The 72089-nt window shown below is 41.5% G+C and overlaps 1 pseudogene; it reads right to left on the bottom strand.

The window, feature by feature from the left end:
* Positions 1 to 37663: 37663 nt before the first annotated feature.
* LOC107814734 (pentatricopeptide repeat-containing protein At2g18520, mitochondrial-like) lies at positions 37664 to 39669 on the bottom strand (annotated as a pseudogene).
* Between the last annotated feature and the right edge of the window lie 32420 nt (positions 39670 to 72089).

Here is a 72089-nt window from a genome sequence, read left to right as displayed (position 1 = left end):
GTAAGAGGTCGAATATGTGAATGTGGCTAGTGATTCAGAATATTTACGAAATGTTTAACATGAGGATTTCGAGAAATTTGGCAGTTCGATTTTGCAGGCTCATGTCTATGGGGAAGGAGGAATATTAGTGGGTTCCGGGGTTATATAATTGTAGCTTCAAGCTAAGTGGGAGAGCCCCACCATCTTCGATTGGATTGCATGGTTGCCTACTTGTGAGGTTTCTGGTTATCGGCATATTGGTGGGTTATTACGACTAAGGAAAGAAAACATCAGTGGTAATTTGAGCAAAAGATTGGAGGAATATGTGTTATACTTGGGCCTTATCATTTCATGTTCAGCTTTGAGAAGACTCAGAGTTTCTGCTTCTGGTGGAAGTAATGTACAAGGGAAAAGAATTTAGTTGGGTGCTTCTTTGTTAGGATGTTCACGTGCTGGCAGAGCGCTAGATTTTGGCTTATACTCGGGACCAAGACAGAGTGGGTGACTCTCAACAGTGGTCCTGGTGGGTTCAAGAATTTGAGTACAGTGCCTAAGGACTTGGAATGTTCTATGTTATCATTGGGTAAGCGGTGTAGCACTGGAGGAAGGGAATAAGTAGCTCCAGATTCACGTAGGGTCTTGCAGAATGGGTGTACCAGTTTGCTATGCTATAGAGTTCTTAAGGAGAATATGAGACGGTTCATGGGTATTGAGACGATGTGGTCTCGTGGATTGGGTTACTCGGGAGTGTTGATGGGTTTTGTTACGTTAATGAATGAAACTATTATTGTTTCTAAGGCAAGTTGAGAATAAATTGGAAGTTGAGGATCAAGGTTGCAGTTGATGTCGACAAGAATTTCAAGAGCTCGGATGAGTAAGGAAGAATTCAGATGTTTAGAGTAAGCTGGTATTGTCTTTAGTGTCACCTGATATCAGTGTCATATGGAAGAAGCTTTGTGAATTGACTTGCAGATTTTTGACTCACTCTACAGAATTAGAACGACTGGTGGTATGGATATGCAGACCTTTCTACCTGAGCGGAATGGTCATGGGAGCATGCCCCACGGGGAGATTTGTATAAGTGTGACATGTTAGTCACTTGATTGTTAAAGATAGAGACCGAATGTGGAGGTCATGGTAATATCGCAAGTGTGAGAGTTTATGCATGAGAGTCATTCTATTCCCTGGGTTGTGGACCATGTGAGTTAGTTTCGGATTTGATGGTTGTTCTTATGAGTCGTGAATAGGTCATTGTGGGTCCTTGAAGGGTTATTAGCCCAGTGCGGTACAATCATAATCGGCTTGATGTCGGATGTGTTCATTTTAGCATAGCGTTGTTTTCGAAGGGGTCTTCGGGCCTTGGATAATATTTCTGTTGTCGGCCCTTCCGTGTAGTCTCTATTATGCCATGTGGGCTATTTGGCGATTTGATTATTCACACTTTCTTTACTACTATGCTATTTCTCCCGTGAATCTCCACTATTTGAATATGGAACATCATAACAACGAATAGGAATGAAACGACTATAGCTCCTATATAAACTACTGGGAATATCATAGCGAAGAAGTCGAAACGTATTGAGATCCCGTATAGTTTGTGGTGTTTTATGAGCAGGATGGATCTCGAGATACAGATCATGTATCGCACCTTAGTTGTGCTTGAGTTTTATAGCGTGTGACACTACCCGTCTCCCCAGGATTTGTATTCTGCACTTGACATGCTTATGGTTGATATTCGGGCATTTCGTGAGTATAAGCGTAACGGCTCGATGTGTATTTTCTTTAGATTATTATGTGTGGATCGGGTGGCACACCGTCATAGATATGTTGGTTGGATCGGGTGGCACGCCGCCATGGATATGTTGTTTGGATCGGGTGGCACGCCGCCACGGGTATCATGGTTGGATCGGGTTGCACACCGCAACGGTATCATGTGTGGATCAGTTTGCACACCGCAACAGTGTGATATTGAGTACAGTTTCCCATACATATTATTGTGTGTTTTGCTTCTCGTTTCCTGAGGAAGGTTCATAACATCTTCTCGGTTGTTTAACTTAGTTACGTGGGTTGAGTAGATCTTTTCAGAGTTCGTTTCCTTATGTATCACATTCGGGTTTGTAGCTTGTTGGCACATTGTGGCATCATATGAGACTTTTGGCAGTGTCTGAGGTGGCCTATTGCCTGAGCAGCTTATACTGGGTGAGACGAGATTATTGGACCTGGGATCAGTGCGATCAGATTTTTATGAAGCATATTAAAGAGTAAATATTATTATTCAGTCGAGGATGAGGTAATGGTTCTAGTCGAGAGGAGGGACTCTATAAATTTTGATTCGGAAGGTGGTTATGAGTTCTACACGTCTTCTCTATCATGGCAGTATTGTGAGAGTTAAATCAAGGCTTAATTGGTCGTGAGGTACACTACGGGCTTCGGTTAGTGGAAATTTTAGCTGTTGTGCTTTGGAAAGATTGCTTTGGGCAAATGAGTTACACGGTGCATGGTAAGAATTCAGTAAGGGTATACAATCGTGTTGGGTGCAGTGTGTAGTGATTGATGCGGTGTTCGTATGTTAGAAACAGGCCAGGTGAAGAATTCCGGATGCTGGAATTTTGCACTAAGGCTTATTTGACTAAATAAAAGGGAGAATCTTCAGATTGACTCCAGCTAATGTGCCTAACTGGGTTGTGGTGGCACAGATAGGTGCACGAGTTGTTGAACAGTGATTGCAGACAACTCCAGTACAGTTCTTAGCACGTTTGGGGACGAACGTATATTTAAGTGGGAGAGAATTCGTTTTGAGATTTAGCGCATCGTTTGGCAGTTTGAGGCCCTGAGTAGCTTCACTTCAGGTATTATGACTTTGTACGCGTGGTCGAAATTTAATTTCGGGATGTTCGGAGTTGATTTGGAAAGAAAATTCTAATTTCGGAAGCCTTAAGTTGGAGGAATTGACTAAAGTATGATTTTTGAGTAAACGACCTCGGAATCGGGAGTTGAAGGTTCCACAGGTTTGTATGATAATTTTGGACTTGGGTGTATGTCCGGATCGGGTTTTGGATGACCCGGAAGCGTTTCGGCGCCAATTGTGGCAGTTGGCATTTTGGAAGAATTTCATAAAAATTGGGTTGAGGCGTATTTCAATGTTATCGATGTCCGTTTGGGATTCCGAGTCTGGGAATAGCTCTGTATGGTGATTCTAGTATTGGGAGCGCATCCGGAAGTCGATTTGGAGGTTCGTAGGTTATTTCGGGGTCATTTGGAAAAAGTTAAAAATTTAAAGGTTTTACCGGGAGTGGGCTTTGTGATATCGGGGTCGGATTCCGATTCCGAAAGTTGGAGTAGGTCCGTAATGTCAAATGTAACTTGTGTGCAAAATTTAAGGTCAATCGGACGTGATTTGAAAGGTTTTGGCATCGAGTGTAGATGTTTGAAGTTCTAAAGTTCATTAATTTTAAATTGGGGTGCGATTCATGATTTCTATATTGTTTGGCGTGGTTTGAAGGTTCGACTAAGTCCGTATTGTGTTTTAAGACTTGTTGGTATAATTGGATAGGGTCCCGAGGGCCTCGGGTGGATTCCGGAAGGTTAATGGAACGATTTTTAGACTTAATAATTTCTGAAGCTTAATGCTTCTAGTGTAATCGCACCTGCGTAACTTTGGCCGAAGGTGCGAGATCGCGGGTGCGGCGAATTGCTCGTAGAAGCGAGAATGGACTCGAGATGGGGCAGCCGCAGAAATGGACAGGAACAGCGCACCTACGGGTACACATGAGAGAGGCAGCTGTCGCTGCTGCGTAAAAATGCGCAAATGCACGAGAGCAGGTCACACCTGTGATGCCCGCATAAGCGAAACGACTTCCACAAATGCGAGTTCTTGGCTGGGAGGTGAGGACTGCAGGAGCGGAATTTGTACCGCACATGCGGAGCCGCTGAAGCGGTCAGATCACCGCAGGTGCGATGGACGTTGGGCAGTGTATTCTCTTTAAATCGGGGGTTAGGCTCATTTTCACTTCATTTCGTCCATGGGAGCCAATTTCGGAGCACTTTTGGAGTGCCATCTTCATCAACTATAATGGGGTAAGTGATTTCTTCACATTGTGAGTTAAATACGTAGTTTTTACATCGATTCAAGAATGAAATTTGATAGAAATTATGGAATTTTGAAAGAAACCTCAAAAATTATATTTTTGGATTTCGACCACGAATTTGGGCATGAAATTGAGAACAAATCATATATTTGAGTTCATGATGTTATGGGTAGTGGTTATCTTCGAAAATTTCTGGATTCCGGGCACGTGGGCCCGGTGATGAATTTTAGGAATTCTTCAATTTGAATTGGAAAAATAACTTTAATAGTTAAGATGTGAACTCTTGAGCATGTATTGACTATTTTATATAACATTTGACTAGCTTCGATCGTTTGGCACCGAGTTAAGGATTTAAAGCACAATTTTGGACCGGAAAGTAAGCTTTGAGACGAGGTAAGTCTCTTGTCTAACTCTCTGAGGAAGAAAATAACCCTAAGTGTTGTAAGTTGATGTGTGCTACTTATTGTGGGGGCTATGTACGCACGAGGTGACGAGAACCCGTACATAGCTACATTCATGTTATTATCCGGGTATGCTTAGGTGCACATCATGATGTAGCTGCACTATTTGAGCATTCGCTCGCCTACTAAATTCCTTGGTTTTACATTCTACTTGAGACTAGACTTGCTATTGTAGAGACTTCACGAGTTCATGATTAGTCACTGAATAACCTTACTCCTCTTACGACATGTTTCTGTGATATATATACTTCATTGAAAGGTTTTTGTTAAAGAAATTACAACTCACACGTTTATTTGTGAGTGGGGTCAAGGACCCGTCAAAACTTCTTATTCTTATGGGATTGGGCCATTCGCCTCGACAGGATTATGTATTTCACTCTTATGGGATCGGGCTGTTCGCCTCTGCAGGTTTAAGTATTTCACTTTTATGGGATCGGGTCGATCGTCTCGGCAGGATTTATGTACTATACTCTTATGGGAGCGGGTCGTTCGCCTCTGCAGTTTAATAGATGCATCTATGGTTCATGCCGTTTGGCCCTCTACAGTGCACAATTTAAATATTTATGTTGGATCGGGCCGTACGCCTCGACATTTCCTATATCATATCCTCATGGAAACGTGCGTAATATTTGACAATAAGCCAGTGTATCGGTGAGTTTTCCCAATTTGAGTTATGAAAATCTATCTGATAAGATCCACTATATCTATATATATATACTCCGGTTAAGGAGGGAATTTCTAATGGAGAGCTTGAGTTGCTTGTAAAGAGGGGGATTTGTACCACGTGATTTATACTTATTTATTTTATTTATTTACTCTGCCTTATATTTACTTACCTCTTTACTGTACCTGATATTATTGGACCACTAGTGAGTGTCGATGTCGTTCCCTCATCACTACTCCTCCGGGGTTAGGCTAGATATTTACTGGGTACACATTGATTACGTACTCATACTACACTTGCTGCACATTTTTGTGCAGGTATATATGTGGCTAGTGGCCTTGTGAGAGCGGAGGCGTGTATGCAAGCGGGGACTTACATGAGCTGCATTCCATATTACGACCCTCAATCGGCAAAATCTCCTTCAGAGTATTTATATTTCTCCTGTCCAAATTTATATTCCGGACAGATGTTGTATTTTATTTTACATTCCTAGTTGATGCTCATGCACTTGTTACACCGGATTTTGGGGTGATTATGGGTTGTTCTGTATTGAAATTGTTAAGAATATTATTATTTATACTGTGAATTTTATCTTTTACTATTTAATTGAAATAAAATATGACTTCAAAAATATTAAAATGAGAACCAAATTAAGTATTTATTTTTGGCTTGCCTGACAGCGCCGTCCACTTCTCTTCTTTGTTTTCAGAACTTGGATCCGACTTTTCAGCCGCAATACCGCCGCTAACACTACTACCATCTTTCCCATTTGAAACCTACAATCCCTTTTCTAAACATCAAAACTAAAGTCCAGAAATAAAAAACATGAAGAAGAAAGAAAAAAATCTTAATAATCACGTGTGCTTCAAGTTTTCTCATCTTCAAAGTATTTTCTAGTCTTCTGTAAAATCAGAAACAATGAGTCGATTTGACTGGGTCAATTCACCGAAAAATATTTTTGGCCGGAAAGAATTGTAATGCTCATATTTATACTCTGATTATTGACACATTTATTCTTTCTTGAAATTATAAGATAATTTAGGAGTAAGTTAATTAGTTATTTCTTTCGTATTTTGTGAAGAATAATCTAAATCTTGACTTATTGCGCAGAAAAGAGGGGGGAGATGAAGGGGCAAAGAACACAAAAGTTGAAAGGGAATTAATTAGGGAGAAGAAGATTAAAGAAAACTGGGGGAGAAGGGGGAAGGGAATTCTGGAAAAGAAGAACAGAAAGTGGAAATGAGAGGTGAGGGATGGGAAAAACAGCAAAGGGAGAAGAGGACATTGGAACTTACATGATTTTTTCTTTTCTTTCAATTTTAATTTTATTTTATATTTTAGTAAAAAAATTTTACACAAACAAATTGAATTCACGCACCTAATTTGTGTGAATTACACACAGCATTGTCATATCACACATGATATTGCCACATAAGTATAGTTAACAGTCAAATGTGTCTATTAATGCGCAAATAGTTGAGTTAGAATGTTCAAATGGAAAAACCCAAAGTTTATGTACCGAGTTGACAAATGGATATAAGTTTAAGTGGCTCGGAGGCAAAATAACCTAAAAGATGGAATGGGTGATCCATAAGATCATTTGGCGAGGTTCATCTCTCGGCGTGGGGATCTTTCTGGAAAAAAAAACTTATTTTGTTGAGGCAATTTCCTTCGTCGCTTACCCGCATTTCTCTTGGTATACCCATATGTGTGCCTCCTAATTCCGTGAAATCCTTGGAACATGTGCCATTTATTCAGTATCCTTGTCAAGAAAGAAGTCAGCCAGTTGCGGAACTGACTATAATTACATGTAAATTAATACATGCGGCAAGCCTACTTGAATAATTTGATTATAGCAGTTAAAAGGTAAACTACATTGAAATATGATTGACGATTACTCTTTTGCCAGGTCCACTTAATAATTGCTCTTTTCATAAAAAAAGAATCATGGTGGAATTTTCTATCTATTTTGCCTTGGAATATACACAATATTGCCACTTTTGTTAAATCTTGCATCAATCTAGTACTGGTAATTAAAGGTCCGATCCAATTGTAGGTTGGAACAGGTTAGACAAAAATATATAAAATATCTGATCCAGTCATATTTCATATGGATCGAGCGGCAAATAATGTGAGTAACCATATTAGTCATGACTTTTTGAATATTGACGACCGATCTTTATCTTATTTTAATTTATGTTGATTTCCCTAATTGCACATTTGTTACAGCACTATTTATACGTGAAAATAATTATATCACACAACGGAACAAGTCGAATAAGCCATTGGTGATAACACATAGTGTTTAGGCAAAGTAAAGTTCTACCAACAAAAAGAAAAGAATATATTAGCCAAACTTTCTCAATATTTCATGATTAACTCTGTATCATTACAATTCTCTCTTTTATTCTTTTTTAAAGGAAAGGGGTGTTGAGTGTTCACAAATCAATTAATAGTAAAACGAAAAGCAGCCCAAACTCCAAAAGCAGTCACTTGTAGGAACTGGCATACAAATGCCACCCTTTCTCTTGTAGCATTAGAAAGTTAACTCAAACATAACTTTATTTTTTTGGGATAATACATAATTACCCCTTGGGGTTATCCCCTTTACATATGTACTCTTATATTTTGCGGGTGGTTCTATAACCCCTCGACTTTGTTTGAATTGTAATAAATATCTCTTTTTCGCTGACGTGTCCCAAAAGTATCATTTTTTATTAATTGTTTTTTCTCTTTCTCCCTTTTCTTTCTTTCTCTTTCTTGTTTCTTCTTCTTCCATCGTGCATTTCACCTCATTTTGTTTTGGTAAGAGGGAAAACCCGTAGCCGCTACACCCTTTGCCACAGTCTCTGCCTTCCGGGTGAGCACTTTGTGCGCACTGAGTAAACCTCCCCCTCTGTAATAGCCTGCAAATCACACAGAGGATTTAAACCGCACTAGGCAAGCCCTGTGCGATAGGCTCAACCTAAAAGGTATTGAGGGGGGGGAGTTCGATCACAGGTCATCCATAAGAGAAAACTTCTTATGGCCGGTTCTTCAAAAACTCAAATATTCTGGCAAGAACAATAGAGAAAACTAGAAAAATATTAACAATGGAGGTTCGCCGGCCAAACAATCTCTCTTGTTCTACTAGAAAAATGTGATTCTAACTTGGTGTCAAGTTTGATTTCAATTCTTGAGTTTTTTTATGTATTTTTGTGATGTTATGGAATACTTTTGTGGGCTTTGATTGATTTTTATTTTTATTACAAGAAATCTTATGTTAGAAAAAATGGAGTTATGCCGGTGAAAATCTCCGGCAAAGTTAAGCTCGCCAGAGAAGAAGGTGCCAAAAAAAAGAAGTAAAGATATAAAAAAAATTAAAATTAAAATAATGAGTAAACATAAAAATAATATAAAAGAAATGATGTGGCACAAATTGGTTGGTGTGTGTCATCCACTGATTTCTTAGAAACTGGTGGTTATCTCAAAAGATGTTATTACGACCCGACCGTTATTTTAAGTGTATTAGTCCCGATCCCCTATTTATTGAATCCTCTGTGTTATATTTCAGTTACGTGACTTATCGGGGTGTTTAGTTTTGGTTTCAGATGAGGTTCGGAGTGAAATGGGACACATAGTCCCTAAGTTGGAAGGTTAAGTCGTAGGATTTGACCGTAGTTTAACTTGTATGAAGATGACTCCATAATGGAGTTTTGACGGTTCCAATATCTCCGTATGGTAATTTTGGTCTTAGGAGCGTATCCAGATGTTTATTTGGAGGTCCGTAGGTCGTTTCAGCATGATTTGGCGAAAGTTGAAAAATGAAAGATTTTTGGGAAGTTTGATCGGGAGTTGACTTTATTGATATTGGAGTTGGATCCTGATTCCAGAAGTTAAAATAGGTCTGTAATGTCATTTATGACTTGTGTACAAAATTTGGTATCAATTAGAGTTGTTCTGGTATGAATCGGCGTTGGTTTCGAAATTCGGAATTGCATAGTTCATAGGCTTGAATTTGGGTTGTGATTCATAGAATTTGTGTTGTTTGATGTGATTTGTGGCCTCAAGTAGGTCCGTTAGGTATTTTGGAACTTGTTGGTATATTCGGACGGGGTCCCGGGGCCCCCGGGTGTGAATCAGATCATTTTTTGACTAAGTGTTTTGCTGAATTGGTGTTGTTCTGGTGTCATCGCACCTGCGGAGGGTCTGGCCGCAGGTGCATTCACGTAGAAGCGCCTTGGTCATCGCATAAGCGGAGGATCCATCCCAGGCCTGTGTTTGCAGGTGCGGACGCAAAAGCGCAGATGCGCTTCCGCAGGCGCGACCCTTTTCTCCGCAGAAGCGGAATTTGAGGAAGGGTACTGGGACAGGAACGCAAGTACGGTCTACTTCTCCGCAGAAGCGGGCTCGCAGTTGCGAGCCATGGACCGCAGAAGTGGGACCCCTGGACCTAAGTGGAATCTGCACATGCGATGGTTTTTTCGCAGGTGCGGCTTCGCAGAAGCGACACAAAGGCCGCAGATGCGGGGATCGCTGAGCAGAAAGGGAAAATTCGAGGGTTTGATTTCATAATTCATTTTGGGACTTTGAGAGCTCGGTTTGAGGCAACATTTCGAGGGATTTTCAGAGAGGACTTTGGGGCAAGGAGTTCTAACTCATTTTTGATTAATTCTCATGAATCTATTGATAATTTCATCATTTAATCAGTGTTTTGAAGTTTGAAATTGGGAAAAAATCGTAGAAACTCCTTAGGCTAAATTCTTGAGTTTTGAAAGGCGAAATGAGGCCGGATTTGAATAATTCTTGTGTGGTTGGACTCGATATCGAATGGATGTGGTCGAATTTGTGAAATATCATTTTATTGAGTTACTCTCCGGTTGTTATTATTGAGACTTTGTGTACATTGTGGTTGTGTCCTGGGCTCCTTATTGTGAAATTTTGTTATTGTTTGGCTTTTCTGGCAAGATGTGATATTGAGCACTTGAGGTGCGAATTGTGATACGTTGTGATATTGATGCACATGCGGTGGTATAAGATCTGGGTATTGAAACGCATATGGTGAGATAAGGTGGGCTTAATACGCGTGGCTAGTAGGGGAACTACTAGAAGCCATACGGTGTGATAAGGTGGGTTAAAACGCAGGATGCTTTTTCGAAAAAAATAATTTTTAAAACTAAATGTAAAGGCTCCAATGGTGATATAATAAAAGACTATAATTTTCTTTTATGATTTGGGATTACGAGGCGGTACCTCGGTAGTGGCCCTTGTTAATCTTTCTCTATTTGCTATATTTGCCTTGGTTGTTTTTTTCCTTAACATGTAAATCCTTGTTTCCTTCCGTATTGTATTAACTACCTTGATTCTGTGTTGTTAACTTTCCGTAAACTTCTTATTGTTTCATTTATATTGTCATTGTCATTATATTATTATATCTTTCGTCTTGTTTCATATTATCTCCAGTAGGGCCTTGACCTGACCTCGTCAATACTCAATCAGGTTAGGCTGGGCACTTACTGGGTACCGTTGTGGTGTACTCATACTACGCTTCTGCACTTCTTTTTATGCAGATCCAGGTACTTCCTATCAGTCCCGGCATTAGTGAGCTAAGGTTACTTTGAAGACTTCAAGGTACACCTGCCCGCGTCCGCATGCCTCGAATTCCCCTTCTATCTAATTTTTCCTTATGTGATTACACTATCATAGACAATGATGTATAAGATTATTCAGAAATGTTATTAGAGCTTGTTACTTATACTTCACCAGGTTTTGGGAGATGTACATTTTGAGTTACAGATTCTATTTATGCAGTTGTTGAAGTTTTGAGATTTTTAGTTTTTATTTCAATTATTCTGAACGTTGTTAGGCTTACATAGTCTTAGAGACTAGGTGCCGTCACGACATCCTACGAAAGGAATTTGGGGTCGTGACAAGTTCAAACAAAGCCAGGGGTCATATGACCACCGCAAAGTAAAAGTGCATCTGGTAAAGTGGGACAACCCAACAGGGTAATTAAGTATTATCCCTTTTTTTTCTTTGGATACTTGAAAACTAATTTCTTTACTATTTCTCTCATTTGAGAAGAAGAGGTTCAACTAAGGAAGATAAGATTTGTTCTTGATCTTGAACACCAAATCCATCTCCGTTTTGCTACATCCTCCTTAACATTTGCTTCCCTCATGTAACACAAGATAGATGAAGGCACATCACCTCTTTCCTGTTCAGCCTGTTAATTAAGTACTTGAAATGTGAGAATATCACAAATTCATCAAATGAAAAAAAATCATAAGGCAAGATCTCAAACAAATAAGAAGGAGAGAAATTAAATTGGAAATATAATTAGTAAATATAACAATTACTTACAGCTGAAGTCCCAAGGTCATTACATAGTCGGATTATAAAGGAGGAATAGTATATAAGGTCTTGTTCATTCTCCAGAAAATCTATAACTTGTGAGAAATCTTGAGATAAACCAAGAATTACATGAATAGAGAGCACATTGCCTCCTGATGATTTCCACTTGTTATCTAAATATTCCAAAAATGATGGTGTATAACCCTCTGAATCCCATTTGGCTTCCAGAAGTAGTTCTTTGCAAAAACTCTGCCAACTGATTATTTTTGGGTACGTTTTAGTCAAATTTGTGTCAAGTGTTAGAGCCGAAATAATCAAGTATCATGTGAAAGCTAACAAAGCAAACCTTAAATGACGATAACTCATACAACAAAAAAGAAAATATCAAAAGAGACACTGACATTTAACATTGTTCGGTCAATTGACCTATGTCCACAGGCGGAGATGAACAATCCACTATATATGTAACGACCCGACTTGTTATTTTAAGAATTAACGCCCCGTTCAGTGACTTCAGGTCTCGAGAAGCTTCGTAATATATATTATGACCCGCGGGTGTGGTCGAGTTTGATTTTCGGAAGATTCGAAATTTAATTAAAAGAACAATTCTCATTTTTTACGCTGAAAGGAAAAGTGTTGACCGGAGTTTGACTTTTGAAAAAATGACTCCGGAATAGAATTTTGATAATTCCAATAGGTCTGTATGATGATTTAGGACTTGAGCGTTTGTTCTGGTCGAGTAGGTGGCCCGGGAGTATTTCGATGCCTATTACTGAAGGTTGGTATTTTTAAAGTTTAAGAATTTTTTAAGTTTGGGTTGAAGTGGATTTTGATGTTATCGGTGTCCGGTTGGGATTTAGAGCCTCGGAATAGCTCAGCTTGGTGATTCTGGTCTTAGGGGAGCGTCCGGATGTGGATTTGGAAGTCTGTAGGTCATTTCGGGGTCATTTGGCGAAATTTGGAAATTTGAAGGTTTTTGGAAAGTTTGACCTGGAGTAGACTTTTTGATATTGGAGTCGGATTCCAATTCTGGAAGTGAGAGTAGGTATGTAATGTCAATTATGACTTGTGTGCAAAATTCTAGGTTAATCGAATGTGATTTGATAGGTTTCGGCGTTAATTGTAGAAGTTTGAAGTTCTAAAGTTCATAAAGATTGCTTTGGGGTGCGATTCGTAGTTTTGATGTTGTTTTATGTGATTTGAGATCTCGAGCAGGTTCGTGTTATGTATTGGGACTGGTTGGTACGATTGGACGGGGACCCGGGGGCCTCGGGTTTGATTCGGGGTGGTTTCAGACCAAATTTGGGTGTTTTGATGCTGTTGATTGCTGGTTCTGGTGTTGTTCTTTGAGTTCGCGACGAGCCTCTCACGTTCGCGAAGAAGGATTTTGCTGTTGGGACTTTGTTCTTTGCATTCGCGAAAAGGTTCTCGCGTTCGCGAAGAAGAAAATTTTGTTGTCCGTCGTCTGATTTTGAAGATTCATATCTCGCAATCTATACGGAATTTGGAAATGATCCAAAAATAAAAGTTGTAGCCCTTTGTGTCTAGGTTTCATAAAGATAAACCATTTGGCATTTAGAGTTGTGTACAAAAGGTTATGGTGGATAAACTATAGATTGTCTGGGAAGAGTTTAGAAATCTCTGTTGCACATAGCTGACTTTGGAAGCTTATATTTAGCAATATATAAGGAATTGGGAGATTAGCAACAAATAAAATTTATAGCCCTTGGGGTTTAGTATTCAGAAAGTCAAACCATTTATCATTTGGAGTTTTGTACAAAACGTTATGACCATTATACTAGAGGCTGTCTGAGAAGAGTTTGAAAATATTTGTTGAAGAATTTGTTCATCGGAACGCGAGGGGAGTGTCGCGAACGCGACGAACAAACCTCTAGGCAGGAGAATAAAGTCCAAATTCGTCTCATTCTTCCATTTTTGGACCAAGGAAGCTCGGGTGAGGCGATGTTTCGAGATTTTTTCAAGAAAAACATTGGGGGTAAGAATTCCTAACTTGATTTTGGTTAAATTACATGAATCTATTGTTATTTTTATCACTAAATTAGTGAATTGGGTTGAAAATGGTAGAAATTCTCTAGACTTTAATTTAAGATTTGAAGGGATATCCGTTATCGAAATTTGATAATTTTGGTATGGTTGAACTTGTATCGGAATAGGTGTTCGGATTTCGTAAAATATTTGTCGGGTTCCAAGGGGCGGGCCCTGCACTGTCTTTTTAGAATAAAATTTTAAGTTGGTGTTTTATTATCCGGAATTATTTTCGATAAATTTTAATGAAGTTAGACAATTAATTTGGATAGATTTGAGGTATCCGGGGGTCAATTCAAGCAAGAAGGCAATTTTGGAATATCGACATAACTTCAAAAAGGTAAGTATCTTGACTAACCTTGAGTGGGGGAATTACCTCTTTGGCATTGAGTCTTATGTGAAAAACTGTGTAATTGAAAACTATGTACGCGAGGTGATGAGTACGTACTTGGTTTATATGTGCAAATTATATCGGCTAAAATTCTTAGATGCCCTTATGTACTAAATTGGAGATTATTGGTACTTATTAAATCCTCTATTTGTCATGCCTAAATCCTTGTTTGTTGAATTTATTTTTATATGATGATTTGGTGTGATTGTCACCTTGATCTTTTTATGTGTATCCCGTATTTTTGTTGAGTTGATATTTTCTAGAGATAATTTCATCATGGATTATTCATTGCAAATAATTTATTAAATAATTTTAAAATGAGGCATTAATCTATTTGCCAAAATTTTGTATTAAAGAAGGTGTTGTTCCTTGATGAATTACTTTCCAGTTCATGTTGTTGAAATTGGTATTGAGTTATAAAGGTCGTAAATCATACTGAGGCAAAGTGTTAAATTGTGAAATATTATTTAGTTGAGTTGTTCACTCCCGAATATTTTGTTAAGATTTTATGTGCACATTATGGTCAAGCTATGGGCTCCTTATTGTGAAAAATAATGTATTGTTGATTTCTATGACAAGTTGTAATATTTGAGCACTTGATGTGCAATTTTTGATATGTTGTAATATTTAAGCACTTGATGTGCAACTTGTGATATGGTGTAATATTTGAGCACTTGATGTGCAACTTGTGATATGCTGTAATATTTGAGCACTTGAGGTGCAACTTGTGATATGTTTTGATATGTGAGCACTTGATGTGCAATTTATAATATGTTGTGATATTTGAGCACTTGAGGTGTGAATTGTGATATATTGTGATATTGATACGCATGCGGTGGTTATAAGGTCTGGGTGTTGAAACGCATGCGGTGAGATAAGGGGGGCTTGATACGCGTGGCTAGTAGGGGAACTACTAGAAGCCATGCGGTGTGATAGGGTGGCTAAAACGCGAGATGCTATTTTGGGAAAAATAATTTTTAAAAACTAAACGTGAAGGCTCCCGCGGTGATATAAGGAAAGATTTTTAATTTATTTATAATTTGGGACTACGAGGTGGTACCTCGGGAGTGCCCTTTGTTGATATTTCTATATGGTTGCACTTGCCTTTGGTTATTTTGTTTTTTTTCCCGTAATTTATAAATTCTTTTGTTTCCCGTGATGCATTATTTGACTTAATATTAAGTGTTTTGTATTTCTTGTTGTATTGTGTTGATCTTGACTTTTTCGTACGAGACTTTGAGGATTTGTATTTCTGGGTTGTACTTATTTTTGATGATTGAGTTGTTTTAAATAAAAGAAACTTTCTAGTATGTTTTAATTTAATAAATTTTATATCCAAATCAGTAGCTTATCTGATGCTTTATTTTAATTGAAATGTCATTTTTCTTCACTCAAATGATTTCTAAAATAAACTTATTTCTTTATTGATTTCTTACTTGATTTAAAGATTTTAACCTTACATTGATATTTTGGTACGTGAGTTGTCCGTGCGGTTATAAAAAAAATAGTCATGAGGTGCCGGAGAAAATATGATGATTTTATTATTGACACGTGAGTTGTCCGTGTGGTTGTGATAGAAATATGGGCACGAGGTGAGATGGAAAATATGAAAGTGGGTTGAGACCCATAATTTTATGATTGTGAAATGAGGTGTCACATGATGACTTTTACTTGAAAATATATTTATTTGAAAGAAGTATATTCGAAAGATATTTATTCAAAAGAAGTATATTCGAAAGATATTTATCTTAAAGAATAATATGTGAAGGATATATATTTGAATGACTTGATTAATTGATTGTACTTGTGTTCCTTATTCGTCTGAGCAATAATTATGATATTTTTGTTGCCTTGTTGTTATATCACCGGTTGATTTTATTGTTATCATTGCTAGTTATTTTCCAGTACTATTGTATACTACTATATTGCACAGGTTATTTGACTAGTGAGTGTTTTGACTGTACCTCGTCACTACTCCTCCGAGGTTAGTCTTGATACTTACTGGGTACCGACTGTGGTGTACTCATACTATACTTCTGCATATTTTTGTGCAGAGCCAGGTATTGGAGCTATCAGACTCGGACAGAGTTAGAGTGTGATCGCAAAGATTCAAGGTAGAGCTGCTTGGTCGTCGCAGTCCCTTGAAGTCTTTTTATTTTATTGTACTGTTAATTATTAATCAAACAGTATTGAGTATTCGGTTCTTGAGATCATTTTATGTATTCAGTTAGAGTTCGTGACTCTGTATTACCAGTCTTGGGAGGTTGTTTGTAACTATTTTCGCTGTTAGTTTCTATTTAAAAAGAAATTAGCTTGAATTGTAAACCATACCCCAATTCAAGCTTAAGAAACTTAAGAATTTCCAACTTCTACATTCTATATCGAAACCTATCAAATCAAGTTCGATTGACCTCAAACTTTTCACACAAGTCATAAATGACATAACGGAGCTATGAAAATTTTCAGAACTAGATTCCGACCCCGATATCAAAAAGTCAACTCACTAGTCAAACTTCCCAAAAATTCAACTTTCGCCATTTCAAGCCAAATTTCACTACGGATTTATAAAAAAAATTCTGGACAGGCTCATAAGTCCAAAATCACCATACGGAGCTATTAGAATCATCAAAACTCTATTCCGGGGTCGTTTACACATAAGTCGATATCCGATCACTATTTGAACTTAAGCTTTAAACCTTGGAACTAAGTGTTCCAATTCATTTCAAAATCTCACCGGACCAGAACCAATTACCCCGACAAGTCACACAACAACTGTAAAGCACAAATTGAGCAGTAAATAGGGAAACGAGGTTGTAATACTCAAAACAATCGGACGGGTCGCTACAATTTGATATGAAATTACAGTTTGAGTTTTAAATGTTGAACTTGAAAGCATGCTTACCTTCTTATGTTGGAAATTACTGTAATTGGACTTAGCTGTGAAGCGCGTCACTATTTTAAGCTCTTTATTTAGTATTGTTACTTACTGAGTTGGTTGTACTCATACTACACGTTGCACTTCGTGTATAAATCCAGGTGTTTCCGGACACAGTGGGTGTTGATTTCTTCGTGTAATTGATTTTTTTCCGGAGATTCCGAGGTAGTTGCCAGTGTTTCACATACCTTGTCTCTCCTTATCAATCTTCTTGCTTATTGTATTTATTCTCAGACTATTAAAGGCCGTGTTATTCAGACTTATGATATATAAATGCTCATGTACTCTGTGGCACTCAATAGTAGGGAAATTCCGCATTGAGTTTGGGTTATTATCCTTGTTTATGAGAATCTTTGTTATTTAAAATGCTTTAATTCATTTTCTTATTAAAAGTGTTGGGATTATTCCGTAATGTCGACTTGCCTAGTACCACGATAAGTGCCATCACGGCAAGTTAGGATTTTGGATCGTGACAAGTTGGTATCAAAGCCTAGGTTACATAGGTCTCATGAGTCATGAGCGGGTTTAGTAGAGTCTTGCGGATCGGTACGAAGACGTCTGTACATATCTTCGAAAGGTTGTCGAACTCTTAGGAAATTTTGCACTTTCTTGTATTCTGTCGTGCGAATTTGTTGATTCCGGAAATGAAATTTCTGTTATTCTATTCTCTCATAGATGGTGAGGACACATACTATCAAATCGGACGGTCAGCCACCAGTGCCACCAGTTAGGGCCACCAGAGGCTGGGGCCAAGGTAGAGGTCGAGGTGTAACTCGTACGACAATTGGAGCAGCACCTGTAGCACCACCATTTTCTCCAGCTTAGGAGCAGATTCCAGATTTAATTGAGCCAGCGGGACCAGCTCAGGCACCAACTGTGCCTATTATGATTCCAGGCCTTCAGGAGACTTTGACCCAGATAATGAAAATTTGCACTGGCCTTGCTTAGGTGGTTTCGGCTCAGGCCACACCAGCCACTTCTCAGGCCAGGGGAGGTACTCATACCTCTGTCGCCCGTACCCTAGAGCAGGTAGTACAGGGACTTCAGATACTTCGGGCGCTACTACTCTAGCCGGTTACAGCTGCTCAGGCCCAGGTTGGTTCTATTAGAATGACGATGCGCATAGAACACTTGAAAGATTTGGGAGGCTTTGACCCCCATCATTTAGCGATGCTGAGTCAGATGATGCTTAGGGGTTTCTGGATAAGTGCCAGCGGATGCTTCTGACAACGGATGCTTCTGACAGCCAGTCTCATCCACTACTTTTCAATTTTCTGGGGCTACCTTTAGATGGTGGGAGGCTTATGAGAAGCGCAGACCAGTCGGTGCAGCACCACTTACATGGCATGAGTTTTCTGTTCTTTTTTTAGAGATGTTTGTACCGCAATCTCGTAGAGAGGAGCTGCGCAGACAATTTGATTAGTTACAACATAATGGCATGTCTGTGACATAGTACGAGATGAGGTTTTCTAAGTTAGCTCTTAACGCAGTTTGGTTGGTTCCCACTGATAGGGAGAGGATTAGGAGGTTCATTGATGGCCTCACATATCAACTTCGGTTACTTATGACTTGGGAGAGGGTGTTGGTGCTACTTTTTATGAGGTAGTTGATATTGCTCAGCAGATAGATATAGTCCGTAGCCAGGAGCGAGGAGAGAGGGAGGCCAAGAGGCCTCGTGGATAGAGTGGTGTCAGTGGTGTTCTTTCAGGGGGTCAGTTTTACCACGTCAGGGGTCGTCCTTACAGACACGCTCAGACGGGTCATCCAGTTCACCGTGGTGCATCATCCAGCCATGGTTCATATAGTTCTCATCAGGGTCAGTCATCTCTCAATGCCCTTACAGCCCAGAGTTTGTCTCGTGCTCTTTTAGTTCAGGGTTCATTTGCACCGGTGCTTCTAGCGCTTATTTTGCTTCTCGGGGCTCGATTCAGTCCTCACCACCACCAATATCGGGGAGTTTGGGCATATGTGGAGATAGTGTCCTCGTCGTCTAGGAGGTCCAATGCAGCAGAGGAATCAAACTACGGCTTCAGCACCATTTATTTCACCGCCCGCCCAGCCAGCCCGTGGTGGGGCTCAGTCAACTAGGGGTCACCCAAGAGGGGGAGGCTGATCAAGTAGAAGTCAGGCTCGATTCTATGCTTTTCCTGCCAGACCAGATGTTGTTGCTTTAGATGCAGTGATCACAGGTTGTAACAACCCGGCCAGTCATTTTGGCTGCATTAGCCCCAATCCCCTATTTACCGCTTTCCCTGTATCTGTTTCTGCTTATTTGACTTGCCGGGAGGTCTTGTTTTTGGTTTCGGGGTGATTTGGGACACTTAGTCCATAAAACGGAAGCTTAAGTCTCAAATTTTTGACCATAGTCAGAACTATATGAAGACGATTCCGGAATTTAGTTTTGTCGGTTCCGTTAGCTCCGTTGGGTGATTTTGGACTTAGGAGCATGTCCGGACTGTGAATTTGAGGTATGTAGCTGATTTAGACTTGAAATGACGAAAGTCAAATTTTTGGGAAGTTTGACCGAGGGGTTGACTTTTTGATATCGGGGTTGGATTTCGATTACAAAAGTTGGAGTAGGTCCGTATTGTTGAATATGTCTTGTGTGCATAATTTGAGGTTAATCGGAGGTGGTTTGGTATGATTCGACATCATTTGTAGAATTTGGAAATTTCGAAGTTCATTAAGTTTAGATTGGAGGGTGATTCATGTTTTTATTGTTGTTTTACGTGTTTTGAGTGATCGACAAAGTACGTATGGTGTTTTAGGACTGGTTGTTATATTTGATTGAGGTCTCGGGGGCCTCGGGTATGTTTCAGATGCTTAACGTGTTGAATTTGGACTTAGGCAAATGGCTGAAGTTTTCTGGTTTTTGGAGGTTTCGCACCTACGGTGGGGAGGCCGTAGATGCGTACTCGCACATGCGGAAGGAGGAGCGCATGTGCGGTTTGGTCAAGCTTGGTCAGTGGGCGCAGGTGCAAGATTGGTCAGCAGAAGCGAAGCCGCATCTGCGGAGGATGGATCGCAGAAGCGGACGTGCCCTGGAGCGTGTGGATTGTAGAAGGGGAAGATATCTGCATGAGTAGGCGCGCAGGTGCGTTCCTTTGCTCGCAGATGCGGACCCAACCCCTTAATTCATTTCTGCACCCGCGAGGTAAATTTTTCAGGTACGACATCGTAGGTGTGACAGTAGGTCCGAAGATGTGGAATAACTTGGCAGAAAATGAGATTTCGAGGGTTTGATTCCCATTTCGATTTTGGGACTTTGAGAGCTCGGTGTGAGGCGATTTGTCGAGCTTCAAGAAGATTGTTGGGATAAGTGATTCTAACTCGGATTGGACTATATTTAATGAATCTATTGCTATTTTCATCGTCTAATTAGGGATTTGATTTATAAATTTGGGGGGAAATAGTAGAAACTTCATAGGCTAAATTTTTGAGTTTTTGAAGGTGATTTGAGGTTGGAATTGAGTAATTCTTGTATGGTTGGACTCGTGAGTGGATGGGTGTTCATATTTTGTGACTTTTGTCGGATTTCGAGACGTGAGCCCGGGGGCCGATTTGAGCCTATTTTGAATTTTGGCTTATAATTTCCTTGTTTTTATTGTGGAATTGATTATTTTAGCCTATATTAATTATATTGTACTTCTTGTGGCTAGATTCGAGGTGTTTGGAGACTGAATCGAGCGGCAAAGTCATTTCAGAGTAGGATTTTGCACGGTTTGAGGCAAGTAACAGTTTTAAATCTGGTCCTGAGAGTATGTAACCCCAGATTTCGGTATGATGTGATTATTTTGGATGTGATGCACATGCTAGGTGATAGGTGTATAGGCGTGCACCGTGGGGGATTGTGACTTGGTCCATCCCGTGAGACTGTAAAGTCAAATAGCTTATTGTTAAATGCATGCTCCCTCTATCTTCTAAAACTTTGACTGACATTCATGTTAGAAACCATGCTTAGGCCGTATGATATCACTATTGGGACACGCAGCGGTCGGGTACCCATTGAATTAACTGCTATTTATTATCTTGAACTTAGTCACAGTTTTACTTACATGTCAATATCCGTTCCTCTTGTTTTTTTGTTGATACTTGATATTTTCTCTTTTGGACTGATTTTTATGATTTCTGAGAGCCCGAGAAGCTGGAGAGGTTAGTGACTGATATAGGGCCTGAGTGCCGAGCTGTGAGCTATGTGAGTGTATATGGATCGGGTTGCATGCCACAACAATCCTTATGGCTATTGATGGACTGTGAATCGGGTTGCACGCCGCAACGAGCCTTATGAATGCTTATATGATTAGGTCTGGTTGCACACCGCAGCGATATAGTGCTTGGGCTGAAGGAGCCCCTCCGGAGTCTGCACACCCTCAGTGAGCGCAGGTACCTATTGAGTGTGAGTGCTGAGGGCTAAGAGCCGAGTGATTGAGTTGTTGTGACGGGTTGAGTGACTGTTGCCCTGAGAGGTTGTACTTGCTTTTCATTTGTTGATGCACTTAGTTACTATCTGTCATTGTTGTGAAATTTCTGAAAGATTCTATATCTAGATTACCTGAACTTGAATTGTATAACACTGATGAGATTTAAACTGCCGGATTTGAAAGAATGCCTATTTTTTGCTGGAATTATTAAAAATGAGCTGTAATGGTATAGCTCGTCACTACCTTCTCTATTCCTTATTTATTTTTGTTACTTACTTAGTTGGTTGTACTCACGCTACACCCTGCACTTCGTGTGTAGATCCAGGTGTTCCCGGTCATAGCGGGTGTTGATATTTGAGCAGTTGATTCCAGAGACTATCGAGGTAGTTAAAAGGCATTCGCAGGACTTGGCTCTCCTTCATTATCTTATTCTCATTTTAGTTCTTATTCCTTAGATGGTGTATTAGACTACTCCTGGTGTAGATGCTCATGTACTCAATAACACCCCGATGTCGGGCTATTTCTCCGCACTTATATTTTTTTGGGTTTTACCCCATATTTATTAAAAAACTCCGATTATTTTCAATGTCTTAATTCATTTCTGTTAAATGTTAAAAGTGTTTTGGAAATATTGACTTGTCTAGTATCACGATAGGCGCCATTACGACATGTTAGGTTTTTGGTCGTGACAAGTTGGTATCAGAGCCTAGGTTACATACGTCTCACGAGCCATGCGCAGGTTTAGTAGAGTCTTGCGGATTGGTACAGAGACGTCTGTACTTATCTTCGAGAGGCTACCGAACCCTTAGGAAACTTTACATTCTTGAATCCTTGTCGTGCAAATCTTTTGATTCTGGTAACTATAGTTTTATTATTCTATTCTCTCAGAGATGGTGAGGACACACGCTACGGGACAGGATGGACAGCCACCAGTACCACCAGTCAGGGCCGCGAGAGGCCGAGGTCGCGGTAGATGTCGCGGTAGGGGCAGAGGTGCGGCTCACACCGCAGCTAGGGAAGCACCTGCAGATCCACAAGTTGCCCCAGTTCAGGAGCAGGCTCTAGTTGTGGGTGAGCCTGTGGGACCTGCTCAGGCACCACTCGTGCCTATTGTGATTCCATGCCTTTAGGAGGCCTTAGCTAAGATTCTGACCACGTGTACTAGTCTTGCTTAGGAGGTCTCTATTCCGGCTGCAGCAGCCACTTCTTAAGCCGAAAGAGGTTCTCAAACTCCCGCCGCCCGCACACCAGAGCAGGTGGTACAGGGATTCCAGACACCGGGGGCACCACCAGCCTAGCCGGTTGTAGCTGCTTAAGACTATGTGGTTCATGTCATGCCTGATGATGAATAACGTCAATTGGGGAGGTTTGGGAGACTCCAGCCTCCATCTTTCAGTGGTCCCGAGGGAGAGGATGCACACGTCTTCTTGGATAGGTGTCAGAGAATACTCCGTACAACACGTATTCTAGAGGCCATTGGGGTTGCATTCACTACTTTATAGTTATCTGGGGCTGCCTTCCATTGGTAGGAGGCTTACGAGATGCATAGGCCGGTCGACCCATCACCCCTTACCTGGTAGCAGTTCTCCGGACTATTCCTGGAGAAGTTCGTGCCTCAGTCCCGCAGAGAGGAGATGTGAAGACAGTTCGAGCAGCTTCGTCAGGGTGATATGTCCATGACACAGTATGAGATGAGATTTTTAGAGTTGGGCTGTCATGCTATCTGGTTGGCTCCCACAGATAGGGAGAGGATCAAGAGGTTAATAGATGGCCTCACTTTTCAGCTGCGATTGCTTATGACTAGAGAGAGAGTGTCTGGTGCTACTTTCAATGAAGTTGTCGACATTGCTCGTCACATTGAAATGGTTCACAACCAGGAGCGGGTTGAGAGGGAGGCCAAGAGGCCTCGTGGACAGGGTGGATTTAGCGGTGTTCCTTTTGGGGGCAGTTCCACCACGGTAGGGGTCGTCCTTTCAGACATGCTTAGACGGCTCACCCAGTTAACCGTGGTGCATCATCTGGCCATGGTTCACATAGTTATCAGCAGATCCATTCATCACTCAGTGCTCTACCCGCTCAGAGTTCATCCTGTGCTCCATCGGGTTAAGGCTTGTCTATGCCAGGTCCTTTTACTAGTTATCTCGTTGCTCGGGGCTCCCTTTAGTCCCCAGAACTAGCACCGGGGAGTTGCTATGAGTGTGGAGAGTTTGGTCATATGAGGAAGAAGTGTCCCCGCCTAGTGGGAGGTCTGTCTCAGCAGAGGAACCACTCTATGACATTAGCACCAGTTTCTTCACCACCCACTCAGCCAGCTCGGGGTGGAGCTCAGTCAGCTAGGGGCCGCCCGAGAGGGGGAGGCTGATCAGGGGGTGGCCAGGCCCACTTCTATGCTCTTCCTTCCAGACCAGATGCCATTGCTTCGGATGTTGTGATTACATGTATTGTCTCAGTTTGCCATAGAGATGCCTATGTATTATTTAACACTGGTTCCACTTTTTCATATGTGTCATCGTATTTTGCTCATTATCTGGATATGCCCCGTGAGTCTCTAGTTTCATCTGTTCATGTATCCACACTAGTTGGCGATACTATTATTGTGGACTATGTATATCGGTCGTGTCTAGTGACTATTGGGAGTCTGGAGACTAGAGTGAATCTCTTGTTGCTTAGTATGGTCAATTTTGACGTGATTTTGGATATGGATTGGTTGTCCTCATGTCATATTGTTCTAGATTGTCATGCTAAGACTGTGACGTTGGCGATGCCGGGGTTGCTGAGGGTTGTTGGAGCGGCTCTATAGATTATGTTCCCAGTAGAGTGATTTCATACTTGAAGGCTCGCCGGATGGTTGAGAAGGGTTTTCTATCTTATCTGGCATTTGTGAGGGATGTTAGTACAGAGGCCCCTACTATTGATTCTATTCCGGTGGTGCGAGATTTCCCGGATGTGTTTCCTGCAAACCTGCCGGGCATGTCGCCCGACATGGATATTGATTTCAATATTGATTTGGTGCTGGGCACTCAGCCCATTTCTATTCCTCTGTATCATATGGCACCGGCTGAGTTGTAAGGAGTTGGAGGAGCAGCTTCAGGAACTCCTTGATAAGTGGTTTATTCGGCCTAGCATGTCACCTTCGGGTGCACTAGTCCTATTTGTGAATAAGAAGAAGGATGGTACTATGAGAATGTGCATTGATTACAGGTAGTTGAACAAGGTCACAATCAAGAACAAGTATCCTTTGCCACGTATTAATGATCTATTTGACCAGCTTCAGGGAGTGAGGGTGTTCTCCAAGATTGATTTGAGGTCAGGGCATCACCAGCTAAAGATTCAGGACTCAGATATTCTTAAGACAGCTTTCAGGACCCGATATGGCCATTATGAGTTCCTTGTGATGTCTTTTGGGCTAACCAACGCCCTAGCAACGTTCATGCATCTGATGAATAGTGTGTTTCAGCTTTATCTTGACTCATTCGTTATTGTATTCATTGATGACATACTGGTGTACTCTTGTAGCTGGGAGGAGCATCCCCAGCATCTAAGGATTGTGTTACAGTGGTTGAGGGAGGAGAAGCTTTATGCAATGTTCTCCAAGTGTGAGTTTTGGCTCAGTTCAGTGGTGTTCTTGGGGCACGTGGTGTCTAGTGAGGGTATTCAGGTAGATCCGAAGAAGATAGTGGCGGTTCAGAGTTGGCCCAGACCGTCCTCAGCCATGGAGATTTAGAGTTTTCTCGGTTTGGCTGGTTATTACCATCGTTTTGTGGAGGGATTCTCATCTATTGCATCGCCCTTGACTAAATTGAACCAAAAAGGTGCTCCTTTCAGGTGGTCAGATGAGTGCGAGGAGAGCTTTCAGAAGCTTAATACTGCTTTGACCACGGCTCCAATTCTAGCATCAGCTTCTGGTTCTTACACAGTGTACTATGATGCCTCGCAGATCGAGATTGGGTGTGTTCGGAGGCAGGAGGGTAGAGTGATTTCTTATGCTTTGCGCCAGTTGAAGCCTCATGAGAAGAACTATGATGTCCAAGACCTTGAGTTAGCAATTATTGTTCATGCCTTGAAGATCTGGCGGCACTACTTGTACGGAGTCCATTGTGAGATTTACACTGATCGTCGGAATTTGCAGTATCTGTTCAAATAGAAGGATCTTAACTTGCATCAGCGGAGGTGGTTGGATCTTATTAAGGTGTTACACCCTATATTGTTTTGTACGTAAAACTGCGTCGTGAGCAAACTAATGTAGGACCCAAAAATGAGATCATCTTTGAAAATATATAAAGAAAGTTAATCGTGTTACCTCGTAAGTTACAAATATTGAATTTCATGAACAAAAAGTAGAAAGAGGGCTGGAAGGTTTAGAAGCTAAAGGAATTGAAGAAAATAATGTTTCGTCGAAAGCCAACAAATTGGGAATGTTATAGCATGTACTTTTGGGATGCGACCAGGGTGTTTTACATGATAAGGAAGTTATGTTACGAGTTATGTTATTCGTATGATAGTCGTGTGTTATATTTTGAAGTCAAGCGAGTGGTGGAACAAAAGTCGATGAAAGTCATCACAAGTTACGTTCATAAGTTTTACTGAAACTTTGGGTCAAATGTAACTACAATTTTCTCCTAATATACTTAGAGTTATGGGGTTTTCCACCCATCAAATTCAAGATCTATGCGTCTACTTTCCAACGCATTAAACCGTTTGTCAATATGATATCTGGGTAGAGAGATATGGGCATTTTTGCCTGACTGCGCAGACTGTCACCTACTTGCTTAAACGAGAATCCAAAACTGGGCCAGTTCGGGTCGTCCAAAACTGGGCCAGTTCGGGTGGCTCAAAGAGGCCTTTTTAAAGGCCTATCCCCTTCATATATTAGGATGATAATAGGGCAAAATAACCAGACTTATTCTCTGCAAAAATCCTCCCAAACATTTCCCACAAACCCCTTTCAAGTTCTAATTGGAGGCAAAGCCTAGAGTTTGAAGAACCAAAATAGGAGCTGAGTTATCCCACAAATGAGGTAAGTTTACTTCTCTCTTTCATCCATTCTTTACAGTTGTATATGCATGGTAAGTTGTTCTATATTTGTAAGAACTCACGGGACGGTGATCGGAAGCCGTGAGTTCGAGTTATTCACTTGTAGCGGACTGTTTTATGGATTGTTTTGTGGACTGTTTGGTGTTGCTGTTGGGCTACATGATTTACTACTGTTTTGTAGAGTTTTGGAGGAGGAAGGGTGTGGAGAAACACCACATAAATGCAGGATGTTGGGCTGGTCGTTCGTCATAATACTTTCGGGGTTGTTGACACTACTACGGTGGTAGTTTGTGTATGAAGAGATTGGGGTGTGTTGGGCTGTTTTGTAGTATTGTGTGGCGTACATAAGGTTGGAAAATAATGTATATATGTTGTTATTGTTCTTTTTGGTGTTGTTGGTGTTATCTTGAATTTGGAGGAAGTAAGGATTATAAGGGAGATGTTGTCCGTTTTAATACAAAATAAGCATGTCGTTCGTTGTGCGATAGTTATACATTTTATAACTTAATGATAGTATTATTATCGTTGTTGTAGATTAAGGTGAGAAGAGGCAAGTTCAACTTGGTGATTGGAAAGAGCGTGATAAGGTATGTTAAGGCTAAGCCTTCCTTTATTCTTACATGTGTTAGTAGTGAGACATAAAGAGAAGTTCGTATTCATGAATTTATTCACATTATTCTAGTCTCATAAGTTACAATATTATTCCTCATCAAGACTCTATATTCAATTTAGTAGTGTCTTCTTCCAGTCAAGAGAGCAGCAAGCCTATATATACAGTATTACAGTATTTTCATTACCATCGAGTTATAATCGATGGGCAGGCCCCTATTGGGCAACCTCTAATCAGATGGTAAGTTATATACCGATACTACTGTGGCCGAGCGCCTATGAGCGAGCCCAGAATGGTCGAGATACATAGCCTAGTATGGCCGAGCGCCTATGAGCGAGCCTACTATGGAACAGCAGTTATATATATACCGAGCCTTATAAGGCCGGACAATTATTTTGCTTACTATATTGAAGGAGTTGAGTCAGTATCGACAGGTAAGTATATCTCCAGATCATCTTTGACTCCCAATTACTTTCAGTTATTATATTATTAGTTCAGTTTTAACTTTCAGTTATGTTATTGCCTTCTATACTTGGTACATTATTTTGTACTGACGTCCCTTTTTTAGGGACGCTGCATTTCATGCGTGCAGGTTTAGATAGACAGACGGGTAGACCTCCTCAGTAGGTGTTTCCAGAGTTTAGCCTGATCGGTAAGCTCCATGTCCTTCAGAGTTATCGGGTCTAGGTTTTCGTGTACATCTTATGTATGTATGTATATATGTTATGGGTAGGTCGGGGCCCTGTTCCGATAATAATATATCCATCAGTAGAGGCTTGTACACATATCCTGTCAGTTAGTGCACTATGTTAGACTTGTAGGCCTGGTATGTATATTTTGGTGGTTTGTCACTTGTAGTAGTTATGACGGCCTTGTCGGCCCAACTTTATATTGATGTTTAGTCAGCGCTAGTTTCCATTCAGTTTTATATTTTGTTTCAGAAATTGTCTTACAAGGTGGCCCCATGGACAAATTATGACATTATATGTTCAGAGTCCCTTAGTTGCAATTTGGTACACCAAGTTATTTGAGGCAGCGGGTGCCAGTCTTGCTCCCAGGTCGGGGCGTGACAAACTTGGTATCAAAGCAGTTGTGTCCTAGGGAGTCTACAAGCCGTGTCTAGTAGGATCTTGTTTATAGATGTGTTGTGCACCACATTATATAAGTAGGGAGCTACAGGGCATTTAGGAGTTGGTTACCCTTCTTTCAAATCTAAATCGTGTTGTAGAACTGAGTTATAGGAAATTTGAGTTAAACTTACATGTTGGTTTTTTCATACACAGATGACGGTGACTAGGAAGACTATGGCTAGCCAGAGGTGAGATACAACAACAGGTGAGGGGACCAGCAGGGTACCCCCAGTAGATGGGTCCCAGTCTGAGGCCCAAGGCGAGACCCCTACTCAGCCATTACCGGCTCCTCCACCACCTGAGGAGATTCCTAGGGATACCGCACATCCAGTTCCCCCTCCACTTCCACCAGATAAGGACTTGAGGAGTGCGGTGTATTTATTGACCCAATTGGTAGCTACCCAGCAACAAGCTAGGGCATCAGCTAGTGGAGGATCTTCTGAGGGGTCTGGGAGTTCAAGGGTCTGAGAGTTTATTGCTTTGAGTCGCCCAGAGTTTATGGGGTCAGATCAGCTTCACAGGGTCTTTCGGGTTATGCATGCCACAGATAAAGAAGCAGTTGAGCTAGCAGCTTTTCGATTCCGAGATATAGCCATCCTTTGGAACAAGGGATGGGAGAGGTCCAGGGCACGTGATGCACCTCCAGCTAGTTGGGAGAATTTTTTAGATGCTTTCCTTGACTAGTACTTACCGCGAGAGATCCGACAAGCTTGGGTCGATCAGTTTCTAGCCCTTAAGTAGGGCAATATGAGTGTTCGAGAGTATAGTCTCTATTTTGACTCATTAGCCAGATATGCACCATCCATAGTTGCTACTATGCGTGATAGGATCCACAGGTTTATAGCAGGGTTATCCCCAGAGTTGACCGAGGCATGTGCCACCGCTGCATTGCATGATAATATGGATATCTCTCGGATTCAGGCATTCACTCAGAATATAGAAAGTGGTAGGCGTCGACAGTAGGGTACAGAGTGGACTGAGAAAGGGCAGTGTAAGAGGATGAGATTTCCTAGGTCTCAGGAGCAGTCTCAGGGTAGTTATAGGCCCCAGTACTTTAGACAGCCATCTAGGCCTCCGCCACCTCAGTTACAAGGTTACAGGTATGATCGCTATACTCAGTTAGGACCAGGTGAAAGCTCACGGGCATCGGTTTTGCAACGACAATGAGGTTCAAGGAAGACATGGTCATTTCCGCCACGGTGTGACATCTGTGGTAGAGGACATTTAGGCCAATGCCGAGCAGGTTCTGATGCTTGTTATACATGTGGGCGTCTGGGGAATATGATGCAAGATTGCCCAAATAGAGATTCTGGGGGTATGGCACAACCAGCAAGTTCAGCGACATGATCATCTATGTCTTTGCATCCTTCTGGGCGCGAGTCTCAATCTTTGGCTGGTAGAGGTCGAGGCAGAGGTAGAGGTTCCAGTTCAAGTGTTAATCAGAACCGTATTTATGCTTTAGCGGGTCGACAGGACCAGGAGTCTTCACCAGACATTGTAACAGGTATATTGACCATTTTCTCTCACGATGCTTATGCCTTGATAGACCCAGGATCTACTTTATCATATATTACCCCATTTGTCACGGGGAAATGGTATAGTGCCTGAAATACTAAGTGATCCTTTTGCGGTGTCTACATTGATCAGAGAATCGATTATTGCTAGACGTGTTTACCGAGGTTGTACGGTGACAGTTTGTAGTCATCAGACCTCAGCCGACCTAGATGAGCTAGAGATGATGGATTTTGATGCTATCATGGGCATGGACTGGTTGTCAGCTTGCTATGCCACAGTTGATTGCCGAGTAAAGGCAGCCAGATTTCATTTTCTAGGTGAGGCAGTCCTTGAATGGGTAGGTAATACAGCGACACCCAGAGATAGGTTTATTTCCTATCTGAAGGCAAGGCAAATGATTGCAAAAGGGTGCATTTATCATATTGTACGGGTTAGAAATGCAGATGCTGAGATATCTACACTTCAGTCTATTCCCGTAGTCAATGAGTATGCAGATGTGTTTCCAGATGAGCTTCCAAGTATTCCTCCAGACCAAGAGATTGATTTTAGCATCGATTTGCTTCTAGGAACTCAACCAATATCCATTCCTTCGTATAGAATGGCACATGCCGAATTTAAAGAGTTGAAGGAGCAGTTAAAAGATTTGTTGGAGAATGGTTTCATCAGGCCCAGTACCTCACCTTGGCATGCATCGGTACTCTTTGTGCGGAAGAAAGACGGCTCGTTGAGGATGTGTATCGATTATAGGCAGCTGAACAAGGTAACTATTAGGAATAAGTATCCACTTCCAAGGATTGATGATTTGTTTGATCAGTTGCAGGGGGCTAGATTCTTTTCACAGATAGATTTAAGATCGGGATACCACCAGCTCAGAGTTCGGGAGAAAGATATTCCGAAGACAGCCTTCAGGACCCGATATGGCCACTTCAAGTTCCTTGTCATGTTCTTCGGGTTGACGAATGCACCCGCTGTATTTATGGACTTGATGAATAGCCTATTCCGGCCATTTTTCGATCTGTTTGTGATAGTATTTATTGATGATATTATGATCTATTCAAGTTTAGAGGATGAGCATGTGGACCACTTGTGAGCGGTACTCCAAACCCTCCGTGATCGTAAGTTGTATGCTATGTTTTCTAAATGTGAGTTCTGGTTGAAGTCTGTAGCATTCTTAGGGCATATTCTATCCGATGAAGGTATAAAGGTAGACACTCAAAAGATTAAGGCCGTGAAATCTTGGCCTAGACCTACCACTCCGACAAAGGTTCGTAGCTTTCTAGGCTTAGCAGGATACTACCGGAGGTTCGTAGAGGGTTTTTCTTCCCTTTCTGCACCATTGACAAAGTTGACGCAGAAATCAACTAAGTTTCAGTGGACGGAGGCTTGCGAGCGGAGTTTCCAAGAGCTTAAGAATAGGTTGACCACAGCGCCAGTTCTAACACTTCCAGAGGGTCCAGAGGGTTATGTCGTGTATTGTGATGCCTCAGGTGTCGGGTTAGGATGTGTACTAATGCAACATGGGAAGGTAATTGCGTATGCTTCAAGGCAGTTAAGGAATCACGAGAAGAATTATCCAACCCACGATCTCGAGTTAGCTGTGGTTGTCCATGCACTTAAGATAGGGCGGCATTATTTATATGGTTTCCATGTTGATGTATTTACAGATCATAAAAGGCTGCAATATATATTCAAGCAAAAAGAGTTGAATTTACGACAGAGGCGATGGCTTGAGTTATTGAAAGATTATGATGTTAACATTCTCTACCATCCAGGGAAAGCTAATGTTGTAGCAGACGCCTTAAGCCGCCGATCTATGGGTAGCTTAGCACATGTAAAGGCCGAGAAAAGACAATTAACAAGAGAGATTCATCAATTAGCTTGTTTGGGGGTTTGGTTAGTAGATTCCGACGATGGTGGAGTTGTACTCCAAAACACTACAAAATCATCTCTCATAGCTGAAGTCAAGGAAAGGCAGTACGAGGACCTAGAGTTGGTCGAGTTGAGGGAGCGAGTTCCGCAGCAGAAGAATCCATTGTTAGAGCTCAAGTGAGATGGGGCTCTCAGATACATGGGTCGTTTGTGTGTTCCAGATATAGCAGGGGTACGAGACAGGATTATGTCAGAGGCACATTATTCGTGGTACTCCATTCATCCTAGGTCGACGAAGATGTATCATGACATTAAGGATGTGTACTGGTGGAACGATATGAAGAAGAACATTGCTGAGTTTGTCGCCCAGTGTCCTAGTTGCCAGAAGGTGAAAATAGTGCATCAGAAGCCCGGAGATCCCTACATGGAAATGGGAGGCGATAAACATGGACTTTATTACGGGTTTACCTCGTTCTCATCGTAAGTTCGATTCTATATGTGTGATAGTTGATAGGCTCACTAAATCAGCTCATTTTCCACCGATCAGATCTACATATACATCAGAAGATTATGCAATGTTATATATTAAGGAGTTAGTGCGGCTACACGGAGTACCAGTATCTATTATATCTGACCGTGGGGCTCAATTTACAACACATTTTTGGAGATCATTTTAGAGAGGTCTAGGGACTCAGGTGAATCTCAGCACAACTTTTCATCCACAGACTGATGGACAAGCCGAGCGCACAATTCAGACGCTCGAGGATATGTTACAAGCAAGTGTGTTGGATTTTAAAAGAAGTTGGGATGAACATCTACCTCTTGTCGAGTTTGCATATAATAACAGTTACCACTCCAGTATCCGGATGGCTCCATACGAAGCTTTGTATGGGCGTAAGTGCAGATTTCCTATAGGGTGGTTTGATGTTGGAGAATCTGGGTTACATGGGCCAGACCTAGTTCAGCAGGCCGTAGAGAAAGTAAAACTTATCCGGGAGCGACTTTTGACAGCTCAGAGTTGCCAGAAGTCATATTCTGACGTGCGGCGACGAGACTTAGAGTTTGAGGTTAATGACTGGGTATTCTTAAAGGTATCCCCTATGAAGGGCGTGATGAGGTTTGGCAAGAAAGGCAAGCTTAGCCCACGGTATATTGGGCCTTATAAGATTATTTGGAGAGTGGGCCAAGTAGCTTATGAGTTAGAATTTCCCTCAGAATTGGAGTCAGTCCATTCGGTTTTTCACCGACAAATTCGCAAGTTACAAAATAAGGAGGTATCCTCCGTGAAGGTTTTATGGAAAAGCAATAATGTGGAAGAGATGACATGGGAAGCGGAGGAAGAAATGAAGTATAAATATCCCCACCTATTTCAAACTGAAGATATTGCTCGAGATGGGATGCTACGGCACAACTCTATTCAGGCTAGTAGGTTATCAGTTAAGCTCTTATTTTCTGACTTTCAGTATTTATGATTTACGACTCTTTGAGGTAAAGTGTTGTTATTTATAGACATTGGCCATGTGTGGCATGCATAGTATGTTTTCTGGTTGCATGCAAGTTGGTTATAGTCTAGTGTACGGAGGAAACTCTGGCAAAATATTTTCCAAAGTCTCTAAAAGTAAACATTCGAGGACGAATGTTCCCAAGTGGGGAATGATGTTACACCCTATATTTTTTTGTACGTAAAACTACGTCGTGAGCAAACTAATGTAGGACCCAAAAATGATATCATCTTTGAAAATATATAAAGCAAGTTAATCATGTTACCTCGGAAGTTACAAATATTGAATATCATGAACAACATGTACAAAGAGGGTTGGAAGGTTTAGAAGCTAAAGGAATTGAAGAAAATAATGTTTCGTCGAAAGCCGACAAATTAGGAATGTTATAGCATGTACTATTGGGATGAGACCAGGGTGTTTTACATGATAAGTAGGTTCTGTTACGAGTTATGTTATTCGTATGATAGTCGTGTGTTATGTTTTGAAGTCAAGCGAGTGGTGGAACAAAAGTCGATGAAAGTCATCACAAGTTATGTTCATAAGTTTTACTGAAACTTTGGGTCAAATGTAGCTGTAATTTTATCCCAATATACTTAGAGTTATGGGGTTTTCCACCCATAAAATTATATATCTATGAGTCTACTTTCCAACGCATTAAACCGTTTGTCAATACGATATCTGAGTAGAGAGATATGGGCATTTTTGCGAGACTGCGCAGACTGTCACCTACTTGCTTAAACGAGAATCTAAAACTGGGCTAGTTCGGGTCGTCCAAAACTGGGCCAGTTCGGGTCGCTCAAAGAGGCCTTTTTAAAGGCCTATCCCCTTCATATATTAGGATGATAATAGGGCAAAATAACCAGACCTAATCTCTGCAAAAATCCTCCAAACATTTCCCACAAACCCCAATTGATTTTCTCTCCCTTTCAAGTTCTAATTGGAGGCAAAGCCTAGAGTTTGAAGAACCAAGATAGGAGCTGAGTTATCCCACAAATGAGGTAAGTTTACTTCTCTCTTTCATCCATTCTTTACAGTTGTAGAATGCATGGTAAGTTGTTCTATATTTGTAAGAACTCACGGGACAGTGATCGGAAGCCGTGAGTTCGAGTTATTCACTTGTAGCGGACTGTTTTATGGATTGTTTTGTGGACTGTTTGGTTTTGCTATTTTGCTGCGTGATTTACTACTGTTTTGTAGAGTTTTGTAGGAGGAAGGGTGTGGAGAAACACCACATAAATGCAGGATGTTGGGCTTGTCGTTCGTCATAATATTTTCGGGGTTGTTGACACTACTACGGTGGTAGTTTGTGTATGAAGAGATTGGGGTGTGTTGGCCTGTTTTGTAGTATTGTGTGGCGTACATAAGGTTGGAAAATAATGTATATATGTTGTTATTGTTGTTTTTGGTATTGTTGGTGTTATCTTAAATTTGGAGGAAGTAAGGATTATAGGGGAGATGTTGTCCATTTTAATAGAAAATAAGCATGTCGTTCGTTGTGCGATAGTTATACGTTTCATAACTTAATGATAGTATTATTATCATTGTTGTAGATTAAGGTGAGAAGAGGCGAGTTCAACTTGGTGATTGGAAAGAGTGTGATAAGGTATGTTAAGGCTAAGCCTTCCTTCATTCTGGCATGATTTCGTATCTACATGTGTTAGTAATGAGACATAAGGAGAAGTTCGTATTCATGAATTTATTCACATTATTCTAGTCTCATAAGTTACAATATTATTCCTTATCGAGACTCTATATTCAATTTAGTAGTGTCTTCTTCCATTCAAGAGAGCAGCAAGCCTATATATACAGTATTACAGTATTTTCATTACCATCGAGCTATAATCGATGAGCAGGCCCCTATTGGGCAACCTCTAATCAGATGGAAAGTTATATACCGAGCCTATTGTGGCCGAGCGCCTATGAGCGAGCCCAGCTTGGTCAAGATGCATAGCCTAGTATGGCTGAACGCCTATGAGCGAGCCTACTACGGCAGAGCAATTATATATATACCGAGCCTTATAAGGCCGGACAATTATTTTACTTACTATATTGAAGGAGTTGAGTCAGTATCAATAGGTAAGTATTTCTCCAGATCATCTTTGACTCCCAATTACCTTTAGTTATTATATTATCAGTTCAGTTTCAACTTTCAGTTATGTTATTGCCTTATATACTCGGTACATTATTTTGTACTAACGTCCGTTTTCTGGGGACGCTGCATTTCATATATGCAGGTTCAGATAGACAGATGGGTAGACCTCCTCAATAGGTGTTTCTAGAGTTTATCCTGATCGGTAAGCTCCATGTCCTTGGGAGTTATCGGGTCTAGGTTTTCGTGTACATCTTCTGTATGTATGTATATATATTATGGGTTAGTTGGGGCTCTGTTTCGATCGCAATATATCCATCAGTAGAGGCTTGTAGACATATCCCGTCAGTTAGTGCACTATGTTGGGCTTGTAGGCTTGGTATGTATATTTTGGTGGTTTGTCACTTGTAGTAGTTATGACGGCCTTGTTGGCCCAACTTTATATTGATGTTTAGTCAGCGCTAGTTTCCATTCAGTTTTATATTTTGCTTCACAAATTGTCTTGCAAGGTGGCCCCATGGCCAAATTATGACATTATATGTTCAGAGTCCCTTAGTCGCAATTTGGTACACCAAGTTAGTTGAGGCAGCGGGTGCCAGTCTCGCTCCCAGGCCGGGGCGTGACATAAGGACTATGATATCACCATTTTATACCATCCCGGGAAGGCCAATGTTGTGGCCGATGCCTGAATCACCGGGCGTATAGTTTGGGGAGCTTAGCATATCTTCCAGGAGCAGAGAGGTCATTGGCATTGGATGTGCAAGACTTAGCTAGCCATTTTGTTAGATTGGATGTTTTTGAGCCGAGTCGAGTATTGGCTTATGTGGTATCTCGGTCTTCCCTTTATGATCGTATTAGGGAGCGTCAGTTTGATGACCCCCATTTGCTTGTCCTTAAGGACAAGGTCCAGCACAGTGATGCTAAGGAGGTCACTATTGGGAATGATGGTGCATTGAGGATGCAAGGCAGGCTGTGCGTGCCCAATGTAGATGGTTTGCGAGAGATGATTCTCCAGGAGGCTCACAGTTCACGGTATTCTATTCATCCAGGTGGCGTGAAGATGTATTAGGACTTGAGTTTGTATTACTGGTGGAGGAGAATGAAGAAGGACGTAGTGGAGTATGTAGCTTGGTGCTTAAATTGCCAACAAGTGAAGTATGAGCATCAGCGACCAGGTGGGTTGCTTAAGAAATTAGAAATTCCACAGTGGAAATGGGAGCGGATCACTATGGATTTCGTTATTGGGCTTCCACGGACTCAGCGGAAGTTTGATGCAATTTGGGTGATTGTGGATCGGCTGACCAAGTCAGCTCATTTCATTCCTATGATGACTACCTATTCTTCCGAGCAGCTAGCTCGACTGTATGGCTTCACTGCCCAAAGCCTTAGAGCCGCCCCTGATGTAACGTTGAGTATAAATGTCAAATTTTCTGTAACAGACCGTCGTTCTTAATGCTGTAGAATATTCCTTAGCAAATGCTACCGGGCGCATAGCTTTTAATATACTTTTATGAACGTTATCCGTTCCGGCGACAAGCGTAGTGACTGTGTTCGTTCCTCAACCATCCCATCTTGGATTCCACGTGTCCTACTTTTAGTCAGTCACGTGTCATATCATATTTTACCCTATACATATACGTTTTATGGGAAAATCACACTGCCTTGTGGTCATAACATTCTGTCCTTTTCCAATAATAAATCTTCTATTTCACATATGCATGCATAAACGTAAATCTACGAGTCACCTTCGAGAAAGATGCCTTATTCGATGACAACTCGAGAAATACGAACCTTCCAACGGTTAATTACAACCAAATAGAAGAATTCGGTTCGTGTTGGTTTATTGCCCTTCAGTTTATTTTTTTTCATGTTAACTATATTCTATATGTATGTGAGTATTGTGTAAGTATATGTTGATTTGCATCTATCCATTGTTTGGGTTAGGGCTCCTTTTAGTGAAGTGTCTTTTCATTTATTTTGATTATTGATTGGTAATTTCTTGGAATTTAACTGACAATTTTAAAGTTTTATAAACAACTAAACCCCTTCTATTTGCAAATAAAGTCGATTTTCTTGAATATTATGAAGTTTTACGTAATATTGACATATTGTCTTGTAAAAATTTATACCTTTATAATTTTGTACTTACTTACTCATCATCGTATATTAGAAATGTTAGCAAAATTTTAGGTTCGAATAGATTGAAGAAAACTTCTTTAAAAAAAAATATTGAAAAAGACAATTTTACTCCCATGAAATTGTAGAAGAGCATGTCTGTTGATTTCTCAATATGGTATGTTGAGATGAGATAATTAGATATTAAAGAGAACGAGTGTGTTGTGATAGGTTTGAAATAGGATTAATATTGCACGATCTAGTTAATGAAGGAGAAAATTAAGGATTCAATATTATTAATTCAATTAAGAGAGATATATTAGGGATATGAAATGTTGTAAATTTAAAAAAAGATATATTCATGCAATTTTCTAAAGCAGTTGTAACATATTTAAATAAGTATTAAATAAGTTGTATTTTGTATAAATTCCTCAATTTTTTTTACATGCGGGTTAGAACGCCAAATGGTAAAAGAATGATCTCAGGGAAAAACCACAATATCCTCTTGTTTATTTTGAAGCCAAAAAATAGAGAGGTCAATGAAAAATCATAAGATCAACAAAGGAAGCAAAGAATTGGCCAGATTGCAAAATTATAGAAGATTCATTTGCCACATGAACAAGCTATAAAGGTTGTTTATCTTGGCCAGGGGCTGGTGCTGTCCAATACTGCTTAGTTGCAATTAGAAACTTTTCCCTAACATGAAGACCACCTTCGTGATCAACCATCCTGCTATCCCATTGAAGTCCATCTATTGTGCTCTTCACATTTACCATTACATCTACATTGTCTGGGAAAATCACACTGCCTTGTGGCCATAAAATTCTGTCCTTTTTCCAATAATAAATCTTCTATTTCACATATGCATACATAAACGTAAATCTACGAGTCACCTTCGAGAAAGATGACAACTCGAGGAATACGAACCTTCCAACGGTTAATTACATGTTCTGGTAGAGAGTCAAAAACGAATCAGCATGTATGAAGTCCTCAGTTATTGGATACGTAGACAGCTTCGCACCTGACTGAAAGAGCATCATCAATAACAAGCAGAACATAGCAAACATGCTTCTTTCCGTGTTGTAAGTATAGTTTCCTTTCACACACTGGAACCAATAAAATATCCAAGCTATTTAAAACATAGTTGAAACAACTAGTTATGCAAAGGCAAGGAAAGCTCATACTAGAAGCTCTTACAAGATTTGGCCAACTTAACCAGCTCTTTTGCATTTTCAATCTTAGAATGCTCAACCAAGCCATCGACAACCCTCTGCATTAAACTATTATAAATAGCTTTGAATGATTTGATTGCTTTCTTGCACAAGTGCTGTGCAACGTCAAAATTTTTGGCATCACAAGCCAAAGCAATAAGCATCGTAAATGTTGCATAATCTGGAAGGCATCCATTTTGCATCATCTTCTCATACCACATTTTAGCTTCCTCTAGATTCCTCTCAGCAACACATTTTTATCATAGCATTGTAACTGAATGTGTCCGGTTTGAAACCCTTGTTAACAATCTCCTCGAAGAACTGAATCGCTTCTGAAACCTCATTAGCTTTAACCAAACCAATTAGTTTAATATTATAACTGTATGTAAAGGTCAGGGACTATATGTCTCTTTTCCATCACAGCCCACAAATTTGCAGCTGCAGAAAACCTTTTACTTTTATGAAATGCGTTTAGTAACGTATTACAAGTCACAATATTTGGCTTGATCTCATGCTTTTCCATCTCATCCATAAAATACACGGCAGAATCCAATGAACCAGCCTTACATAATGCCTTAATGGCAATGTTATACGACACTAGATCAGGCTCAATTGACAATTTCTGGGGCAATTCGCGAAATAACCCGCCAATTTTATCATATCTCTCTGACTTAAGACATGCTTCCAAAAGGGCATTGAAGGAAAAGACAGTGCGCGGACAATTTAGTTGAGGCATTTCGTCAAAGAGCTTACGGGCATTATTATACATTTTGGCTTTGCTATTAAGAAGAATAAGATGGGCGACAAAGTACTCATTACGAATATCTGGGTTTTGTTTTTTATGCTCGATAATATCTTCAATGCCGGAGAAATGGTTGGCGTGGGCAAGTTGGCGAACGGTGATTTCATAATGGAAGCGTTGGCATCGGAATTTGGGGGATTCCGATGATCTTTTAAAATAATCTACAATTGCTTGGGATGTGCGGCAGGTGGGTCTTGAAGAAGTTATGGTGACTTTTGTTGTTGTGATATCTATAATTTTGGAGGGTGCATTGTGGTTTCCGGCGAGGAGACGGGGGAGAGGTGAAGTAGTAGACATCTGATTGCCTTATTTTGGCGTTGAATACCAGTTCGCCAAATTGATCAACAATGTTACCATTTCTTACCTTATGGTTATCAAAGTAAGTATTGCATCCTGTAGTATTTTTATGTAATTTTTGCATAAATGGATTTTTATTTTACATGCGATTCTTTGTGTTTGTGATGTGAATAGATTTTTGAAATGAATTTAATTTCACATAATAGTCTGAAAAATATTTGTATATCGGTGTAATTTAACTTGTCTAATAGTTACCTGTCTAATTTTTACATTACCAATTCTATTTATTATTAATAATTATTTGTAGTTATTTTTAGATAACTTGATAGAGTAAGCTCTTTTACACCATTGTATACGGTTAGAACCGGTCCTCGATCATGAAGATCGATCGACGATGGCATCTCAGTCAAAGGGTATCTACATGGAGGGCTCGAACGAATTCCGAGATGGGGGCGTCGAGCGTCAGGGCGAACATCGACCAACACAGGTCCCAAACATTGATGCCCGAAAGTGATCACCAAGCTCGAAACCAAGGCCGAGTTTCCGATCCGACACCGAGCTCGAGTCAGTATCGAGCTCACAGACAGAAAACTGTTACAACCGCACCAAGGGAGAGAATCTTGGCAGGAATTAAGGAGGAGACACACCATCATGGGTCCTCCACTAGTAATATTATTCTATTATGTTGTTATAGATAAAGTGTTGATCTTTGGCTATAAAAGGAAGATAGATTGTAATAGAAAAACAGGCTCTGGCATATTAAGAATTCATTGTGTTTATCTTTCTAAGCTCACTAAGTATCTTCGTTCATCATTTCTATTTTGCATAACAAATACGTGTATTGTTATCTTCAGGTCAAAGGAATCTACCTATCCTTATAACCATACACAAATTCAACGTTATCCGATTTTCGGGTAAACAGTTTGGCGCCCACCGTGGGGCTAAGGATAACAAGTGATTATTTGATACAAATATACAGTACACTCCAGCTTACAACTTCATACCAGCAATGGCTCAGCCAATCGACCTCGAAGCCGGCCTTCAGGATGAAACCAACAACTTGGTGTCCGGGGCCGAAAGGCTACCCAACAACGGCAACGAGGCTCGAATCGAGGAACCCGAAATTCGAGCCGAAGTACCAGTAGATATCAATTCACGAATAGCTCTAGAAGCGAATCAGCGTTCTGAGCAGGAGAGAAGCGTTCAGGGCGGCGCTCGACCCATAGCCCGAGACACCCACAGCACGGGGAAAATCGGGGTCAGCTTGCGTATGATTTTCGAAATGCTACAAGCCCAACAAGTAACGATAGCTCAGTTGCAGAGCCAAACTCACATGCAAAGTAAGCCAAACTCCAATCCACTTCTTCGAGAAGTAACCCCCAGAACGGAGCCCGACACAGTGAAATCGAACGAGCGAGAATCAGGAACCGCTCCTGAAATTGCTAAACTGCTCGAGGAACTCACAAAACGAGTCGAAGCCAACGACAAAAAATTCGAAGCATATGATGCTAGGATCGATCAGATCCCGGGGGCTCCGCCAATGATGAAAGGGCTGGATTCGAAGAAATTCATACAAAAGCCTTTTCTATCGAGCGCGGCCCCGAAACCAATCCCAAAAAAATTCCGTATGCCCATAATTCCCAAATATAATGGTACGACCGATCCTAACGAACATCTCACCTCCTATACATGTGCCATCAAAGGCAACGATTTGGAAGACGATGAGATCGAGTCCGTATTGTTTAAAAAGTTCGGAGAGACCCTCGCAAAAGGAGCGATGATCTGGTATCACAACTTGCCACCAAATTCTATCGATTCTTTTGCCATGTTAGCAGATTCGTTCGTAAAAGCACATGCTGGTGCCATAAAGGTCGCAACGAGGAAATCAAATCTATTCAAAGTAAAACAAAGGGGTGACGAAATACTGAGGGAATTCGTATCCCGTTTTCAAATGGAACGCATGGATTTGCCACCAGTCACAGACGACTGGGCCGTACAAGCTTTTACCTAAGGGTTGGACGGACTGAGTTCGACAGCATCACGTCGGCTGAAACAAAGCTTGATTGAATACCCTGCAATAACTTGGGTGGATGTACACAATCGGTATCAATCGAAAATCATGGTCGAAGATGATCAATTGGGATCTCCGTATGAACCCACGCGTCAGAACCGCGCAACCACTAAAATTCTGAAGGAAACCAATAGAGAACAAAGGCCAAACAGAGACCGACACCAGCCGTACGTCGCAGATCGGATGAACCGCGGTTCGGCACATGAGACAGTTCGGAATAACCGAAGGTATGATCGGGGGCAAAATTCTCGGGGACTTATGAGCAAGAGAGGCTTTGATAAATATGCCGATCCTATAGAAGTTTCTCGATTATCGGAATATAACTTCAACATCGATGCATCTGCCATCGTATCGGCTATCGGATGCATCAAAGATACCAGATGGCCTCGACCCATGCAGACCGATCCGGCCCAAAGGAATCCCAATCAAATATGCGAATATCATGGCACCCATGGTCACAAAATGGAAGAATGCAGACAATTAAGAAAGGAAGTGGCCCGCTTGTTTAACAAAGGACACCTTAGGGAATTTTTGGGTGATAGGGCGAAGAACTATTTTAAAAACAAGGACTTCGGCAAGTAAAACGAAGTAGAAGAACCACAGCACATCATTCACATGATCATCGGCGGCGTCGATACCCCTCACGGACCTATGCTTAAACGCACTAAAACGTCGATTGTGAGGGAAAAGCGATCTCGAATTCAAGATTACACTCCCTCAGAGACTTTATCGTTCAATGATGAAGATGTAGAGGGAATCATCCAACCCCATAACGATGCACTGGTAATATCCGTACTCATGAATAAAATTAAAATTAAGTGTGTGTTAATTGATCCAGGTAGCTCGGCCAATATCATCAGATCGAAGGTCATAAAATAGCTCGGCCTACAAAACCGGATCGTACCCGCAACTTTAGTTTTAAACGGATTCAATATGGCATGCGAAACCACCAAAGGCGAGATAACCCTACCGATAAACGTTGCCGGAACAATTCAGGAAACAAAGTTTCACGTGATCGAAGGTGATATGAGATATAACGCTCTCTTCGGAAGGCCGTGGATACACAACATAAGAGCTGTACCTTCGACCCTACACCAGGTCCTCAAATTCCCAACACCAACAGGTGTCAAAGTAGTGTACGGAGAACAACCAGTCGCAAAGGAAATGTTCTCCGTCGAGGAAGCAAAACCAACATCTTCGTCTTCACCGGTGAAAGGATCGGGTTCAAAAGGAGGCACAGTCGAAGATCGGAACGCCAAATAGCAATCAAAGACATCAGCCTCGACCCAGCCAGGTAAGCAGAACATCGAAGAAGACAATGATCAGCGGATCCCTCGATCCTTCGTGACCCCCGATGCCTCCGATGCCACCAAGTGAACGATTGAGGAATTGGAGCAAATCATTTTGATCGAACACTGGCCCGAACGAAAGGTATACCTGGGAAGGAGTTTGAGCCCCGAACTCAGGAAGAAACTCATTTAATTTCTTATCGATAACATCGACTGCTTTGCCTGGTCCCATTTAGATATAACAGGAATCCCGCCGGACATAACAACACATCGACTAAGTGTGTCCCCTAGATTCAGACCGGTGAAGCAAAAAAGAAGACCCCAATCGGAGGTGAAGCACGCATTCATAAAGGATGAGGTAACTAAACTGCTCAAAATAGGATCCATTCGAGAGGTGAAATACCCCGAATGGTTGTCCAATGTGGTCGTAGTGCCTAAAAAGGGAAACAAACTTAGAATGTGTATAGACTACAAGGACTTGAACAAAGCATGCCCCAAAGATTCTTATCCACTGCCCAACATCGATCACTTGATCGATGCCACGACCGGCCACGAGATCCTTACTTTTCTCGATGCCTATTTCGGGTATAATCAAATCTAGATGAACCCGGAAGACCGGGAAAAGACTTCGTTTGTGACCAAATATGGAACATATTGTTATAATGTAATGCCCTTCGGGCTAAAAAATGCAGGAGCTCTACTTATCAACGCCTAGTAAATGGAATGTTCGAAGAACAAATATGTAAATTAATGGAAGTCTATATTGATGACATGCTAGTTAAGTCCCTGCGCGCAGAGGACCATTTGACCCATTTGCAGGAAACATTCGATATTCTGAGGAAATACAACATGAGGCTCAACCCCGAAAAATGTGCTTTCAGAGTCAGCTCAGGTAAGTTCCTCGGCTTCATGGTATCAAATCGGGGAATCGAGATTAACCCTGACAAAATCAAGGCCATTGAAGACATCACCATCGTGGACAGCGTGAAAGCTGTACAAAGGTTAACAGGAAGAATAGCAGCCTTAGGCTAATTCATTTCAAGATCATCAGATCGAAGCCACAAATTTTTCTCTCTACTCAAAAAGAAGAATGACTTTGCTTGGACACCAGAATGCCAACTAGCGTTACAAGAACTCAAATGATATCTATCGAACCCACCACTGCTGCACACTCCAAAAACCGACGAAAAACTTTACCTGTACTTGGCAGTATCAGAAGTCGCCATAAGCAGTGTCCTGGTTCGAGAAGAGGAAGGTACGCAATTTCTTGTTTACTACGTAAGTCGGACCTTAAGGGAAGCGGAAACTAGATATCCGCACTTGGAAAAATTGGCACTTGCGCTGATTAGCGCCTCCAGAAAGTTACGACCATACTTTCAATGCCACCTCATAAGCGTATTAACCACCTGCCCACTTCGTAATATTTTACATATGCCCGAACTATCAGGCTGATTGGCCAAATGGGCCATCGAACTCAGTGGGTATGATATCGAATATCGAACTCGAACGGCCATCAAGTCTCAAATTTTAGCAGACTTCGTGGCCGATTTCACGCCTACACTCGTACCCGAAGTCGAAAAAGAACTACTGTTAAAATCAAATATATCGACGAGGGCATGGATCCTCTTTACGGATGGAGCTTCGAACATAAAGGGGTCCGGGCTAGGCATAGTTTTGAAATCTCTCACGGGTAACATTATTAGGCAAGCTATTAAAACTATCAGGTTAACTAACAACGAGGCCGAGTATGAAGCCATAATTGCAGGTCTCGAGCTAGCTAGAAATTTGGGAGCGGAGGTCGTTGAGGCCAATTGCGACTCTTTGCTGGTGGTGAGTCAAGTAAACAAAACCTTCGAAGTCCGAGAAGGCAGAATGCAAAGGTATTTGGACAAACTGCTTATCACTTTGCACCATTTCAAACAATGGAGTCTACGACATGTTCCACGAGAATAGAATAATGAGGCCGATGCGCTTGCTAATTTGGGATCATCAGTCGAGGTGAATGATTTGAACTCGGAGACTGTGGTTCAACTTTCAAGATCTGTAATCGAAGAAGGGCACGCCGAAATAAATTCTACTAGCTTAACCTGGGATTGGAGAAACAAGTATATTGAATACTTAAAAAAACGGAAAGCTCCCTTCAGACCACAAAGAGTCCAGGACCCTTCGGACTAAAGCTGCTCGATTTACTTTGACTGCGGACGGAACGTTATATCGAAGAACATTCGATGGACCGATGGCGGTATGCATAGGTCCAGGAGATACCAATTACATCCTCTGGGAAGTACACGAGGGCACTTGTGGCAATCACTCCGGTGCCGACATGTTAGTTCGAAAAGTGATCAGAGCAGGGTATTATTGGATCGATATGGGCAAAGACGCAAAAGAATTTGTTCGTAAATGTGATAAATGTCAAAGGTTTGCGCCAATGATCCATCAACTCGGAGAGCAACTTCACTCGGTCCTATCCCCATGGCCATTCATGAAATGGGGAATGGACATCGTCGGCCCCCTACCATCGACCCCAGGTAAAGCCAGATTTATTTTGTTTATGACTAACTATTTTTCTAAATGGGTTGAAGCGCAGGCGTTCGAGAAAGTAAGAGAAAAAGAGGTTATTGACTTTGTGTGGGATCATATCATATGCCGATTCGGGATACCATCCGAAATAGTATGTGATAATGGGAAGCAATTCATTGGCAACAAAATCACAAAATTCTTCGAAGACCACAAAATAAGAAGGATACTATCAACCCCGTACCACCCCAGCGAAAACGGACAAGCCGAATCGACAAACAAAACTATTCTTCAAAACCCGAAGAAGATATTGGACGACGCTAAGGGAAAATGGAGAGAAATCTTGCCCGAAGTCCTTTGGGCATACCGAACAACATCAAAATCCAGTACAAGGGCGACCCCATTCTCCTTAGTGTATGGCTCCGAGGTATTGATACCAGTCGAAGTCGGAGAGCCTAGTCCTAAATTTCGATTCATGATGGAAGAATCAAATAACGAGGCTATGAACACCCGCCTTGAATTATCGGACGAAGGACGAGAAGCCGCCCTCATCCGGTTGGCCGCACAAAAGCAACGAATCGAAAGGTATTATAATCGAAGAACTAAACTTCGCCGCTTCAAGCCAGGGGACTTGGTGTTAAGGAAAGCCACCATCAATACTCGGAATCCAAACGAAGGAAAACTAGGACCAAATTGGGAAGGACCATACCAGGTGCTCGAGAACTTTGGGAAAGGATCGTACAGGCTCGGCATCATAAACGGCAAACAACTATCAAGCAGTTGGAATGTATCACATCTAAAACGGTACTACTGCTAAGGTCAGACCTTCCCATATTTATTCAACTGTCCCGTACAGAAGTTCGAACAAAGAACAGAAGTAGATCTTTTTAAGCACGTGTTGCACTCTTTTTTCCTTAGACCGGTTTTTTCCCAAATGGGTGTTTGTGGCAAGGTTTTTAATGAGGAAACCATCGATCGTGATGCGCTTTTAAACAGTATCCGAGGCTTTCGACCCTTAGCCCAATCGGCCTCGAATATCAGGGGGGGGGTCAAATACATCGAGTTCAGATGCATGAAAATCTTCTCACAACAATAGAGGAAAAATTGTAAGAGCCAAAATGGTCAAAATGAACCACGCTCATATAGATTGGCCCAAAACATATGTACAATGACTTGAGATTTATTATGCAACCAGGATTAACAGTCACTCGACCATTGAGCCTACGGGCCACATTATCTTGAGTTCGAAATAATCACTCGAATATTAAGCCTACGGGCTACCTCTATGCCGAGTTCGAAACACTCACTCGACCATTGAGCCTACGGGCCACATTATCTCGAGTTCGAAATAACCACTCGAATATTAAGCCTACGGGATACCTCTATGCCGAGTTCGAAACACTCACTCGACCATTGAGCCTACGGGCCACATTATCTCGAGTTCGAAATAATCACTCGAATATTAAGCCTACGGGCTACCTCTATGCCGAGTTCGAAACACTCATTCGACCATTGAGCCTACGGGCCACATTATCTCGAGTTCGAAATAATCACTCGAATATTAAGCCTACGGGCTACCTCTATGCTGAGTTCGAAACACTCACTCGACCATTGAGCCTACGGGCCACATCATCTCGAGTTCGAAATAAACACTCGAATATTAAGCCTACGGGCTACCTCTATGTCGAGTTCAAAACACTCACTCGACCATTGAGCCTACGGGCCACATTATCTTGAGTTCGAAATAATCACTCGAATATTAAGCCTACGGGCTACCTCTATGCCGAGTTCGAAACACTCACTCGACCATTGAGCCTACGGGCCACATTATCTCGAGTTCGAAATAACCACTCGAATATTAAGCCTACGGGATACCTCTATGCCGAGTTCGAAACACTCACTCGACCATTGAGCCTACGGGCCACATCATCTCGAGTTCAAAATAAACACTCGAATATTTAGCCTATGGGCTACCTCTATGCCGAGTTCGAAACACTCACTCGACCATTGAGCCTACGGGCCACATTATCTCGAGTTCGAAATAAACACTCGAATATTAAGCCTACGGGCTGCCGAGTTCGAACAAGGACCCAATCGAGTTTGAAACGTTGAAAAAGCTACGTTTACTCAGAGTTTACGTTAACCATCACATTATCATCAACTCAACAAGCAAAACGTCACTCCAAATCTGATCGATCAAAATCGACCTTGTTATATATATACAAAAATTGCCTACGTAATTAATTTACAGATATGAAGAATTAAATTCTAAGCTTCTGGGTTGGGGTCTTCCCCATCCTCGGACCCGCTTTTGCTACCATCATCGTTATCATCATTATCATCGTCATCATCATCAGAAGCCAAAGCTTCAGCTTTCGCTTCAAGCTCTTTTGCCTTTCTTACCTCCTCGGTAAGGTCGAAACCTCGAGCGTGTATCTCTTCGAGGGTCTCCCTCCGAGATCTACACTTAGCAAGTTCGGCAACCCAATGAGCTCGAGCATCGACAGTCTTCGCCGCTTCCCGGGCCTCCACCTGAGCGGCCTCAGCATCAGTTCGATATACAGCAATAGACTTATCTGCCAAAACTTTCGATGACTCGACCTCCGCCTTAGCCTCAGCAAGTTGTGTCTCAAGCTCATCGATTTTTTTAGCCTGAACCGACACCTTTTGCTTGATGTTTTGAAGTTGAACGTCGGCTGAAAATAGCTTTGTTAAGATGGTTTCTTTCTCCGCGGCCAGGCGGTCAATGGTCTCCTTCCACTGGTTGCATTCGGCTCGGATTTGATCGACCTCCTCTCGAAGTAACCCGATCTTCTCGATTATTTGCTGCAACTGAGACAACGAAGGGTTAACTTCCACGGTCGAGTCGAATCCATACTTTAACAGAACGAGGCTCACCTGCTGATCGAGCTCGACCTCTTCTTCACGGACCTTAGCCAAATTCGCTTGAACATCCTTTATAGCCTCGTCCTTTTTGCTGCAAAGAAGCCGAAGGGCATCTCTTTCACCTAGGACCTTCCGGAGTTCGGCCTCACACTGGCTAAGATCAACTCGAAACCTACCGATGGCCTGCACAGTTAGAAACATGAGTCATGTTTGGAAAAGAACAAAGAAACCAAGTATGGAAGAATCATTACCCGAGTAATAAAACGCTGAGCCTCCTCTAACAAAAGAGAAGCATCACCGATATCAGAACTGTCATCAACACCAGTAAAACAATCCTTAAAAGGATCCGTTGCACCTGAACCAGCACCAATATCGGGAGTTTTCTGCTCTCGATCTTCCTTCAACGCCTCCTCAGAAAAAGACGGAAGAGAAGGCGAATGACCCATTGCCATTACCCCGAGCAAATCACTCGGAGTATTTCGATCGAGACTTAGGTCTTCGGAACCAACCCCGACGGGCACGACCGCCATCGGCTCACCAGCTCTAGCAACCTCGACTGCTTCCGTAGGTCGGACTACCAAAGCCGAGGAGCTATCTTCTTCTTCTTCCTCCCTCAGGTGTTGGACTGAGTTGATCGAAAGGGCAATGATTTTTCTCCTCATCTTTCGAGTGTTGGGCTTGGGGTCCTCCGGCCGAGAAGAAGCCCTCCGCTTCTTTTCTTTTCCCTGTTCTAGGACCAGGGACTTGTTTCCTTCATCATCGCTCGATGGCCTCAAAACGGCATCCCTAGTTACACCTATATACAAAGGAAAAATCGATAACGAAAAAGAACGCAGAATATACCTCGAGGGAAACAGGAACCAAACCTCACCATGATTCTTGGCCTCCCATCTACCTTTTGCCAAATCACGCCAAGCGCACTCCGCATATGATGAAGTCGAGGCTAACTTTCGGACCCAATCCTCGAGGTCGGGTACCGCATGTGGCATCCAAGGGGCAGCTAGACATCAGAAAATAATATCAGAAAAAAGCGGAAAAGGACACGAAAAGCAAACATGAATCACTTACGGTCAAAATTCCATTTTTCAGGGAATGACATCTTCTCCTCCGGGATAAGATCACGAGTCCTCACTCGAATATATCGACTCATCCAACCTCGATTCTTATCTTCATTGATGCTCGACATCAAAGCCTTCGATGCTCGACGTTGTAGCCTAATTAGCCCACGAAAAATCTGAGGCCGATACAGTCGTATAAGGTGGTTCAGAGAAAAATCCAACCCACCGGCTTTGATAGAGAAGAAATGCAATAAGATGACTATACGCCATAAGGAAGGATGAATTTGGCCGAGGGTGACCTGATATCTTTTGCAGAAATCAAAAATCATGGGATCGACAGCTCCCAACGTGAAGGGATAGGTGTAAACACTCAAAAATCCCTCCACGTAGGTAGTGACGCTCTCATCGGAGGATGGAATTTGTAACACAACCTCAGAACTCCAGCTACAGTCTTTTCTGACGGCATCGAGGTGACCCTCCATTATAGAGCACGTATACATCGATACGTGCTCACACCGACCCGGAACGGAAGAAGGGTTCTCCACCCTAAAATCAGTTTTTAAAATACATGGGCCGGGAACATAATCATGAATGGACGACTCCATCGGCGCCTTATCATCAAACAGCCGTGAGGAGGAAGCTTTCTCCTTCTGAGGTATGATTTTTGAAGTTTTCGTCATCGATATAAGAAGAAAAAGTCACAAAGGAAGGTGAAAGAGGGGACAACACCAAAACTCTGGTATAAGCAGCACTAAAGCAACGAAATAGAGAATATAATCAAAGAGAATTTGGGAAAAGAGGAAGCGCAAAAATGGAAAACATTATATGGGAAAACTATTTATAAGGCATGGCGATTCGTTTTTAGCGGTGGCCGACCACCGACTGACACACATTAAATGCCTCGATAAAACCAAACTGATGGGACAGCTATCACATACATCATAGTCGAAGTCGATAGAAACATCAGCATTGATTCGGTCGATCCTTAGGGAAATCATATCGTTTCTCGTCATCACCTTTTCAAGAAACGAGAGGGCTATCTGTATACGGTTAGAACCAGTCCTCGATCATGAAGATCGATCGACGATGGCATCTCAGTCAAAGGGTATCTACATGGAGGGCTCGAACGAATTCCGAGATGGGGACATCGAGCGTCGGGGCAAACATCGACCAACACAGGTCCCGAACATCGATGCCCGAAAGTGATCACCAAGCTCGAAACCAAGGCCGAGTTTCCGATCCGACACCGAGCTCTAGTCAGTATCGAGCTCACAGACAGAAAACTGTTACAACCGCACCAAGGGAGAGAATCTTGGCAGGAATTAAGGAGGAGACACACCATCATGGGTCCTCCACTAGTAATATTATTCTATTATGTTGTTATAGATAAAGTAGTGATCTTTGGCTATAAAAGGAAGATAGATTGTAATAGAAAAACAGGCTCTGGCATATTAAGAATTCATTGTGTTTATCTTTCTAAGCTCACTAAGTATCTTCTTTCATCATTTCTATTTCGCATAACAAATACGTGTATTGTTATCTTCAGGTCAAAGGAATCTACCTATCCTTAGAACCATACACAAATTCAACGTTATCCGATTTTCGGGTAAACAACCATCAATACTTTGAAATAAATTCTTTTTATTTTAAATTTGAACTCCTTTTGTCTCTAGACTTGCTAATAAATGCAAGGTGAAAAAAATGAAAGCGGAAAAATAACATTTAGTATTTGGAACAAATTAAGCTGTAGTTTTTAAAGAAAAAGAGTAACAATCAGGGCTAAAAATCCCTCATTTTCTTGGTTAACCCACAAAATTGAGATATTGTGTTTTATGATAAACCTTGATTACCAAGTGGAACATGTCATATAAATATTCTGAAAATGGATAGTGAAGTTCAAATATATACCGGTTAAAGTACAGAATACATGCTTGGAATAACATAAACTTTTTCTAATACAAAATTAGGTTGTACTTAAGATATTATTCTTGTCGGTAGTGAAAAAGTGAAAGGAGAATTAAAATTCTGCTTATTCAAATTGATAAATGATTGTGTGGAATCTCTTACACTAGAACTGAAACTAGTATCACCTGATCTGGGATTCCTGGTAGTGTTGTTTAGTTGAACAATGACCTAATCATGGCCTACGAGGCATTTGCTGAAGTTTAAAGTGTTTAGTCCATGAATTTGATCACTAGTTGGTCAAATTCATTAACTGAAAAGTTCAGGCAGTGTTTAAGTAAGTAGAATGATAACCATGCATCTCTGCAAGCAGTGACGGATGAATCTGGAAACCAAAACGCATGGATTCTCAAAATTCCTAGCATTCGAGGTTGTATTTGTTAGGAATAGTCATTGTAATGTATTAAGCTCAAATTAAAACAGATTTAAATTTCTCATTTGTTATTATGATTAAATTTGTGTAATTATATGTCTAACTTTGAAATTTGTAGGTATTTACATTCGTCTGTATAATTTGAACTACATAGGGCCAAACACCAAACATGCCCATTATTAAGAGTTTGTTTGAAATTGTCTTCGGCCAACCTAACAAGGCCCGTCGCGAATGAGGCTCATGTCGGAACCCAATTCACAAATTCGCATGGGGGCTTTTGCATCTATACCCGGTATTGGGATCACAATTGAACTTATACTTATTTTGCAAAAACGTTTGTAAGTCTACCCACTTTACGATCAACTTCAGACTTATCAGGTTTAAAGTTAAAAAAAAATTGAGGAATTTACATAGAATACAACCCTTTAAAAACTTATTTATATTCCCTACAACCGCTTTTACACAATTACTTTTAGTACAACTTATTTTAAAATCTTATATTTTTAATTAAATTATGTAAAACTTTTTATATCCTAAAATCTATTCTTTGAGATTTTTCTCACTTAAAAGATCTCTCTTTCCTCAAGTTAGGGCGTTAAAATAGGGAAACTAAATCAGTTTTCTATTCAACCTACTTCAAACTTATCAATGTTCCCTCTTTTCAATATTCGATGATCTTGCAATGCCCAAATTCAGAAACCATTACTATCACTCTTCCACTTGGAGGCGTAAAATTGTTTTCCCTTTCCACTAAATCTTTTTCTTCATGAAAATTGACTAACTTTTTTTTCTTCCCATTTTCTGATATTATTAATTCCCTTTATCATCCCAAAACTTCTTCATATTTTGATTCCAATAGATTGTAGGTTTTTTTATTTGTGTGAATTTGATAACTACAAACGAGGAAAAAATGGGTATAAAATGCAGTCAACTGTTGCTGAGAACAAAAACAATGGAAAGGACAAGAGAGTTGATTATACATTATACTATACTTTTTCTTTTATTTTTGTAATTGATACAAAATATACATTATTTGTATATATTATATTGAGTACAATATATTTGTTAATGGTGTTTCTTTCTTTCTAGTATGTATATACAGTATATGGTAAAGGTAGACTATAATGAAATTTGTTCTACGCTGGATTTTTGCAATGTGTTAATTAATGTTTATACTGTATATATGATATAGATTATTATATATCCCGTATACTATATTGAACGACCTGGCCGGTTATTTTGAGAGTAATAACCCCGATCTCCTATTTACTGCTTCTCCCATATCTATTTCTGCTATTGTGACTTGCCGGGAGATTTCGTTTTGGTTTTTGGAGTGTTTTGGAACACTTAGTCCCTAAACGGAGGTTTAAGCCTTAGAATTTGGACCGTAGTCGAAACTGTGTGAAGACGACCCCGGAATAAAATTTCGTCGGCTTCGTTAGCTTTGTTAGGTGATTTTGGACTTAGGGGCGTGTCCGGATTGTGTTTTGGAGGTCCGTAGCTTATTTAGGCTTGAAATGACGAAAGTCAAATTTTTGGAGATTTTGACCGGTAGTGAACTTTTTGATATCTGGGTCGGATTCCGATTCCGGAAGTTGGAGTAGGTCCGTAATGTTGAATATGACTTGTGTGCAAAATTTGGGGTCAATCGGACGTGGTTTGGTTGGTTTCGGCATCGATTTTCGAATTTAGAACAAGTTCTTTAAGTTTGAATCGGAGGATGATTTGTGATTTTAGCGTTGTTTGATGTGGTTTGAGGGTTCGACTAAGTTCGTATGGTGTTTTAGGATTGGTTAGTATGTTTGGTTAAGGTCCCGGGGGCCTCAGGTGAGTTTCGGGTGGTTAATGGACTTGGAATGGAAGTTGAGAAATTTCTGAAGTTTGATCTTTTGCTGGTATGATCGCACCTACGAGGGTATTAGCCGCGGGTGCGAGGCCGCATGTGCGGAAGCTTGAGCGCAGGTGAGGAAGGGATGGAGATCAACAAAGGTCGCATGTGCGATGGTTTCTCCGCACCTGCGATAGCGCAGATGTGGACCAGTGATCGCAAAAGCGGAGGCAGCTAAGGTTAGTCGTTTTCGCAAATGCGCCCACATTTTCGCAACAGCGGGCGTGCAGGTGCGAGCCGAGGCTTCGCATGTGCGAAAATGCCTGAGCAGTGTTTAACACCGAAGGGCTTCGTGATTTTTGTTATTTTTGACTTTGCAAACTCGGTTTAAGGCGATTTTTTAGAGCATTTTTGAGGCATTTCTTGAGGTAAGTCCCTTGTGCTTATTTTTTATCAATAATCTTGCTTCCCCATTTATTTTTTCACCTAGTTAGTGTGTATTTAAGGTGGAATTTGGGAGTTTGAGGCTAGGGATTTGGAAAGTTTGATTTGTGGATTTGAAGGACCATTTGGTGTCGGATTTTAGTAAATTTGATATAGTTAGACTCGTTAGTGAATGAGCTTTTGAATTTTGTGACTTTTACCCGATTTCGAGATATGGGCCCAGGTCAACTTTTTAGGACGAATTTCGGAATTTTTGTTAGAGCATTGATTTCATTAATTAGATGAGTCTATTATGGTTGTATTTATGATATGTAATTGCTTTTGGCTAGATTTGGGCCATTCAGAGTCGGATATTCGTGGGAAAGGCATTGTGACCGATTAATTGAGTTTGGTTCGAGGTAAGTGGCTTGCCTAACTTTGTGTGGGGGAAATCTCATTAAGATTTGGAACTATTGTGATATGTGAGTGCTGTGTACGTGAGGTGACGAGTACGTACACGGGCTAGTTATGGAAAAACAAAACCCGATTTTCTTACTGAGCAACAACCTGTTTTCCTTTTATTTTGAGTTATACCATTTTAATGAGTATTAATCTATTTTCATTCTTAATTGAGTTATTCCAATATGTATAGCTATCCTGTTTAGTCTAATATCACATGTCTACGTGCTTTAACTGCTTACTTGAACTCTGTGAAGCATGCCTAGGGATCGTGATGACGCTTAACATTTCACTTGCTAGGCAAGACAATGTTAGAATAATATTATCCATTTTAAAATAATTTTTAAATTTATTAATAACAAAGAACAAGTGCGAAAGTAAAGTCTGAAATTTAGTGAATAATCCATAAAATAACGATGTTTAAATACCATCCCAGAATTGGTGTCACAAGTGCACGAGATTCTAGAATAATACAAATAAAGGTCTGAATAAAATAAAGCTGTCTGGAAACAAATACACAACTAAAATAAAGTAGACGAGTACTTCAGAACTGCGGACGCCGTGCAGTTATACCTCAAGTCTCCTCTGGTAGTTGAAATCCGAGCAAGTCTATGGTACGCCGGTGGGACCAACTTTGAAATCTGCACAAGAAGTGCAGAGTGTAGTATTAGTACAACCGACCCCATGTACTGATAAGTGCTAAACCTAACCTCGACGAAGTAGTGACGAGGCTAAGGCATGTCACTTACATTAACCTGTAATAATAATAACTTATATTAACCTGTACGCAATAATAATAATAACAACAATAATAGAAATAATTCAGGTGATTTATTTTAACAGTTGAAACCAACTCAGCAGTCATATTCCATTTTTATTTCCATCAATTTTCGTTGTAGCGTGCAAACGCTCCCACAATATATTCATGTTCAATCCTCCAATATATTTATTTTAGTCAAGTATATATAGACTTTTAAATAAGTCTGTTGTGGCGTGCAATCCGATCCCCCAATATAGACTTTTAAACAAGTTTGTTGTGGCGTGCAACCCAATCCACCAATATAGACTTTTAATAAGTCTGTTGCGACATACAACCCGATCCCCAATATATTTATTTCAATCAATTTTATTGTGGCGTGCAACCCGCTCCTCCAATATTTTTATTTACCAATTCTTATAGAAGAAATTGCCCAATAAATGCAATAATTAATATAAAATTATAATACAACAAGCATACAATAATTATGATTTCATTATAAAACAAACAATGACAAATAGCAATTTATTTTATAAATCAGGGAGAAAATAGGAAGTTTAATATTTAATATGCTAAATGTCAAGTAGCAATTAATGAACATAAATTAAATAAGCATGTAGCAATTATTGCAGTAATTCAAGAATTAATATTTGACAAATAATATGAGAGAAATAATTATTATAACAATTAATTCGTGTATTAAAATAAATTTAGAATTTTCAAATAATTATACAAATAATTAATTTGACGACATAGAGACACTCGTCACCTCGTCTATACGTCGTTCACATGCATTTCACATAACAAATAATTTAAGGGTTCTATTCCCTCAAGTCAAGATTAACCACGACACTTACCTCACTTTCCAAATTCACATAAATTATTCGACCACAACTTTTCCTTTTGAATTTGTCTCCCAAAGCGTCATATCTATTCACAAATAATTTGATATACTAAATACGAATTATAGGAATTAATTCCATATGAATTTACTAATTTTTCGAATAATAATCCAAAATTCATTTAAATATTTGTCAGTGGGACCCAGGTCTCACATCCCGGAAAAACTCACGAAATCCGAACACCCATTCCGAGACGAGTCTAACCATACCAAAATTATTAAATTCCGATGTTGGATTGGCTTTCAAATCCTCATTTTACTTTTTTGGAAGATTTTATAAAAATCTGATTTTTCTTCCATAAATTCACGGATTCATGATGTAAATGAGTATGGAATCTTATCCTTTAATCAATATAGGATAATGAACACTTACCCCAATTTTTTCTCCGTAAAAATCTCCCAAATATTCGCCTTACCGAGCTCAAAATGACCAAAAATGAGTAAATATCTTGGGCTCTTCGATTTATACATTGCCCAGGCATTTTTGCACCTACGGTGCCTGGGCTCGCACTTGCGAGAAAAATCTCGCATCTGCGAAATGGGGCTGCCAGGCGAGGCCTAGCATCTGCGGAGGAAAACTGCGCACCTGCGCTAACTTCCGGTTCTGCGATCGTTGAGTCCACTTTTGCGGACGCGCGGGTGCGTGCAAGTTTCCGCACCTGCGGACCTTTGCTCAGCTTGCCCAGGCCGCTTCTGCGATGGATTGCTCGCTTCTGCGAGCTCGCACCAGCGGTCATATATCCACAAGTGTGATTACACTAGAAGGCCAAACTTCAAATTTTTCCTTAAGTCCAATTCTTGATCCGATTTTAATCTGTATCACTCTCGGGGTACTCGGGACCCCGTACGAATATACCAACAAGTCTTGTAACATAATACAGACTTACTCGGGGTCTCATATCACGTCAAACAACGCTGGAATTATAATTCACACCTCGATTCGAACTTTGAGTTTTAAACTTTTCAATTTGAAAATCTCGTGCCAAAACATATTAAATAAATCCGGAATGACTTCGAATATGGCACACAAGTCCTAAATAACATAACATAGCTATTCAAAATTTCAAAATCGGATTCCGGCTCAGATATCAAAAAGTCAACCTCGTGGTCAAACTTGGAAATCTTTAGCCTTTAAATTACTAGTTTATGTTAAACGGGCATAACTTGAGCTAGGGACCTCAGAATTAAATTTCGGGCATGGCATACGCCCAAGTCCCAAATCATGATACGGACCTACCGGAACTGTCAACACACTGATCCGGGTCTATTGCTTAATATGTTGACCAAAGTCAACTCAGTTGAGTTTTAAGGCTCTATTTCTTTATATTTTAATCTATTTTTCACATAAAAACTTTCCGAAAAAATTTACGGATTGCGCACGCAAGTCGAGGAGTGATAAATAGTGCTTTTTGAGGTCTTAGAACACAGAATTAATTTTTAAATTTAAAGATGACATTTTGGGGCATCACATTCTCCACCTCTAAAATAAACGTTCGTCCACGAATGAAGTTAGAAAAAGTACTTGAGCTGGTGAATAAGTGTGGATATTTACTCCGCATGTCCGACTCGGACTCCCAGGTAGATGCCTCTACCGGCTGACTTCTCCATTGCACTCGAACTGAAGGATAACTCTTAGACCTCAACTGTCGGACCTGCCGGGCTAGAAGAGCCACTGGCTCCTCCTCGTAAGTCAAATCTTTGTCCAATTAGACTGAGCTGAAATCTAACACATGGGACGGATCACCATGATATTTACGCAACATAGACACATGGAACACCGGATGAACCGATGATAAACTAGGTGGTAATGCAAGCCTGTAGGCTACTTCAACCACCCTTTTAAGAATTTCAAAGGGTCTGATATACCTAAGGCTCAACTTGCCCTTCTTTCCGAACGTCATTACACCTTTCATAGGTAAAACCTGGAGCAATATTCTTTCTCCAACCATGAATGCAATATCACGAACTTTACGGGCGGCATAACTCTTTTGCCTAGACTGAGCTGTGCGAAGTCGATCTTGAATAAGCTTGACCTTATCCAAGGTATCCTGTACTAAATCGGTACCCAACAACCGAGCCTCTCTCGGTTCAAACCAGCCAACTGGCAAACGACTTCACCTTCCGTACAATGCCTCATATGGAGCCATTTGAATACTCGACTGGTAGATATTATTATAAGTAAACTCCGTAAGTGGCAAGAACTGATCCCAAGAACCTCCAAAGTCTATAACACAAGCGCAAAGCATATCTTCCAATATTTGAATGGTGCGCTTTGACTGTCCGTCTGTCTGTGGATGAAATGTTGTACTCAACTCAACCCACGTGCCTAACAAACGCTGTACAACCCTCCAGAAGTGTGAGGTAAACTGCGTACCTCGATCTGAAATAATAGACACGGGCACACCGTGAAGGCGGACGATCTCACGAATATAAATTTCAGCTAACCTCTCTGCAGTATAAGTAACTGCCACTGGAATGAAATGTGCTGACTTGGTCAACCTGTCCAGAATGACCCATACTGCGTCAAATTTTCTCTGATTCTGGGGGAGTCCAACTACAAAATCCATAGTGATACGCTCCCACTTCCACTCGGGAATTTCTAACTTCTGAAGCAAACCACCAGGTCTCCGATGCTCGTACTTAACTTGCTGACAATTCAGACACCGAACTACATATGCAACTATATCCTTCTTCATTCTCCTCCACCAATAATGTTGCCGCAAATCTTGATACATTTTGGCGGCACCTGGATGAATAGAATACCTGGAACTGTGTGCCTCTTCAAGAATTAATTCATGAAGCCCATCCACGTTAGACACACAAATACGACCTTGCATTGGTAGAACTCCATCTTCCCCCACAGAAACCTGTTTGGCATCACTGTGCTGCACTGTATCCTTAAGGACAAGTAAATGAGGATCATCGTACTTCCGCTCTCTGATACGCTCATATAAAGAAGACCGAGCAGTTGTGCCAGCTAGAACCCGACTAGTTTATGAAACATCTAACCTCACGAATTGATTAGCCAAAGTCTGAACATCTGCAACTAACGACCTCTCACCAACCGGAATATACGCAAGACTACCCATACTCACAACCTTTCTACTCAAAGCATCGACCACCACATTGGATTTTTTCGGGTGATACAAAATGGTGATATCATAGTCTTTCAACAATTCCAACCATCTTCTCTGCCTCAAATTAAGATCTTTTTGTTTGAACAGATACTGAAGGCTTCGATGATTAGTAAATACCTCACACGAGACACCGTAGAGTCAATGCCTCCAAATCTTCAGCGCATGAACAATGGCTGCCAATTCTAAGTCATGAACATGATAATTCTTCTCGTGAACTTTCAACTTCTGCGATGCATATGCAATCACCCTTCCATCTTGCATTAATAGATTTGGAGCATTTGCAGGCCGAGTCCAGAGGCAAGAACATTGCGGGGTAGAGATTTGACCGGGTTGAGGTAAGTAACGATTGTAAATCTAGTCCTAAGGGTATGAAACCCTGTATTTCGTATCATTATACTATTTTGAGATGACGCACATGCTAGGTGACGGGCGTGTGGGCGTGCACCGTTGGAAATTTGTGACTTGGTCCGTCCCGCAACTATAAAATTGCATATTTTGTTGAAACTATATGATACTTATATGTTTTAGAAAGAGTTTCTGTAAATTGGGCTGAATGTCATGTTTGGGCCTTGTGCCAGTGCTGTTTGGATCCTTATGGGCCTTTTCTTACTATCCTATCATTGTTTTTTTTATTGAAAATCTATACTCAGTCATGGTTATACTTGTTTACTGCATAACTCAGTTTTATTACTCTATTTTGATGCATATAAATGTTGTTTTGGGCCGAATGCCCTGTTTTTATTCTATTTTGCATTTTTTCTCTGTTTGAAAACTGTTAAAAAATATCCTTAAATAATTTTTTTAACTAGAACTGGGTTTAAACGAGATATTTTGATTCAAATCCTTATTTTAAAAGCATGGGTATTTTATTGAGATTTCATGATATGAACGTTATGTGCTTTATTGCTCATCACAACTGCTCAGTCTTTATTTATTGTTGTTACTTACTGAGTTGACATACTCACGTTACTCCCTGCACCTTATATGCAGATCCAGGTGTAGCTGGACACGGTAGCGGTTGTTGATTATTCTGGTTGCAGATTTTTCCGGAGATAGCAAGGTAATTGTTTGGTGATCGCAGCCCCTGCCCTTCTCCCTCTTATCTTCCTCTAGTTGTATTTAGCTATTTTCCAGGCTGAGTTAGCCTTGATAATATTAGACAGATTATAGTAGATGCACATGACTAGTGACACTCCGATGTCGGGCTTTTTCTTTCCGCACTTTTGCTTCGATTTGAACTCATTTACGAAGGTTTTTATGTAAAATGGCCTTGAAATTTATCCTTGAAATTAAAATATCGGTTCGTTTTGGAAATGAGTTGGCTTGCCTTGTTCCACGATAGGCGCCATCACGATAGGGTTAGGTTGGGTCGTGACAGATTGGTATCAAAGCCTAGGTTACAAAGGTCTCACGAGTCATGAGCGGGTTTAGTAGAGTCTTGTGGATCAGTACAGAGACGTCTGTACTTATCTTCGAGAGGCTGCAGAACCTTTAGGAAGATTCCACATTCTTGAATTCTTGTCGTACGAATCTGTTGATTCTAGTAGCTAAACATTTGTTGTTCATTCTCTCACAGATGGTAAGGACTCGTATTACCGGTCAGGAGGGCCAGCCACCAGTACCACCAACCAGCCACCAACCAGGGCCGCGAGAGGCCGAGGCCGCGGTAGAGGCCATGGTAGGGGCAGAGGTGCAGCCCGTACCACAGTTGGGGCAGTCCCTACAGATCTACCAGTTGTCCCAAATCAGGACCGGATTTCAGTTGTTGATGCACTAGCTCAGGCACCACCTGTGTCTATTGTGATTCCAGACCTTTAGGAGGCCATAGCTCAGATTTTGACAGCGTGTACTGGCCTTGCTCAGGCGGTCTCTATCTCGATGGCCGCAACCACTTCTCAGGCCGGGGGAGGCACAGGCACTCAAACTCCCGTCGCTCGCACACCCGAGCAGGTTGTTCAGGGACTCCAGACACCGGGGGCACCACCAGCCTAGCCGGTTGTAGTTGCTCAGTTTTATGTGGTTCCTGCTATGCCTGAGGATGATCAGCGTAGGTTGGAAAGGTTTGGGAGACTCCAGCCACCACCTTTCAGTGGCACAAAGAGAGATGATGCTCAGGACTTTTTGGACAGGTGTCAGAGGATACTCCATACTGCTGGTATTCTGGAGACTTGTGGGGTCTCCTTCACTACTTTTCAGTTTTCTGGGGCTGCACTCAGATGGTGGGAGACTTACGAGAGGCATAGGCCTGTTGGCGTAGCACTCCTTACTTGGCAGCAGTTCTCCGTGGTCTTTTTGGAGAAGTTCGTGTCTCGATCCCGTAGAGAGGAACTGCGCAGACAGTTTGAGCGGCTTCGCCAGGGTGATATGTATGTGACGCAGTATGCGATGTGGTTCTTTGAGTTGGCCCGTCATGCTATCTGGTTGATTCCCACGGACTCCCGTCCAATTTTTCCATTCGCATGCCGTTCACGATATGTATGGGTCTGCCTTCTTTGTACAGTTTATTCTGGAAAAGGTCCACTAACAACATGATTAAAATTAGCTTAAATCCATCCTCAATTGTTGAATCTCAAAAGCTCATCAGTAACTAATTTCACGAAAGTTTTAAGCTCAATAAAGAACTGTTTGTCTTTGGCTCGAAACAATGCAAGTATGGGACCACGTTTGTTAAGGATCTAGACAATTGAAATCATTCGCACAATTTCACAATGCTTACCTATAAATTATGACTTTACATAATCTCAAAAGTTAGTCTAGAGTAACAACATTTGAAAGTTTATTTTAGGCGCGACCAATAATAAATTGTTGTGGCTATGAGTACGATTCCCGTGACATAGTCATGACACGTAATTTCAAATTTGAGTGCACGCTTTTGTGAGTGGACTCCACTTCAAAGTAATAATAAACATGAATATGTTATAAATTGCGAGTGCGTTTCACGTGACGCAATTGCGATGCGTGTGAAACAACAGATGTACAACATCGTAACTTGTTTAAAGTAACTCCACAAATACTAAAAAAGGTTTAAATATATGAATAAAAACGATATAAGAGGTAAAATACATATAGGTTTAAAATATTATAATAATCAGTTAATTAAGCCGAGTTTGAATTGCAAAGTGACTGTGCTAAAACCGCGGAATCCGAAAGTGCCTAACACATTCTCCCGAGTTGACAAAATTCCTTACCCGATCTTTTGTGTTTCACAGACTTTAACAGAGTAAAAAAATTTCTTGATTTTGGATTTAAAATAACAGTGACTTGGGACACCTTAAATAATTATTCAAGTGATGACTCTCAAAAATTAAATAAAATAATCTCTTTCCAATAATATTAGTTTAAGTGGAAAAACTCATTTCCCCCTTAAAAGGATGTATGGCAATATTTAATGAATTTTCTATAACAAATCCAAAGTTTAACAAATTCATCCTAACCGTAGGTAGCACTCTCCTTCCGCTCCTGACCCCTAGTACGTAACTAGGGCCAGGTGCCCAGATGGAATTAAGAGCAAGCCGCACATGTAGAAATTAACAGCCATCCTAGGCTAGCTGCAAAAGAAAGAACGAAGCAAAAGTTAGGTAAAGCAGGAAAACGAAGAAAGGAAAAAGTTAGAATAAAGAAGTTGGGCTGCAAGCATTAATAACCGATCACAAGAAACATGTGCAGCAACTTGAACACAGGTAGAATAGGGTTATATAGATTGAACTTAGGAAAAGCAAGTTTAGGTTGAATATTTCGGATAAATAATAAATAAGTAACGTTATAACTTACAACACGAAACCTTTGAATGACCAATATCTTAATTATTTTAAAAACCTATACTAGATCAAATGAATCTAACTTTTTCATAGAAAATAAGTGGTTAATCATAAGAGAAAATGCACATGCATTCGATGGAGTGAGATCTGAAAGATTCATATATTCTTGAAAAAAATTTTACATGTAATACAACTTATTTAGAACTTAATTAAATAAGTTACAACTACTTTGAGAAAATTATATAAAATAGAATTCATTTTAAAATCTACAACTTTTCATATCCCTAAAATCTATCATAACTTCACTGGTAGTGATTCTACAGCCAATATTTCACAAACCTTCATCCTTGATCACCACCCCCATCAGCTGTCGTGCATGACTATTAACTTTTAAAGTATATTTTATTAAACAAACTGTATTACAAAATCATGAAAATTAATATATTTCCTATTATTTTTTGAATATAATGTTTAATTATTTACTCCCTTCGTGTCATGTTACGTGAAGGTATTTAACTGGATATGGAGTATAAAAAAATGAATGACTTTTGAAATTTGTGGTCTAAAGCAAGTTATAGACATCTACGTGATTATAGGTGTTTACCCTAAAAACGGATAACAATTAAATTTGTAAATGATTTTAGAAATACGCGGATTGATTTGATACAAATGATAAATTGCGTTAGATTAAACAAATAAAGGTATAGTAAATTCAAACCACGTGAGGAGGATGATTCCAGCCTCAATGAAATATCCACCCTCGATCCCGACTCACAATGGCCATCATTGATGAGCAAGAATAAGAACTTTCAATAACAGAGAAAATAACAGTATATTGCCTTGGTATGCGTGCGTCACATGTTTTAAATGAATAATCAGACTCCCATTTATATAGTAGGGGAGTTTTATCCTAAGTGCAATTCTATAACAGATATAACATCTTCTATTTAACTAATCACCAGTTTTCTATCGATATGTGTTGAGATCCACGCCGTGATATCCGGTCGGTCACAGATATTACGGCCTTCTGTCAATCGTGTTCGATTACTCGATAACGCTCTCTGAAGGCTTTTGGGATTTGGACCAATCCGGTGTCATGGCCCCGATATTCTCGGGGGCGGACGTCGTACCCCCGGAACCTGTCTCGATGACTCCCTTACCTCGATTTCGGCTCTGTGCCATCACGTCTGTTACTCAATTTATTTTATCGGAGACTGGACCGTCTTACGGGTCCGATTTCACCCGTATACAAATAGTCCCCTCGTTTCTCAGAGAGTATGTTGACGAGAAACAACATGAGCTCCTCGATTCCTTCTTCAATACATCGTGACAGAAACGACAAAGGACCTGAAACGTCTAGTCAGTCAGGTCATTATGACCCCAAATGCGTGTCAACTACCGATTGGCTACCTTTGGGCGCGAAATGTTGTAAGGCCTCTATATATCCCTTTCCTTCGTTCATTTTTCACTTTATGTTCAAGCTTCTACCTTCGAGTCTTCTATCCTTCTTCATACTCTAGCATTTTTACTTTCGTTTTTAAGAAATTTAAGTGAGTTTCAAACTTTTACTCATCTTCTACCCAAATCTCCGCACTTGACCCTTCATTTTTCGTCATCTTTTTCCAAGCCTTTCTTAGATAAAAATAGCGAAGACTTCCAAGACCGTTCCCAAAAAAGTGCTCCTTCTTCGCAGCCCACCACTGAGGTCAAGGAGACCGCTTCCGATATGGTTGTCCTCGAGAGGTCTGCTCCGGGCGTGGCCAGGGTGTTCGGTTAATGAAGACTTCAAAGTCAAAAATCCCTCTTCGGTTCAAGGCCGATGCGAGGCGGTGTCACGGTACATCTGTTCCATTACTGAGGCTGTTCTTCCTGTGGTTCGAAAGGATTGCCGCTGAATGGACAAGAACGTAGTGATTCCCGGGCCCGTCGACGACATTACCACCCATGTTGAGGGATATCTGAGTGTTTACACTTATTCTTTTACATTGGGCCTGGTGGACTCGGTCATCTTGGACTTCTGTAGGAGGTACAACGTATTCCTAGGCCAAATCCACCCATCATTGTGGAGGATCGTAATCCTCCTCCGATTTTTTGTGAACAAAATTGATTCATGCACGTTCACCAACGATCATCTACTCCGCTTTTACAGTCCCCAAATCTTTCGGGGAGGGGAGGGGGGCTGATAAAGCTTGTACGCTGGGCCAACAAAGCCCCATTTTCTAGTATCGACGAGGACAGGAATCGGGGTTGGCAATGACGCTTTGTCCGGTGAGGACCGCCGACCTGATACCTATCGAGTGGAGGCCGTTCCCCGAGAAGTGGAACGTATCACGTAAGTATAACTCCCTTTTGAACGTCGATTTTATATTTTATTTTCTTTTTTCTCATCAGTGTCTGCTATGGTGCAGCTCTTGCTCGAGTCCCAAACGCCATCCCTCGGCTCAAGGAGTGGATCAGAGGCATTTGTTCGCAGATGTCTTATGCCGAGCGCTCGTGGAGCGAGTTTTTGAAGGGTCGCTGAAAGGCTCGTTCTCACGATAAGAGTCCTTTCCTTATATAAGTAGCACTAAGCTTTCCTCTACAACACCATGTTTTCATTCCTTCTCTTCTCAGTTTTCCAGGTTTGCCTAGAATCATCGAGCTTAGGCCCTTAGTAGGGGGTGAAGACTTACCCGCCGATTCTTCTGCTTCGGGGAAGCCCGGAGCAACAGGGGAGAAGAAAAGAAAGAGGGCTCCGAGTTCCCCGAGCTCGGAAAAAATGAAGTCCACGAGAAATTTGGCTCGTAAGCCAAAGGAAAGCTCCAGCTCTTGGGTGCCTGATTCAAACTTGCTTTACCAGATCAGGGATTATCCCGAGGAGGACGAAATTTTTGTGGCCTGTGAGCCATCTCTCCCAGAGGAAAGGGTGGCAACCGTGGAAGAAACGACGGAGGCCAATCCTCCTCAAGTCCAAGAGGCTGGCACAAGGGTGGGGGTCAAGGCCACTCGATACGCCCGCTCCGCCCCGCCCGGTGTTATAGAAATTTTGAGATCACCCTCGTTCATAGAGTCCATGTTCGATAAAGCCCTAGCGATGAAGGGGCGATCCAATGAAAGGGTTCATGGAGCTGACGATCCCCTCCGAGGCTTCTTTGATGGTGTAGACTCAACCACCCCGGAAGACTTCTCTAGGTTGGGTGACTCAGAGGTACCGAGGAAGAGTTCATCCTCGGAGGTCGGTGGGCCGAACTTGAGCCCTAGGTTGATCAACCGGTTTCCCGCTCCAAACAAGGATCCTTGCCTGAAGCGATCAGTTGTTATCACCGTCCCGGAGGATGCTCAGATTTTTTCTGCCCCTGTCGGGGTAGCTAGCTACCTTTGGTACCTGGTAACCGAAGAAGACCAGGCAAAAATGAACGGGGTGGATGCTCCATGCTTGTCCAATGAAGCACAACAGGCACTGAACCGGATAATGTGTTATCATACTCTTTTATCTTCGTATTCAGTTTTTGATGACTCTAATGCCTTTTCTTTTTCACACTTTGCAAGCCTCGGTGCTCCACCATGAAACCTTTCTCCGATACCAAGATGAGCTTAGTCAACTTGAGACCGAGGTCAAAGAACTTGCTGAGAAGAGGGACATGTATAAGCTTCTCAGCGAGCAACGTGAAGGAGAAGTCAAGAATCTCCGGGCTGAGTTGGAAGCGGCTCAAAAAGAAAATATCGACCTGGTGGAACAGGTAAAGATATTTGAAGTTAGTGATGATGAGTTAGACATAGCAACTAACGGTCAAAACCCGTAGGTCCAGCATAAGCTTGACCGGATCGACCAACTTCGAGCTGAGATGGACGTGGTCAAGGCCGAGGCCGAAGAGTGAAAAGGCAAAATGGACTGATTGGCTTCGGAGAAGGAGACTGCCCGGGAGCAGCTGGCCTCGGGGAGATCCAATCCTAGAAAATTGAAGACCTCCAGTCTCAACTGGGCTCGACTATCGCTAAATGTGATGCCCTTGGCAAGGAGCTTAAAACAGTTAAGTCAGTGACTGCCTGAGAGTCACTATCGAATACGTGAAGTGGCAGTCCCGAAGAGAGGTTCTAGAGGAAGTTCATGCCCGGGGTTTCGACCTATCGTCCAAGATCGAAAATGCTAAGAGGCTCGAGGCCGAGGCTAAGATATTGGTAGACCCCGAGAACGAGGAAGGCTCTGAGGGTTCCGGCGAATCTGAGGGCGGAGAAGACCTCGATGGTCTCGGTGACGAGGCAGGCTCGAGCGAAAATCAGGCTTAGGTATCTTGTAGGTTTTTCTTTGTTTTTGTATTTTTGTATATTTTGTTGAGGCCGTTCGGCCTTTGTAAAGATCTTTATATATATACAAGGCTTTTCTTTTTTCCCTTCGACAATTTTCAAGTTTGTTTCTTTTGGCTTTTTCTTTACGATTGCAAAGATTTCAAATGCCTAAGTACGTAGTAGTATGGTCTTGTTTGGAGGATCAAACAAGGCTTCTTCTTGATATAATTTTGCTTAAAACTCGTGAGGGCTTGGTATGACTGGAAGCTTTCCCCAAAGTGCTTACTTAGAAGTCTTAGATTATAATTTTGCCAAGGGTAGCCTTTGAACCGGTTTGAAAATTTTGAAGGCCTTAAATTTTGGCTACGGGTTTCGGACGTCTTCGAGCCATTTCTAGGATAGCCGTAACCTTTTAAATTCAGGTATTGCCTAATAGGCTTATTACCACCCCTCCCCTCAGCTTCAATACCCGAGCTATCCGGGTTTACCCAGGACGACAATCCCCGAGTAGGGGTGGCCATAGCCTTTAAAGTTCGGGCACTGCCTAATAGGTTTTGAGCCCCCGGGCTTCAATAGCCCGAGCCATCCGAGTTTGCATTTGAAGACAGTCCCCGGGCAGGGGTGGCCGTAGCTTTTAAAGTTCGGGCAGTGCCTAATAGGTTTTGTGTCCCCGGGCTTCAATAGCCCGAGCCGTCCGAGTTTGCGTTGGACGACAGTCCCCGAGTGGGGGTGATCTCTTGGCTCCGGATAGAGGTGGCCCTTGGGCTCGATATACTTAGGGAACAAATTGTAGTAGTTTTTAGGAGAAAAAATATGTATCTGCAAGGTAGAAACTTTCTTTCATTTCTGTGCGTAACATACAAGATTGCAAATGTGTACAAGCTTCGTGTTATGGCTTAAGTGGTCTATATGGGCATGGTTCATTTGACTGTTTGGCCCTTACAATAAATCCTAGCCATCAAGACCAGCCTGTTCGAGCATAAAGTTTCCTTCCTGGATAAAATCATTATCCGAGGGTGATGGCCCCCCAGTATTCGAAGCCGGTCATAGAGAGGGCTAGGATATTGTTGATGTGACCCTCGACTCTGGTTCATAGCCGTTCTTCAATTCTAAGTTAGCACGATCCACTGTTGCCACGTTAAAAATCTTGCCGGAAAACTCATTTGGGACAAAACCGGTTCAAGGGAAAAAAGAGTGCAACGTGTTCTTTCAGGCCTAAAAGTTGCATCATTCTTTGATTGTTACCTAAAAGTGTTAGTACAATTCGTAATATATGTAAATAAAAGAAATGAATGGGGTCGTACCTTAACAGTAGTATCGTTTTAAGTGGGTTACATTCTAGCTATTCGGTGATCGCTCACCGTTCACTGCTTCGAGTTTGTATGATCCCTTGCTGGTGATCTCAATAATTCGATATGGACCTTCCCAATTCAGTCCTAGCTTCCCTTTGTTCGGGTTCCGGGTGTTTAGTGTCACCTTTCTTAACAACAAGTCCTCGACATTGACGTGTCAGAGGTTGGCTCTCCGATTGTAATACCTTTCGATCCGATGTTTTTGGGCGACCAACCGGACGAGGGCGGCCTCGCACCTCTCGTCCAACAGTTCCAGGCTTGTACTCATGGCCTCGTCGTTTGACTCTTCGGTTGCATATCGGAACCTGAGACTCGATTCTCCTATTTTGACCGGTATTAACGCTTCGGCACCGTAGACCAACGAGAACGAGGTGGTCCCCGTACTCGATTTTGAGATCGTACCATATGCCCATAGGACTTTGGGCAAAATTTCCTTCTATTTTCCTTTGGCATTGGTCAAGCTCTTTTTAAGGTTCTGGAGTATGGGTTTGTTCGTAGACTCTACCTGCCCGTTCCCACTAGGGTTATAGGGTGTTGATAGGATCCTTTTGATCTTATGGTCCTCGAAAAATTTGCTCACCTTACTGCTGATGAATTGCTTCCCATTGTCGCACACGATCTCGGTCGGCATTCCAAACCGGCATATTATGTGGTCCCAAATAAAGTTAATAACTTCTTTCTCTCTGACTTTTTCAAATGTATGGGCTTCTATCCACTTAGAAAAATAGTTAGTCATAAATAATATAAATTGAGCCCTACCGGGTGTATATGGCAGGGGACCGACGATGTCCATTTCCCATTTCATGAATGGCCAGGGTGACAAGACCGAATGTAGTAGCTCCCCGGGCTGGTGAATCATCGGTGCGTGCTTCTGACATCCGTCGCATTTTCGTACGAACTCCTTCGCATCATTTTTCATGTCGATTCAGTAGTAGCCGGCTCTGATTACCTTACGAACCAACAATTCGGCACCCAAATGGTTCCCGTAGGTGACTTCATGAACTTCCCTCAAAACATATTAGATATCTCCCGGTCCTAGACATATGGCGAGTGGGGCATCGAACGTTCTCCTGAATATGGTATTATCTTCATATAGGTTGAACATTGCCGCCTTTGTGCGCAAAGCTCTCGATTCTTTAGAATCCGAGTGGAGTTTCCCGGTCTTCAGGTAGTCTATATACTTGTTTCTCCAATCCCAGGTTAAGTTTATCGAGTTTAGCTCGGTGTGGCCTTCTTCCACTACCGATTTCATGAGTTGTACGACCGTTCCTGAGTTGAATTCATCATCATCTACCGATGATCCCAAGTTAGCAAGAGCAACGACTTCTTTTGATACCGAGGTACATGTTGCAAAGTCCACTTTTTGAATCGATGTAGTGTTACTTCTAGTTTATCCAGGTACCTTCCCATTCATTCCTCTTTGACTTCGAACATCCCATTGACTTGGTTCGCCACAAAGAGGGAATCACACTTAGCTTCGATCACCTCGGCTCCCAGGGTTTTAGCCAGTTCGAGACCTGCAATCATGACCTCATACTCAGCCTCGTTGTTAGTCGATTTTACAGTTCTAATAGATTGCCTAACTATATTACCGGTCAGTGGCTTCAACACGATGCCAAGTCCGGACCCCTTTGCGTTCGAGGCACCATCCGTAAAGAGGGTCCAGATAACCGATGAAGTCCCCGAGTTTAACAACAATTCCCTTTTGACCTCGGGTATTACTGCCGGCGTGAAGTAGACCACGAAGTCCCCTAGAATTTGAGATTTGATGGCGGTTCGGGGTCGGTATTCGATATCGTACCCGCTGATTTCCACGACCCATTTAGCCAATCATCCCGAGAGCTCGGGTTTATGAATTATGTTTCTCAACCGGTAAGTAGTTACAACACATATGGGATGGCATTGAAAATACGGTTTAGCTTCCTTGTGGCGCTTAGCAAAGCGAGCACTAATTTTTCTAGGTGAGGATACCAAGTTTCGGCCTCACCTAGAGTTCTGCTAACATAATAGAAAAAAATTGCGTACCTTCCTCTTCTCGGACCAGGACTCCACTTACCGCTATCTCGGATACCGCTAAGTACAGGTACAACTGTTCGTCTGCCTTTGGAGTATGAAGCAAATGTGGGTTTGAGATGTACCATTTGAGTTCTTCCAAGGCTTGTTGGCACTCCGGGGTCCATGAGAAATTATTCTTCTTCTTCAATAGCAAGAAAAAACGATGGCTCTTGTCGGAGTACCTCGAGATGAATCGACCCAAGGCGGCTATGCGCCCAGTTAACCTTTGAACGAGATTGACATTGTACACCAGGGTGATGTCCTCGATGGCCTTGATCTTATCGGGATTAATCTCGATTCCCCGGTTGGACACCATGAATCTGAGGAATTTCTCGGACCCGACTCCGAATGCGCATTTCTCCGGGTTCAGCTTCATATTGTATTTTTTCAATATGTTGAAGGTTTCCTACAAATATTTCAAATGGTCCTCTGCTCGCAGGGACTTAACTAACATATCGTCAATGTAAACCTCCATTGATTTTCCTATTTGCTCCTCAAACATCCGACTTACTAGGCGTTGGTAAATGGCACCGGCGTTTTTTAGTCCGAATGATATTACGTTATAACATTAGGTGCCGTATTTAGCAATGAAGGATGTTTTTCCCTAGTCGCCCAGGTCCATCCGAATTTGGTTATACCCCAGAATAAGCATCGAGAAAGCTGAGGATCTTGTGGTCGGCCGTCAGATCGATCATGCGATCGATGTTGGGCAAAGGAAAAGAGTCCTTGGGGAATGCCTTGTTCATGTCTTTGAGTCTACACACATTCTTAATTTATTCCGCTTTTTAGGGACTACAACTACGTTTGCTAAAATTTCGGGTATTAAACTTCCTGAATTGATCCTATTTTAAGGAGTTTAGATACCTCATCTTTGATGAATGCATGCTTGACTTTGGACTGAGGACTCCTTTTCTGTTTGACCGGGTGGAACTTCGGATCCAGGCTCAGCTTGTGAGTAGTTATTCTGGCGGGATCCCTGCCATATCAATGTGGGACTAATCGAAACAATCTATGTTAGCTATAAGGAATTTAATGAGTTTTTTCCTGATCTCGGGGCTTAACTCAGTGCCCAGGTATACCTTACGATCGTCCAGGTGCTCGATCAATATGACCTTTTCTAGTTCCTCGACCGTCGATTGGTGGCATCTGAATCATTGGGGGCTTTGAAAGACCTGGGAACACCGTAGTCGTCATCCGCGCATGTCCCTTGCTTTTCCGGCTCGGCCGGGCCTGGCATCAGTGATTTCTATTTGGTTTCTTCCTTGGAGATCGAACTTGGATTCTTTGATGTCGAAAGTGCAGATATTGGGACCACCTCATCGACCGCGAGCATCTTCTTTGCTCTACGACCCTCGATCTGATGATATTGGCCGAGCTACCGAGATCAATTAACACAGGCTTAACTAGAGATTTATTTATGAGTACTGATATTATGAGTGCATCATTGTGTGGTTTCACGATGCCTTCAGCGGTCTCATCGTTGAAGGATACAGTTCCCTCTTGCA

The sequence above is a fragment of the Nicotiana tabacum genome, chromosome 17, assembly GCF_000715075.1.
Source record: "Nicotiana tabacum cultivar K326 chromosome 17, ASM71507v2, whole genome shotgun sequence".
NCBI lineage: Eukaryota > Viridiplantae > Streptophyta > Magnoliopsida > Solanales > Solanaceae > Nicotiana > Nicotiana tabacum.
Note: the sequence above shows the minus strand (reverse complement) of the source record. Positions and strands in the feature narration are given on the sequence as shown.